This window comes from Ranitomeya variabilis, chromosome 2 (genome assembly GCF_051348905.1).
Source record: "Ranitomeya variabilis isolate aRanVar5 chromosome 2, aRanVar5.hap1, whole genome shotgun sequence".
Lineage (NCBI taxonomy): Eukaryota > Metazoa > Chordata > Amphibia > Anura > Dendrobatidae > Ranitomeya > Ranitomeya variabilis.
In genome coordinates, this window is record NC_135233.1 from 231,986,657 (window position 1) to 232,040,031 (window position 53,375).

At 46.6% G+C, this 53,375-nt stretch overlaps 4 protein-coding genes across 7 annotated transcripts; 2 read left to right on the forward strand and 2 right to left on the reverse strand.

Annotated features, from left to right (window-relative positions):
• Positions 1 to 547: 547 nt before the first annotated feature.
• Positions 548 to 4,020, reverse strand: TMEM203 (transmembrane protein 203). Of its 2 annotated transcripts, none has more exons than XM_077283997.1 (2): positions 3,884 to 4,020; positions 548 to 1,094 (listed from the first exon to the last, which is right to left on the reverse strand). In XM_077283997.1, exon 2 carries the CDS (start codon positions 1,023 to 1,025, stop codon positions 618 to 620), a length of 408 nt encoding a protein of 135 aa, XP_077140112.1. In that variant the 5' UTR covers positions 1,026 to 1,094; positions 3,884 to 4,020; the 3' UTR covers positions 548 to 617. The 2 variants fall into 2 exon arrangements, with proteins under 2 accessions (XP_077140112.1, XP_077140113.1); XM_077283998.1 differs by having other exon boundaries at positions 3,860 to 3,927.
• NDOR1 (NADPH dependent diflavin oxidoreductase 1) lies at positions 3,898 to 19,371 on the forward strand. Its single transcript, XM_077283992.1, has 15 exons — positions 3,898 to 4,032; positions 7,724 to 7,867; positions 8,100 to 8,177; positions 8,566 to 8,663; positions 10,170 to 10,268; positions 10,395 to 10,496; positions 12,835 to 13,035; positions 13,980 to 14,101; positions 14,335 to 14,555; positions 14,739 to 14,846; positions 14,929 to 15,043; positions 15,119 to 15,262; positions 15,349 to 15,467; positions 18,508 to 18,602; positions 18,718 to 19,371. Exons 1-15 carry the CDS (start codon positions 4,015 to 4,017, stop codon positions 18,860 to 18,862), a joined length of 1,809 nt encoding a protein of 602 aa, XP_077140107.1. The 5' UTR covers positions 3,898 to 4,014; the 3' UTR covers positions 18,863 to 19,371.
• Positions 19,372 to 21,326: 1,955 nt separating this feature from the next.
• Positions 21,327 to 23,588, forward strand: LOC143805118 (ring finger protein-like). Of its 3 annotated transcripts, XM_077283996.1 has the most exons (3): positions 21,331 to 21,450; positions 22,178 to 22,527; positions 22,609 to 23,332. In XM_077283996.1, the coding sequence occupies exons 2-3, from the start codon at positions 22,234 to 22,236 to the stop codon at positions 23,200 to 23,202; spliced, it is 888 nt and encodes a 295-aa protein (XP_077140111.1). In that variant the 5' UTR covers positions 21,331 to 21,450; positions 22,178 to 22,233; the 3' UTR covers positions 23,203 to 23,332. The 3 variants fall into 3 exon arrangements, with proteins under 3 accessions (XP_077140108.1, XP_077140111.1, XP_077140110.1); XM_077283993.1 differs by having other exon boundaries at positions 21,327 to 21,450; positions 22,178 to 23,588; XM_077283995.1 differs by lacking the exon at positions 21,331 to 21,450 and adding an exon at positions 21,535 to 21,564 and having other exon boundaries at positions 22,178 to 23,332.
• Positions 23,589 to 25,975: 2,387 nt separating this feature from the next.
• On the reverse strand, positions 25,976 to 27,289 carry LOC143803705 (uncharacterized). The gene is made up of 2 exons (XM_077281480.1): positions 26,712 to 27,289; positions 25,976 to 26,167 (listed from the first exon to the last, which is right to left on the reverse strand). The coding sequence occupies exons 1-2, from the start codon at positions 27,287 to 27,289 to the stop codon at positions 26,146 to 26,148; spliced, it is 600 nt and encodes a 199-aa protein (XP_077137595.1). The 3' UTR covers positions 25,976 to 26,145.
• Between the last annotated feature and the right edge of the window lie 26,086 nt (positions 27,290 to 53,375).

Genomic DNA, 53,375 nt, shown 5'->3' on the forward strand with positions numbered 1-53,375 from the left:
CGCAGCATGTCCGTACACCTTGCGGGGACGCAGCGTCCCCGCAAGGCATATCACAGGGCCCTATGGCGAGGGGTGCGATGATCCCGGATGTGTACTGTACACATCCGGCACCATCGCGTCCCAGAAAGGGGGCGGGGCTTCGCCGCTGCGGCGATACCTCCGCCCCTCCGGACCGTGGAGCCATACCCTTATACTCCAGAGCTGCACTCACTATTCTGCTGGTGCAATCACAGTGTACATACATTACTGATCCTGAGTTACATCCTGTATTATACTCCAGAGCTGCACTCACTATTCTTCTGGTGCAGTCATTGTGTACATACATTACTGATCCTGAGTTATATCCTGTATTATACTCCAGAGCTGCACTCACTATTCTGCTGGTGCAGTCACTGTGTACATACATTACTGATCCTGAGTTACATCCTGTATTATTCCCCAGAGCTTAGCTCACTATTCTGCTGATGCAGTCACTGTGTACATACACCTTTAAGAGCAGTAATCGCAGCCATATTGGCCATCACACATGTATTCGGATAGATATGACTGATCTTCTACATAAAGCTTTAATAAATAAACATGCAGGTCAGGTGATCAGTGGTCTTCGTGGCTGCCGCCTAGTTCACTCTGCAGGCTCTGATCATCAGGAGCTGCAGCAGGATGAAGACTGGAGACATAATAAGTCCGAACCACAGCCCCTTGGTCTGTTCCACCAGCTTCTGGCACAGCAGCATCTCAAACACAAACTTTAGGCTGAGGATGGTGAGGATCCAGAAGAGACGCAGCACGGCCTGACGCTTCTCCCCGTCCTGGAACAGACGCACCGTGACGATGGCCGTGAAGTAGGTGCTCAGTCCATCCGCTGCAAAGAATGGGATGAAGACGTTCCACCAGCCCAGGTCCAATAGTTTGTCAACCTTCATGGCCAAGAGGATGGTGAAGATCAGCAGCGAAGAAATGTGGATGAAGATTTCAAACTGGGCGAATCCCAACCACTGGACCAGCTCCCGCAGCGAGAACAGCATGGTGCTAGGTGGGCTTCAGGGCACTGGGGTCACCATGGGCTGTGGGCAGCAATTACACTGGAGAACATACTGAGGATACAGGAATGTAGATTATTAGTAACTGCAGGTACAATGTAAACTATGATTATGGGGGTCCCCGAGCACCAATGCGATGAGGTTGGGGGGTTCATGTGAGTCAATGACCACCACTCACATATCGCCAGCTCCAGTACTGCTATATAACTAGTAAAGCAGGACTCAGGAAAGCTGGGTGATGACAACGAATGGCGGCCATAGAATCACTGAGCAGGGTGGGGTCAGCAGACTTTCTTACAAATGACTGTTACCCTGCAGAACCACAGGAATTGGTGCCACGAGGGGTATACAAGAGGGCAGATATTATGGCAGGCGGTATTATATGGTGCTGGTATTTGGGCTCTTTATGACAGCATGTGTCAGGCAGTGCATGGATGTATTATAGAGGCACTACAAAAAGGGGGAAAAGTGTGACTATGGGATTATTATATAAGAGCTGAACAGTAGTACTTAGTAAGCTAGTTTGTACAGTATGAAAGTATTAAATGGACATTGTATAGCAGTATTATGTGAGTACAGAATATAAGTATTAAATTCACACTATAGTATTATGCAAGTACACTATATGGGGATTATGTGGACACTGTATAGAAGTATTACATGAGTACAGTATAGGGGTGTTATATGGACAGTGTATAGCAGTATTGTGAGTATAGTATGGGGGTGTCATATGGACAGTGTATAGCAGTATTGTGAGTATAGTATGGGGGTGTCATATGGACAGTGTATAGCAGTATTGTGAGTATAGTATGGAGGTGTTATATGGACAGTGTATAGCAGTATTGTGAGTACAGTATGGGGGTGTCATATGGACAGTGTATAGCAGTATTGTGAGTACAGTATGGAGGTGTCATATGGACAGTGTATAGAAGTATTGTGAGTACAGTATGGGGGTGTTATATGGACAGTGTATAGCAGTATTGTGACTAAAATATGGGGGTGTTATATGGACAGTGTATAGCAGTAATGTGAGGACAGTATGGAGGTGTCATATGGACAGTGTATAGCAGTATTGTGAGTACAGTATGGAGGTGTCATATGGACAGTGTATAGAAGTATTGTGAATACAGTATGGGGGTGTTATATGGACAGTGTATAGCAGTATTGTGAGTACAGTATGGGGAATTATATGGACAGTGTATAGCAGTACTGTGAATACAGAATGGTGGTATTATATGGACAGTGTATAGCAGTACTGTGAGTACAGTATGGGGATGTTATATGGACAGTGTATAGCAGTACTGTGAATACAGTATGGGGGTGTTATATGGACAGTGTATAGCAGTACTGTGAGTACAGTATGGGGTATTATATGGACAGTGTATAGCAGTACTGTGAGTACAGTACGGGGGTATTATATGGACAGTGTATAGCAGTAATGTGAGTACAGTACAGGGGTGTTATATGCACAGTGTATAGCAGTAATGTGAGTACAGTATGGGGGTGTTATATGGACAGTGTATAGCAGTACTGTGAGTACAGTATGGGGTATTATATGGACAGTGTATAGCAGTACTGTGAGTACAGTACGGGGGTATTATATGGACAGTGTATAGCAGTAATGTGAGTACAGTACAGGGGTGTTATATGCACAGTGTATAGCAGTATTGTGAGTACAGTATGGGGTGTTATATGGACAGTGTATAGCAGTAATGTGAGTACAGTATGGGGTGTTATATGGACAGTGTATAGCAGTATTGTGAGTACAGTATGGGGTGTTATATGGACAGTGTATAGCAGTAATGTGAGTACAGTATGGGGTGTTATATAGACAGTGTATAGAAGTAATGTGAGTACAGTATGGGGGTGTTATATGGACAGTGTATAGCAGTAATGTGAGTACAGTATGGGGGTGTTATATGGACAGTGTATAGCAGTATTGTGAGTACAGTATGGGGGTGTTATATGGACAGTGTATAGCAGTACTGTGAGGACAGTATGGGGGTGTTATATGGACAGTGTATAGCAGTACTGTGAGTACAGTATGGGGGTGTTATATGGACAGTGTATAGCAGTACTGTGAGGACAGTATGGGGGTGTTATATGGACAGTGTATAGCAGTATTGTGAGTACAGTATGGGGGTGTTATATGGACAGTGTATAGCAGTAATGTGAGTACAGTACAGGGGTGTTATATGCACAGTGTATAGCAGTATTGTGAGTACAGTATGGGGTGTTATATGGACAGTGTATAGCAGTAATGTGAGTACAGTATGGGGTGTTATATGGACAGTGTATAGCAGTATTGTGAGTACAGTATGGGGTGTTATATGGACAGTGTATAGCAGTAATGTGAGTACAGTATGGGGGTGTTATATGGACAGTGTATAGCAGTAATGTGAGTACAGTATGGGGGTGTTATATGGACAGTGTATAGCAGTAATGTGAGTACAGTATGGGGGTGTTATATGGACAGTGTATAGCAGTATTATGAGGACAGTATGGGGGTGTTATATGGACAGTGTATAGCAGTACTGTGAGGACAGTATGGGGGTGTTATATGGACAGTGTATAGCAGTATTGTGAGTACAGTATGGGGGTGTTATATGGACAGTGTATAGCAGTACTGTGAGTACAGTATGGGGGTGTTATACGGACGCTGTGTCACAGTCTGGGGTCTTGTACTTAGGTTTATATTTCGCAGTGAGTACTATCTTACACTACCAGACTGCGGGCTTTCTATAAATCGGTCACATGATACAATGTGCCTGCTGTATTATTATTAACAGGTAGCAGACCGTTACAGAAGATGTGGTTACATTATGGGATGTCTCCGTTCTCACCAAGCTCCGGTGCAGCCGCCTCTCCCTCCTCTCGCACTTCCGCCATCACTGTCCGATGACGTAATTAGTCGGCGCGCTGAGGTGACGTCAGCGGAGGGGCGGGGCGAAGCCACTGGCGTTTAGTTCTAAGAATGGAGGGGATCGCGCAGGTGAAGGCTGTGAGGGGCTTCTTGGGGAGCGTGAGGGGGCTGTAGAGAGGGGCCCCGGGGGGCTCAGCATTATACTTATACCCTCTGTCCTATTACCATGACACCCTCTGACTCCTGGTCATGCTGCACGTACACAACACCCCTGTAATCCGTACACCCGTTGCCCCCTCTGTACCTGATAACGTCCCTAGACTTGTATTCAACATATTATTTATGACTTTCATACATCCACATAGTTGTTTCTCCTGACCCCCAGTGTATTGGGGGGCTGTAATGTGACCCCCAGTGTATTGGGGGGCTGTAATGTGACCCCCAGTGTATTGGGGGGCTGTAATGTGACCCCCAGTGTATTGGGGGGCTGTAATGTGACCCCCAGTGTATTGGGGGGCTGTAATGTGACCCCCAGTGTATTGGGGGGCTGTAATGTGACCCCCAGTGTATTAGGGGGCTGTAATGTGACCCCCAGTGTATTGGGTGGCTGTAACGTGACCCCCAGTGTATTGGGGGTCTGTAATGTGACCCCCAGTGTATTAGGGGGGCTGTAATGTGACCCCCAGTGTATTTGGCGGCTGTAATGTGACCCACAGTGTATTGGTGGACTGTAATGTGACCCCCAGTGTATTAGGGGGGCTGTAATGTGACCCCCGGTGTATTAGGTGGCTGTAACGTGACCCCCAGTGTATTGGGGGGCTGTAATGTGACCCCCAGTGTATTAGGGGGGCTGTAATGTGACCCCCAGTGTATTGGGGAGCTGTAATGTGACCCCCAGTGTATTGGGGAGCTGTAATGTGACCCCCAGTGTATTGGGGAGCTGTAATGTGCCCCCCAGTGTATTAGGAGGGCTGTAATGTGCCCCCCAGTGTATTAGGGGGCTGTAATGTGACCCCTAATTTATTAGGGGGGCTGTAATGTGACCCCCAGTGTATTGGGGGGCTGTAATGTGACCCCCAGTGTATTAGGGGGGCTGTAATGTGACCCCCAGTGTATTAGGGGGCTGTAATGTGACCCCCCAGTGTATTGTGCGGCTGTAATGTGACCCACAGTGTATTGGTGGACTGTAATGTGACCCCCAGTGTATTGGGGGGCTGTAATGTGACCCCCAGTGTATTAGGGGGGCTGTAATGTGACCATCAGTGTATTGGGCTGTAATGTGTCCCCAGTGTATTGGGGGGGAGGCTGTAATGTGACCCCCAGTGTATTGGGGGGCTGTAATGTGACCCCCAGTGTATTAGGGAGGCTGTAATGTCGCCCCCAGTGTATTGAGAGGGCTGTAATGTGACCCCCTGTGTATTGGGGGGGGCTGTAATGTGACCCCCAGTGTATTAAGGGGGCTGTAATGTGACCATCAGTGTATTAGGGGCCAGAGCTGCAATGTGACCCCCAGTGTATTGGGGGGGGGGCTGTATTGTGACCCCCAGTGTATTGGGGGCTGTAATGTGACCCCCAGTGTATTAGGGGGGGCTGTAATGTGACCATCAGTGTATTAGGGGGGCTGTAATGTCACCCCCAGTGTATTGGGGGGCTGTAATGTGACCCCCAGTGTATTAGGGGGGCTGTAATGTGACCCCCAGTGTATTGGGGGCTGTAATGTGATCCCCAGTGTATTAGGGGGGCTGTAATGTGACCCCCAGTGTATTGGGGGGGCTGTAATGTGACCCCCAGTGTATTAGGGGGGCTGTAATGTGTCCATCAGTGTATTAGGGGCCAGAGCTGTAATGTGACCCCCAGTGTATTGGGGGGGGGGGGCGTATTGTGACCCCCAGTGTATTGGGGGCTGTAATGTGACCCCCAGTGTATTAGGGGGGCTGTAATGTGACCCCCGGTGTATTAGGGGGGCTGTAATGTGACCTCCAGTGTATTAGGGGGCTGTAATGTGACCATCAGTGTATTAGGAGCCAGAGCTGTAATGTGACCCCCAGTGTATTGGGGGCTGTAATGTGACCCCCAGTGTATTAAGGGGGCTGTAATGTGACCCCCAGTGTATTGGGGGACTGTAATGTGACCCCCAGTGTATTAGGGGGGCTGTAATGTGGCCATCAGTGTATTAGGGGCCAGAGCTGTGAGGCCATCTGTGGGGGCAGTACCCGGGTCAGTGGGTATAAGTACAGACATATACAAAAAAAAGGCTGCACTCTATTGTGCTAAAGCATGTCAATGTGAAATATGAATAGCAATACGGCTTTTGAATATTAGGAGAAAATTAATGAGATTCTTTGCACAAAATTTGGCCAAATCGTGCCTGCCCATCATATAAATAGGGACCCCTCAGTCTTTTGAGACTACCTTGACGTTGGTTGATCTTCAGACATGATTTGGCCAAATTGCAAAGTGTCTCATTTATTTTTTTCTAGTATTCAAAAGCCGTATTGCTATTCATATTGACATACTTTAACGGAGCCTGTCACCACTTTTCTGTTTTACCAGCTAAACATATTTTATTCAGTGTCAGCTATGCATTCCCTAAATACTTACGGTATGTAACCCCTGACTCCCCATGTATTACCCATGTATGCCAATAGGGTCCATCCGGTTCCCTCACTCCACCCCTCTCCTTGGCTGCTGCACGCAGATGACGCAGATCACTGGGAGATATTGCGCCCGCGTAGTCAAATGGTTTCTTACGCTTGCGCAGTATGCTTTACCCAACTGCGGGCAAAGCCGAAAAGCAGAAGTGCGCACGAGCGAGAAACCATTTGACTGCACGGGCGCAATATCTCCCAGTGATCTGCGTCATCCACGCCAAGGTCTGCGTGCAGCAGCTGAGGAGAGGGGTGGAGTGAGGGAACCGAAGCCACGCCCATCGGACCAGACGGACCCTATTAGCATACATCGCGGGAGAAACAAAAAAGGTTTTATGGGTGATATGTAGGGAGTCAGGGGTTACATAAGTATTTAGGGAATGCATAGCTGACACTGAATAAAATGATATTTTTAGCTGGTAGGACAGAAAAGTGGTGACAGGTTCCCCTTCAGCACCATAGAGCGCAACCTTTATTGTATATGGAGGTAGCTGCTCCTGGTATGCACCTATTCACACTAGTCTGGATGTGCCCGTCAGTTTTTTGTTGTTTATAAGTAGAGGGTGTTAAAGGATCAGTGGGTAAAATAAGAAGGGTGTTATAGGATCAGTGGGTAAAAGGAGATGGGTGTTATAGGATCAGTGGGTATAAATAGAGGGGTGTTATAGGATCATTGGGTATAAGGAGAGGGGTGTTATAGGATCAGAGGGTATACGGAGAAGTGGTGTGATAGGATCAGTGGGTATAAGGAGAAGGGGTGTGATAGGATCCGTGGATGTAAGGAGAAGGGGTGTTATAGGATCAGTGGGTATAAATAGAGGGGTGTTATAGGATCAGTGGGTATAAATAGAGGGGTGTTATAGGATCAGTGGGTATAAATAGAGGGGTGTTATAGGATCAGAGGGTATAAGGAGAAGGGGTGTGATAGGATCAGTGGGTATAAGAGGGGTGTGATAGGATCAGTGGGTATAAGTAGAGGGGTGTTATAGGATCAGTGGGTATAAGTAGAAGGGTGTTATAGGATCAGTGGGTATAAGTAGAGGGGTGTTATAGGATCAGTGGGTATAAGTAGAGGGGTGTTATAGGATCAGAGGGTATAGAAGTTTGGGGCTGTCTAAAGACATAAAATTCAGTGTTGATTGCATTTTTATTCCGTTTTTGTATTTTTCTAGATTTCCCAGACAGCTGACAGGAATTTGCTGATTCTCTATGGGAGTCAGATGGGGACAGCGGAGGACATGGCGGAGAGAGTCGGGAGAGAGGCTCGGCGCAGACACTTCACCTGCCGGGTGGACTCCATAGACAGCTACAATATTGTAAGTCTCATCCTGTTTTTGGAGGTCATTTAATGTGATCAGAGCTGCAGTGTAAAGCATGGGGGATAAAGAAGCATCTTGGGCCTGTGCCGAGACAGGTGGTGATTTACTGCCCCAGACTCCTGTAAGATATTAGTTTTCATTGTTTCCTAATGGAACAGAGATGGGAAACGGCCGAGGACAGTAAATGTGATTATTCGGTGGAGCCCTTTAGTCCTTTTTCTTTCTGTAGGTGAATCTCGTCCATGAGCAGCTGGTGATATTTGTCTGTGCTACTACGGGACAAGGTGACCCCCCAGATAACATGAAGGTAAATCTGATGGTGAAACATCGCCTCCTAGTGATGAGAGTGGGAAATGCCAGTATGAGAATGTAGCGCTTTTTTTTTTCTTTTTAGATACTTCAGTCCCTCTCCGTTTTAAGACCTCTGCTTGCCGTCAGTGAAAGGGAACAGTTTTCCTGGAGTTTATTTATCTTCACAGCTGAAGGTTTGTTACCATTGTGTTTAGTCTGGACGATCCTCCTAGACACCTCGTCAGAGCAAATCTTTCTTTTCCGGATAGGGATTTCAGTTTATATGACCATTTCCATTCACTGATCACAAGCAGAGATCTTAAAAATGGTGCGGAAGTGAAAGACAAGCGTATTAGAAAGTTGCAGAACTAATGAGGCCGAACTATTCCTTAATTTCTTCTCAGAACTTTTGGAGATTCATCTTCCGCAGGAACCTGCCCCATAATTCCTTGTGTCAGATGGATTACGCCGTTCTAGGTTTGGGAGATTCCTCTTATTCAAAGTAAGATGATCAGTGGCAGCGACACGGTGCAGCCACTTTATGAGTGGCGTGGATTGGGTTAACCCTTCGGTGACCCAGCCCACTAGCTGAACCCAATCTGTACAATCTGGGTGCTGGCTGTGTAATACAGCTGGCACCTGCAAATCAGGGTGGATAAAAATCAATGTTTTTTAAAAAAAATCAAAAAAATCGGATTTTTTTGATTTAAATCGGATTTTTTTGATTTAAATCGTATTTTTTTCAATAAACTGCTTTTTGAGGAAAATATTTTACCATCCAAAGGTTCTTCCATCATGAGATAAAGCTGAGTTGTTTAACTCAGTAGAATAAAGGCTGTATATGTGTAACATTCACAATGCCATGCTCTTCCAGAGGTTTCTGTAGGATGCTGACTATCCAACAAGTTTGGGCATGTCAACTGAATGGAAAAAGAAACTAAACCAAAAGTGAAACCAAGCTAGAAGTGTGGAATTAAAGGGGCAGTATGAACAAAATGTGGAGGCTATTAATAGTTTATACAATTAAGACATGCTGCTTTTAAACACCTACCTATTGCCATATAGTAAAACAAAAAAGATTTTTACTTACTTTGGGGTCCCCCCCCACACCCTGGCGTTAGATCGTTGCCCCTAGTTTCGTCCGTGTAACTATGGGCGCACATGCGCACTGCTCTCACTCCTCATTTTAATCGTGATTTATATTAAAAAAAACCTTTTGATTTAAATCAGTGATTTAAATCATGATTAAAATCATGATTTAAATCGATCCGATTTAAATAGAAAAAAATCTTTTGATTTAAATTGTGATTTAAATCATGATTTAAATCGGCGTGATTTAAATCAATCCACCCTGCTGCAAATAACGGCTGTGATCATTGCTAACGCCGATCGCAACATTTTTTACCTCGTAGATTCTCCTGTCAATCATGACAGGGACATTTAAGGGAGGAAAAAAATGAGCACAGGGTACAGCCCAGGGAGGGAAAAAATTAAAGCACAAAAAGCCCCCTAAAATGGTCAAGTCTCCAAGGGTTTTAAAGGGGTTTATAAAAAATATAACAAAGAATAGGAAATGTGTGGAAATAAGAGAAGCTTTACATCACTCTTCTGTCCTCCGCCGCTCCTGCCATGATGACATCACATAGTGCACATATGTGCTGCGAACAGTGACTGGCTGCAGCAGTCCCATGATTGATGGACATGACGTCATTGGTGCGGGGCACAGGAGGTTGTAATAATTTACATTTTTAGATACTATGTGAAACCTTTGCTTTATTTCTGCTCTGCTGATGTTGTATCATCCTCCAGTCACATCCAGAGCTGCATTCCGAATTCTGTTTTACTGAGGGAAGGTTCACTGTGAGGTGGCCGTGGGTGGTGGAGGGCTGTAACGGATCAGTCTGTGCTGAGGGTCATTAGTGGGGGTCCCTGTTAATTACGTGATTTGTATGCTGTGACTTCTCATTGGATATTGTTACCCAGAATTCTGTTTTGTCTCTTACATCAGGTTTAACTTCATTGCCAAAAAGCTACACAAGCGCCTGCTGCAGCTCGGAGCGAATCCTCTCCAGTCGCCGGCCCTGGGGGACGACCAGCATGATCTGGGGTAATGACTGGTCTGTATGGTATAGGTTGGGTCCCCCACTGATCACCAGGGACACTGGGGCCACAGGCCGGTTATTGCACCACCCTCTACTCATTGTGATGCTGGATAGAATTGTTTTTCTTGCAGCCCTGATGCCGCGGTGGACCCCTGGCTGAACGACCTGTGGGATAAGGTCCTGTCCTTGTATCCTCTCCCTCCCGGTGTCAGTGTCATCAGTGATCTCATCATGTAAGCACCGTCTACATACTACTAGTTCTTTATTGCCATTTCTTCCTGTATTAACCCCTTCCCGCTCCGTAATGGATATGTATGTCTTGTAGTGATGTGAGGATCTACAGGGCAGGCTTGGAAGCTGTGGACCCCTTAAACATCACTATCAGCAGGATTTAAAGGGCCACTGTCACCCCCCTCCAGCCGTTATAAACTAAAAGAGCCACCTTGTGCAGCAGTAATGCTGCATTCTAACAAGGTGGCTCTTTTAGTTTTAGGTTCAAGTATACCCCAAATAAAGCGTTTTTATACTTAGCCACAATTCCTGTCTCTAGCCAGGGAGGCGGGTCCTCACTCCCCAGCTTGGCCAGATCCTCTGCCGTCACTCCAATCTTCCTGCGCTTTCGGCGCCGCCCCCTCAGCGCTGTTATCGTTTCAAAACCGGCGCCTGCGCTGTGTACTGGTGTCCTGCGCAGACGCAGTAAGCTCTGGCCGTCTGATGTCCCAGCCAGGCCTGCACACTGCGCCTGCGCGGGCATTGCGGCCGCCGGCCAGCCACCTTTGGAATCCCCGGAAAACGTCTTCTTATCAGTATTAGGGCAATCACATGGCAGTGACGTCATCGCAGGCCCTACAGCTATTTGCTGTGCAGCGATCCATCCTGGTGTTCTGTGGATGTCTTTTGTTCTCTGGTATCAGCCATTACACGGAATATTCTGTATAGGTGGAACCTTTGGAATCCCCGCCCCGCACTGTGCATAATGCATAACACAGTGCGGGGCGGGGATTCCAAAGGTGGCTGGCCGGCGGCCGCAATGCCCGCGCAGGCGCAGTGTGTAAGCCTGGCTGGGACATCAGACGGCCAGAGCTTCTGCGTCTGCGCAGGACACCAGTACACAGCGCAGGCGCCGGTTTTGAAACGATAACAGCGCTGAGGGGGCGGTGCCGAAAGCGCAGGAAGATGTGAGTGACGGCAGAGGAGCTGGCCAAGCTGGGGAGTGAGGACCCACCTACCTGGCTAGAGACAGGAATTGTGGCTAAGTATAAAAACGCTTTATTTGGGGTATACTTGAACCTAAAACTAAAAGAGCCACCTTGTTAGAATGCAGCATTACTGCTGCACAAGGTGGCTCTTTTAGTTTATAACGGCTGGAGGGGGTGACAGTGGCCCTTTAAGCCATGTGATTGTGCCTGGGTGCTCCTTGGCCTCCATACAAAGTGATCACAAGGTGCCAAAGGCTGGCAATGGCCTCAAGCGGTTTGCTGAAGGCCTCTGTCGCTGGCATGTTGGTCCTGTGAAACCTGGCCACAGGCAGGTCTTTATAGGAGACGGGTCATTTCACTATATACTGTGATGCTGAAATATTCTGGAGAGAAAATAATCACATGATTCAGGTCCCCTATGGGCACTTGTAAAGGTAAGGTGCAAAGAAAAGAAGAAAGTTATACAATGTTTTATAAGTAGAAAAAAGCCCTGAAGCATAAAAATATAGAGAAACTCAATAAGAAAACTAAACATGTTCGGTATTGCCACGTCTGTAAAATTCAGCTCTATGAAAATACAATGAACGGTTTGAGAAAATCTAAACACCCAAATCGCCATTTTCCGATTGCTTCACCTCTTACAAAAGACGCAATAAGAAAGACATGAAATCATCATAGTGGCAAAATTGTACAATATAAAACCCGAGTTCGCCACACAACAAGAAGGAAGAGTAAAAAGTTACAGATCTCAGAAAATGGAGACACAAAACTAAGGTTTTTCCCACAAGTTCTACATTGTTTTTAAGCTACTAAAATAGTGAAACAAAGTCTGTACATGTTTGGTATCCCCATAATCGTACTGACGCAGGAAATCATGTTTCCAGGTCATTTTTCTTATTTTTCGGTACAGTGAATGGTGTTATTGAAAACTTCAACTCTTCTTTCAAAAATACAATCACTCGTATGGCTATGTATATTGTAAATGGAAAAATAAAAACAAGTTATAGCTCTTGGTTAAAGCAGAGGTAAAAATGAAACACAAAAACTAAAATTGACTGTGTCCTGCTGTCGAGAGCAGTGACTAAGCATTTATTTAACACGCAGCAATACTGCTCCATTGCTTCCATTTATTTAGTGCAGAGTGCTGTTCCTCATGCCAACACTAGGTGGCAATCTTTACATAGCTCTGAATGGCTCCTATTATTCTGTATAGTATTTGTTTACAGACTGCCCTCTAGTGGCAGCAACAGGAAGCTCAGATCTTCACTAATCTCATTCATGCTGCTGACTGGCAAGTTTCCTTTAAATGGAAAACATATTTCATACTTTTTCTCCTCATCTGAAAATTAGGAAATCATGATTATATTTCCAGGTTGCCCACAAAGTTTTCCCTCTGCTTCCTGGATAAAGAGGCAACTACATTGGATGCTGCACAGAGAGAAGGCAGCACGGACCCCCCGACAGAGCTGCAGCCGTACCACGCTCTTCTTGTGACCAACCAACGTGTGACCGCGCTGGAGCATTTCCAAGATGTGCGGCTTATTGAGTTTGACATCGCTGAATCCGGCATTCAGTGAGTTCAGTGTAGTAGTGAAAAGACAGGAAACATGGAAGATAGTGTGTCCTAACAGTTGGGGGCATCAATCTGTCTTGTATCTATTTATCTCATATCTATCAGGCTAGATACAGTATATGGAAAAAAGTATTGGGCCACACGTCTTTATCGTTGAATTCAGGTTTCTCTTTCAGTCCCATTGCCCCGATGTATAACATGCTTCCCCTCGTCCCCCCTTCCTGGTGTATAACATCCAGTCCTGTTGCCCCTCGGTGTATAACCTCCAGCGCCTTGCCCCCAGTATATAACCGTCGGCCTCCACCATGCTGTCTGCCTTACTAACATGTGACATAACGGCCAGTGGTAAATATCAGGTGCAGTGACGGAGCGCACTTCTCTGTCGGCGTCTGATGGACGAGTCTGGGTTTGGTGAAAGTCAGGAGAACCTTACCCCCTGACTGCATTGCGCCCACTGTACAGTTTCTGTGGGCTTGTTATAGGGGTCGGCCTCGGCCCCTTAGTTGCAATAAATGGACATCTTAATCTTCAGCACCAGACATTGTAGACAGTTGTAGCTTCAGCTTTGTGGGAACAGTTTGGGGAAGACACTGTTCACCATGACTGACACAAGCTCCATACAGACATGGGGGGGACATGAGCGGCCACGCAGAGACTGGACCTAAGGCCATCCAAGAACGGAGATTGTGAGCCCGGCCTCCCCCAACATCAGGGTCTGACCTCACAAATGCTCTCCTGGATATAGGGCAGACATTCCCACAGACACCTCCAAGGTGTGGTAGACATCCTTCCCAGGAGAGCGGGAGCCGTTATATCTGCAGAGGAGACTACTCCATATTAATGTCTATTGATGGAGGACAGAGAAGCCCCTGGAGGGGGAATGTGGAGGGGGCACATACTTTTCCTTCTAGTTTATCATTATACCTCGTTTCCTTTCCTCACAGCTTTGCTCCTGGTGATGTTGTGATGATTCAGCCTCAGAATTCCCCTGACGACGTTCAGGAGTTCTGTTCACTTCTCCGTCTGGACCCGGACAGCACGTTCCTCCTGCGGCCCCATGATCCAGGTGAATAGATATTTTTATGCTTCTTTAAGGAGGAATTCCTTTCTTTGGGCATCCTGTAATCTAGAAAATCTATGGACCAACATGGCTGCGATCACCGCTCCTGTCAACCCCAGGAGTCATCGCCATTTATGCAGCGGCGTAGGATATCTCGTTGGTTTGGGAAGTGGGCTGACATCCTGCTTGGTATCTGCCATCACTTGTAATCGCCGGCTGTTCTTACTCTCCCACCACAGACACCCCGGCCCCTCCACACCTTCCTCAGCCTTGCTCCGTGCGGCACCTGGTGGAGAGGTACCTGGATATCCGCTCTGTTCCACGCCGCTCCTTCTTCCAGCTTCTCTCCTACTTCTCTCCAGACGAGCAGGAAAGAGAGAAGCTTCAGGAGTTTAGCTCAGCCGCCGGTCAGGAAGAACTGTATACATACTGCAACCGGCCTCGGCGGACCACCCTGGAGGTGAGGTGTCCTACTTAACCCTTTCCTGCACCACAATGTAAAGAATGTCGGCCACTACTAGGGGTGATGACTTCATGTGCAGGTTACTCCCCCTAGTGGTGGCTGCAGGATGTTTCTGCAGGGTCATCGGGTGCCTTGTGCCTCTGTGAGGTTTAATATCAGGATAGTATTTGTTCCTTGCAGGTCCTCATTGATTTCCCTCACACGACCTCCAGCATTCCCGCAGATTATCTTCTGGATCTGATTCCTCGTATCCGACCCCGAGCATTCTCCATTGCCTCCGCCATGCAGGTACCAGCCCCAGTGCATGCTGGGAGATGAGCCTGGCTTGTGATATGGCTGCCGATTCTCACTGCACCCTTCTGTCAATAAGGCGAACCCCAACAAGCTGCAGATCCTGATGGCCGTGGTGCAGTACAAAACAAGGCTGCGCGACGTCCGGCGAGGTCTGTGCTCCTCGTGGCTGGCGTCCATCAGTCCGGAGGACGGTAAGTATTTGTTGGCCTCCTAAATGCAAAACTTAATCTCTGATATCTTCACCTCTGCGTTTTTCTCTCCTACAGGAAAGCAGGTTCCATTATGGGTGAAAAAGGGGACTCTAAAGTTCCCCAGTGACCCAGACACCCCGCTGGTTATGGTGGGACCAGGGACCGGAGTGGCTCCTTTCCATTCAGTCGTACAGGAGAGAGCAGCACTTGGTATATCTGGTACGTAACACTGCCTGTAGCTGCTGACTCCCACAAATGCGCCTCCTGCTGGAGAAAACTAATATTACACCCTGTCTTATCATTAGGGAATATTCTGTTTTTTGGCTGCAGAGGAAAAAACAAAGATTTCTATTATGAGGAAGAGTGGATGGATCTGGAGATGAGGCAGCTCCTCAAGTTATTCACAGCGTTCAGCAGGGATCAGGTTTGTGTGATTATTGGATATTGAGTGTGATTTTCGTCTTAGGTAAACATGCAGTTGTCAGATAGCCAAATGAGTTGCAACTAGTGTGTGCCCCATGATTAGGGGCAGCCACAGTGTGCCGCACGATCGGGGACAGCCACTGTGTGCCCCACGATAAGGGGCCGGCACAGTGTGCTCCATCGTAAGGGACAGCCACAGTGTGCCCCACGATAAGGGACAGCCACAGTGTGCCCCACGATAAGGGACAGCCACAGTGTGCCCCACGATTAGGGACAGCCAGAGTGTGCCCCACGATAAGGGACAGTCAGTGTGCCCCACGATAAGGGACAGCCACAGTGTGCCCCACGATTAGGGACAGCCAGAGTGTGCCCCACGATAAAGGGCAGCCACAGTTTGCCCCACGATAAGGGGCAGCCACAGTGTGCCCCACGATAAGGGACAGCCACAGTGTGCCCCACGATAAGGGGCCGGCACAGTGTGCTCCATCGTAAGGGACAGCCACAGTGTACCCCACGATCAGGGACAGCCACAGTGTGCCCCACGATAAGGGACAGCCACAGTGTGCCCCACGATAAGGGACAGCCACAGTGTGCCCCACGATAAGGGACAGCCACAGTGTGCCCCACAATAAGGGACAGTCACAGTGTGCCCCACGATAAGGGACAGCCACAGTGTGCCCCACGATTAGGGACAGCCAGAGTGTGCCCCACGATAAAGAGCAGCCACAGTTTGCCCCACGATAAGGGGCAGCCACAGTGTGCCCCACGATAAGGGACAGCCACAGTGTGCCCCACGATAAGGGGCAGGCACAGTGTGCTCCATCGTAAGGGACAGCCACAGTGTGCCCCACGATAAGGGACAGCCACAGTGTGCCCCACAATAAGGGACAGCCACAGTGTGCCCCACGATAAGGGACAGCCACAGTGTGTCCCACGATTTGGGACAGCCACAGTGTGCCCCACGATAAGGGGCAGCCACAGTTTGCCCCACGATAAGGGGCAGCCACAGTGTGCCCCACGATAAGGGACAGCCACAGTGTGCCCCACGATAAGGGGCAGGCACAGTGTGCTCCATCGTAAGGGATAGCTACAGTGTGCCCCACGATAAGGGGCAGCCACAGTGTGCCCCAGGATAAGGGACAGCCACAATGTGCCCCACGATAAGGGACAGCCACAGTGTGCCCCACGATAAGGGACAGCCACAGTGTGCCCCACGATTTGGGACAGCCACAGTGTGCCCCACGATAAGGGACAGCCACAGTGTGCCCTACGATTAGGGACAGCCACAGTGTGCGCCACGATAAGGGACAGCCACAGTGTGCCCCACGATAAAGGGCAGCCACAGTTTGCCCCTCACGATAAGGGACATCCACAGTGTGCCCCACGATAAGGGACAGCCACAGTGTGCCCCACGATAAGGGGCAGGCACAGTGTGCTCCATCGTAAGGGACAGCCACAGTGTGCCCCACGATAAGGGACAGCCACAGTGTGCCCCACGATAAGGGACAGCCACAGTGTGCCCCACGATTTGGGACAGCCACAGTGTGCCCCACGATAAGGGGCAGCCACAGTTTGCCCCACGATAAGGGGCAGCCACAGTGTGCCCCACGATAAGGGACAGCCACAGTGTGCCCCACGATAAGGGGCAGGCACAGTGTGCTCCATCGTAAGGGATAGCCACAGTGTGCCCCACGATAAGGGGCAGCCACAGTGTGCCCCAGGATAAGGGACAGCCACAATGTGCCCCACGATAAGGGACAGTCACAGTGTGCCCCACAATAAGGGACAGCCAGAGTGTGCCCCACGATTAGGGACAGCCAGAGTGTGCCCCACGATAAAGGACAGCCACAGTGTGCCCCACGATAAGGGGCAGGCACAGTGTGCTCCATCGTAAGGGACAGCCATAGTGTGCCCCACGATAAGGGACAGCCACAGTGTTCCCAACGATAAGGGACAGCCACAGTGTGCCCCACGATTTGGGACAGCCACAGTGTGCCCCACGATAAGGGACAGTCACAGTGTGCCCCACGATAAGGGACAGTCACAGTGTGCCCCACAATAAGGGACAGCCACAGTGTGCCCCACGATTAGGGACAGCCAGAGTGTGCCCCACGATAAAGGGCAGCCACAGTTTGCCCCACGATAAGGGGCAGCCACAGTGTGCCCCACGATAAGGGACAGCCACAGTGTGCCCCACGATAAGGGGCAGGCACAGTGTGCTCCATCGTAAGGGATAGCCGCAGTGTGCCCCACGATAAGGGACAGCCACAGTGTGCCCCACGATTTGGGACAGCCACAGTGTGCCCCACGGTAAGGGGCAGCCACAGTTTGCCTCACGATAAGGGGCAGCCACAGTGTGCCCCACGATAAGGGACAGCAACAGTGTGCCCCACGATAAGGGGCAGGCACAGTGTGCTCCATCGTAAAGGATAGCCACAGTGTGCCCCACGATAAGGGGCAGCCACGGTGTGCCCCAGGATAAGGGACAGCCACAATGTGCCCCACGATAAGGGACAGCCACAGTGTGCCCCATGATAAGGGACAGCCACAGTGTGCCCCACGATTTGGGACAGCCACAGTGTGCCCCACGATAAGGGACAGCCACAGTGTGCCCCACGATTAGGGACAGCCACAGTGTGCCCCACGATAAGGGACAGCCACAGTGTGCCCCACGATAAAGGGCAGCCACAGTTTGCCCCTCACGATAAGGGACATCCACAGTGTGCCCCACGATAAGGGACAACCACAGTGTGCCCCACCGTAAGGAGCAGCCACAGTGTGCCACACCGTAAGGGACAGCCACAGTGTGCTCCACCGTAAGGGACAGCCACCGTGTGTTGTTACGTTAGAGGAAGCGGCTGTCACCCACTTCACTCTCTACATGACAAGGATGATGTTACCTGATGACAGCTGCATCTTCCCGTTCGATTGGTTATCGCTGATGCCTGCACGTACGGTGATGGGCCTCACTATTGATGACTGCACCTGGTGACTCAGCTTCTCCTTTGTGTCTCAGTAATGGACGCTTTCTTATTTCACAGGAGGATAAAATCTACGTCCAGCATCGGATACAGGAGAATGGGGCGTATCTGTGGGGGCTAATCAGTAATAGACAAGCCTTCATCTACATAGCCGGGTAATGCCATCCGCTCCACAGAGCATCACTGGGGGTCCTGCATGTTGGGGTCCCTCACACCTTCAAGCTCCAATTCTATTAGCTGTGACATCTCTGCCATTTTTTGTGTCTATAGAAATGCAAAATCAATGCCAACCCAAGTGACCGATGCCTTGAAATCCGTCTTCCAATCTGAGGGTCAGATGTCCGCCCCGGAGGCTGAGCAGTACCTGGTCATGCTGGAGAAATGTGGACGCTTCCAGAGCGAGACCTGGTCATAGACTATAGACACCCGGAGATCTGAGCTGTGGACCATTAAAGAGACCAGAACTCCCCCGCTGCATACATCCTGCTGGAGGAAAGGTCCACTCCGCGCTATTCTCGGGGGTGCAGTCCTTTCCCACAGGATGAGTAGCATGGAGGTGTTTATGATTATTACTGCAGGGCATTGTTATTTTTGCACTGTACAAGTGCATAACATCAGACACTCGAGCTTGTGCCTTGTCTTCACAGTTGCTGTCAGGCCACAATACTTGAATTCTAAAATTTCAGCTGCTTGTAGTCACCACTAGGGGGCAGCTCAGGGATGTAAATGTGTGAAGGGAGCTCCCCCTAGTGGCGGCAGCCGGCAGGGAGGATTTTCTAATGTCTGTAGAGGAGAATTGGACAGGTATGATGCTGTTTTTCTCAGAAAGCAGACATTTATAGCTAGTCCTGTATGGACCACTGAACGGAGTGCATCTATGTATGTATATATGTGATATTAAATTACTTTATTATTTCACAGTCACTTTGCATGCAGGCTAAAATTGTTTTCAGAGCTAAAGGGGTTTTGCAAGGTATCTCACTTCCACAACAGGACGTAAAAGCTGCTACCGACGCGGCTGGTTCTCGGGATCGGTGCGGGCCACGGCAGTCGGACCCCCAGTGATCTGATAGTTATTCCCTATCCCATAGATAAGGCAAAACTTAATCTTGAGAACAGCCCTCCTAATGCTCCTACGATTCCTGGAAGCTGAGCTATTGGGTGCTGTTTGCGGGGTCGTCACACTATGGTGTGCTCTGTGGCTCTACAATCTTTCTCCTTTTCATCCTCGTGGTTTGTGTTTGTGTAATTTCCAAACATAACCCCTCACCCTCCAAGCAGAGCGGGGTGGATATTTCTGCCGCTTGTTACAGGTGAGAACCGGCTGCGGCCTCGCGCTTCTGGTTCAGTCTCGCCCAATGTAAGACATGTTTCCACCAGATAACCTAAGGAGATACTAAACCTGTCTGTGCAGCTGGTCATGCTATTGTTCTCTGTTGTCAGCCATTCCAGGCTGACTATAGTAGGATGAGCCCAAGTGTGATATCGGAATTTGCAGCTGTTGGGGGGAGTACTTAAAGAGACAGTGCACACACAGAACTGGACTCAGCAGGTGGGTGGTAGACTCAGGAGTGAAGGGTGCAGCAGTTTCCTTTTACTTTACAAGTAAAGGTACCTTCACACGAAACGACATTATAACGATATCGCTAGCAATCCGTGACGTTGCAGCGTCCTCGCTAGCGATATCGTTTCGTTTGACACGCAGCAGCGATCAGGATCCTGCTGTGATGTCGCTGGTCGCTGAATAAAGTCCAGAACTTTATTTGGTCGTCCGATCGCTGTGTATCGTTGTGTTTGAAAGCAAAAGCAACGATACCAGCGATGTTTTACACTGGTAACCAGGGTAAACATCGGGTTACTAAGCGCAGGGCCGCGCTTAGTTACCCGATGTTTACCCTGGTTACTAGCGTAAAATGTAAAAAAAACAAACCGCACATACTCACATTGCGTCCCCTGCAGTCTGCTTCCTCCTCTGACTCAGCGCCGCAAAGTGAAAGTGAAAGCAGCACAGCGGTGACGTCACCGCTCTGCTCTCACTGTACGGCGCTCAGTCAGTCAGGAAGTGGACGCAGGGGGACGTGAATGTAAGTATGTGCTGTTTGTTTTTTTTAGATTTTACGCTGGTAACCAGGGTAAACATCGGGTTACTAAGCGCGGCCCTGCGCTTAGTTACCCGATGTTTACCCTGGTTACCCGGGGACCTCGGCATAGTTGATCGCTGGAGAGCGGTCTGTGTGACAGCTCTCCAGCGACCAAACAGCGACGCTGCAGCGATCGACATCGTTGTCGCTATCGCTGCAGCGTCGCTTCGTGTGAAGGTACCTTAAGAAGCTAATGAATACAGGAGATGCAATGTAAGATGCAGGAGGAGATAGGGGCATGGAAACTCTGCCCCTCCTATTGTCTGGTGCATGCCTGGTTCCTGGGGTGAATATTGGGGGCTGCAATGGCCAATTATCATCTAATATCTATATAATAGGTGATAATTGGGACAACTCCCCCATGCATCCTGTTCCTCAGTTCTGGAAGATGCTAGGGCAGGTACATTTGCTTGTCAAGGCATGCTGGGTGTTATAGTTTTACAGCTGGGGTGCCACAGGGTGCTGAAGCATAGAAAGCTTTAGCAAAGGGACTGCTCCTGGAAGGATTTTGTAGCAAAGTGCTATATTTCTACATATAAATTGGAAAGGTATAAAGTACCCCCAAAATACACCAATAACCTTCCCCTGCAGTAGACCCCCAGTGTCTGACTTTGTCTCACACCTCCTGGGCATGTCCCCACTTCCTGCCCCTTCTGTAGGCTCTTACCTCAGGTTTGGTTCCCGGCTTCTATTGGCTTGTGATAAATGTGGACAGACCAGTTCCTCCAGTTTGCTGCCAGTACTGGGAGTGAGGAGGACAGAGCCGGGTCTGGCTCAGCCATAACACCTTGGAGGTTCTGGATGTGAAGCTGCTAATTGGGAGAAGACGAGAGGGTGAGGGTTCAGGAAAATCTCTGCAGAGGTAAGACCTAAGGATTGGGAATGTGGGGGGAGAGGGTTCAGGAAAATCTCTGAAGAGGTAAGACCTAAGGATTGGGAATGTGGGGGGAGAGGGTTCAGGAAAATCTCTGAAGAGGTAAGACCTAAGGATTGGGAATGTGGGGGGTGTAAAAGACTGTGCATCGGCTGGATATGTGTAAGAATGTCAGGACCCCCGCCCTTTTGGGTGCATTTTAGGGATAGCATGAGCTGGGTTGAAATTAAGCTTCAGTTTGTCCATATCTGTTTGTGGGAAAGCTGGGTTTTTGACAGTACAGTGTTAATCCATTTGCTCCCTCCAAATTCTGGAGGTATCCAATATGGCTTCCAGTATAGAGGATTTTCACCCAGCTTTCCCTCTGTCCTTTAAGGCAAATCCGATTTGAGAATTTCGGGAGTGAGAATTGCATTTTGCCATTCAGGAGTCTGGGAAAGCTGGATGAAGGCTACTAGTAAGGTCGGCCATTTTGGATAGATATCACCCAGCTTTCCTAGCTGCAGATATAACTAAAAGTTCCCAGATTGCTGTTGGATGAGCCCGGTGACCAGCTAATGTTTATGGGGGTCTTCCGACTTCTCCCCAACTGACGAGACTGATGGAGGGGGGAGGAGGATCGGGAATGTTAAATGCAGAGATAAGCGGCAGTCTGAGGTGAACGGCCACTGCACACTTGTCTGTACAACCCTTCTAATTGACATTCTGCGTGCAGGTCCCATCATGAAGAACCAGGCCCGGTTCCTACAACGAGCTCCATTGTTCTGAGGGATGGGTGAGCCAAGAGCTGAATATGGAGACCTGACCATAGCAGAGGAAGCGAGATCTTCACCTCAGGACTCTGCGAGAATGACCAAACTGGTAGTGACCTGTGGTGATGTCTGTGGTACCAAGCTGGCCAAAAAGACAGCAGATGAAAGCTCTGAGGTCATGGAAAACCTTCCTAGGACTTGTGAGGGACCACCAGTTGTCAACGAGCGAGAACTCACTAATGATTCTTGTAAGATCGACATAGAAGCTCTAAGCATTGACCCTTGTGCCTCACGTGTATCCATCACTGGAGATGTAAGTCCCCAATGTGGACCAGTGGACAGTCATGGGGTTGACATGCTTTATGATTTGCCAAAAATTTCTTCTGGATCTCAGGTCAAAGATGATGAAGACCTGCAAGGAAACGAGGCTAAGGAGCCAGAAGAGTCTTCCCAACTTCTAGAGGAGGACCATCAGGAGTGTCCCATATGCACTGAGCTATATGATACTACCAAGCACAAGCAGTCTTTACTCAACTGCAACCATGTGTTCTGTGACAATTGTATCAAAACCATGGTCCACACGGCCAACCATGCCAACCTCTGCCGGGTAACCTGCCCAATCTGTCGGCAGACGACACCCATGTTGGAATGGGAGGTCCGTAAGATGCAGGAGCAGATGATGGAAAGCGGAGGTGTCTGCGTTCAGCAGGACTATGTCCCACCACAGCCACTTGTCAGGAGACCTGGACTTTGCGGGTCACTGGAATACAGATTCCACGAGCGTCTCCGGACCGGGCGTCTTTTCCCCTTCCCTCCTTGTATCCGGAATCCGCACAGGTTAATGAGCAGGCTGACCCAGCTCGAGCGTCGCTGCCGCTGCTTGTATCTTTTTGTTTTGGTGATTTTTCTTTTTGCCGAGTTTTTCTGCTTTACGTTCCTGTTTTTGCCGATTCTCATCTTTATTTTATTGATTATGTTGGGGAAGTAAGACACTAAAGCCAAGAATGTCAGTGGATAAGATGCAACTAATCAGCGCTATTTCCATGAGTGCCAGGCTTCCTGGGATAATCTATGTGTCTGATAACAGAAAACACTAGTCTGCAAGCGGCTGTCCACCCTCAGGACTGCTTTATTCTATGCACCATCCTGCAACATTTTTAACAATTTCAGGATTTATATACCAAGAAGCATACCAAGGGATTGTAGGTAATGGTGGTAGCGTAAAGGGGTATTCTGGGCATGGGATTTGCGCTGTGGCCTTTTGTTTTCAGTCTCTGGTGTCCCAAACATCATAAATTGGTGGCATTTGGTAACAAAAACCATCACTTTATCAGATCAGAATACCCTTTTAAAAATAAAAAAACTTAAGTGGATTAACATCAGTTTGAAGCTTCATGTTACTGATACAGAGCTCCAAATCCCCTGCTTCCATTCACTCATCATAAGAGTTGTAAGGTGAAGGACTGGATACCTGTTGTCACCACTAGGGGGAGCGCCAATGTTTGGTTTTAGCAGAAAGAAATGTCTGCACGTACATGTGATCATTAGTGGTCGCCCAGACAGGAAATCATATGATACAGGCAACATGAACTACCACCGTCTTCGCAGTACAACCAGGGCAGCTGCAAAAAAAGAGAAAAGAACATATATTGTGTAGATGTGTGTAATAATCAGTATACTGTGAGTGCACAGTCGCTCAGGCAAAGTAATCCTCTAAACCAGACCTAATCTGATTTCTTCTCTGACTATAAGCTTATCGGCCATGCACTGTGTCACCACATTACCCAAGGTCACCGCCTCCATGAAGCTGGTCTATAGCTCTATTGTATTAGTACATGGTATTGTGTAACATCTACGTAGTTTCTTATGGGCTATTTCTCTGGTCATCAGCCACCTCAGCCCAGGGGAGATACTTCATGCTCTTCTGAGTTTTCTAGGTGCTTGCTGTATGTGTATTGGAATTAGTGTACTATGTAATTGTACAAATGATGTGTAGAGCACAGAAGAAGCGACACGGGCACAGGAGAGGAGACGCGGGTGCAGGAGAGGAGGCACAGGAGAGGAGATACAGACATAGGAGAGGAGACGCGGGCGCAGGAGAGGAGGCACAGGAGAGGAGATGCGGACATAGGAGAGGAGGCACGGGCACAGGAGAGGAGATACAGACATAGGAGAGGAGACGCGGGCACAAGAGAGGAGATACGGACATAGGAGAGGAGGCACGGGCACAGGAGAGGAGATACAGACATAGGAGAGGAGACGCGGGCACAGGAGGAGATACGGGCACAGGAGAGGAGATACGGACACAGGAGAGGAGACGCGGGCACAGGAGAGGAGACACAGGCACAGGAGAGGAGACGCGGGCACAGGAGAGGAGATACGGGCACAGAAGAGATATGGGCACAGGAGAGGAGACGCGGACACAGGAGAGGAGACGCGGGCACAGGAGAGGAGATACGGGCACAGGAGAGGAGATACGGGCACAGGAGAGGAGACGCGGGCACAGGAGAGGAGATACGGACATAGGAGAGGAGGCACAGGAGAGGAGATACGGACATAGGAGAGGAGGCACGGGCACAGGAGAGGATACGGACATAGGAGAGGAGACACGGGCATAGGAGAGGAGGCACGGGCACAGGAGAGGAGATACGAGCACAGGAGAGGATACGGACATAGGAGAGGAGACACGGGCACAGGAGAGGAGACACGGACATAGGAGAGGAGACACGGGCACAGGAGAGGAGACACGGACATAGGAGAGGAGGCACGGGCACAGGAGAGGAGACACAGACATAGGAGAGGAGGCACGGGCACAGGAGAGGATACGGACATAGGAGAGGAGACACGGACATAGAGGAGGCACGGGCACAGGAGAGGAGACACGGACATAGGAAAGGAGGCACGGGCACAGGAGAGGAGGCACAGGAGAGGAGGCACGGGCACAGGAGAGGAGACACGGACATAGGAGAGGAGGCACGGGCACAGGAGAGGAGACACGGACACAGGAGAGACACAGACATAGGAGAGGAGGCACAAGAGAGGAGACATTGGCACAGGAGAGGAGACACGGGTTGTGTAGCAGCATGCATGTCACAGGCGCTGTGCAAACTTCGGCTGACTGCAGGAAAGGAAAGAGACTTTGTGGGGGCGAATAGCCGTACATCATCTACAGGAAGCATACTGGAGGAGATCCCTTGACAATAGCGTTATACACAAGACAAAGAAGATTTGCAGTTGTCAGCCGAGAAAGACAAAATTATTTTAGTGTCTGTATCATGTATTTATTCACATCATTCAGATCATGTGCATTTTCCAATCCAGTACTGGTAAAAGGGACAGGGGCTGGGATGACCTCTCCCAACATTTAGCTAAAAGTAAGAGTGATCTAGTTAAAGGGGGGCTAGTGCAGGCCATCACTTGATCACTAATGAGGGTCCGACCTCTGGAGTCCTGAGAATGAAGAGGCCATGGCTCTGCTTTTTCCACTACATCTGGTGGCCCTGTGCAGACTAAAGACTGTGAATGGGCATCGTGGCCCCTTTATGCTCACAATCGCTGGGGTCCCAGAGGTCCATACTTCAGCAATCATTAAGTAATGACACATCCTAGGCCTTTAAGGTTGGAGTTACGTTGTAAGGAGCAAATTTTGATATCTTTTGGGAGAATTTCCGCCACGTGTCTTTTTGGAGGACTGCTCAGTAAGTCTAGCTAAGAATGGAAAGCTTTGGTTGCTTTCTTAAAATAAAATATGTATAAAATGGTAATGGCTGGTTGAATGGACGGTGCTTAGGATAACAACGACAGTGTCCAATATTTATCAGGAATTCTTTTCGTGGTGACCAGATGAAATCACAAAGGAGCAAGAAGTGTTCGTTCAGTTTCTGTCTTCCCCTGAATTTCCGTCTTCATCCCCCGGGAAGACAGGTGCACATTAGCGGGACGAAAACCGTTTCCTGAAAAATAAAGTGTCAGTTTACAAAAGTATATCCACAATTATTTATGTCTGCCATTATTTAAAATGTACCAAAATGTTCTAGCCTGAAACGTGAGGCCAAACTTGACCAATATTTTCTAGCTTAAAAGATGTAGTAGTAATTACCAAAATGTTCTAACTTGAAAGACAATGTAAAGTTTTACCCAAATTTTCTAGATTAAAACCCCAGATTGGTTACATTTTACCCAAATCCAAATGTTACTGCTTAATTAAAAAATATTATACAAAAGTTACCCTGCTATGGTGCTGTGGAGTAAGGGAGGGAAGGGGCCTGTCTCATACTACCATACTTCGGGGAGTCTGAGCGTGATGTAGTAGGATGAGTGGTGTTGGGCTGCAGCCTCCATAAGAAGACTATAGTCCATCTACTTAGGCCGGGGGGCAGCAATACTGGTGAATGTGTGGGTACACTCCATGCCGCACTAGGGCTCCAGTCATCGTATACTCGATCTCGAGTCATAAATAAGTGAAGCCTAATGAACCTGCCACCTGATATAACTCACCTCAAGTAGCCCAGAAGTCTTCCCATCAGAGTCTTCCTTTTTCGATCCTCGGAGCCACAGTTCTGGGATGGAGGCTCAGACTTAGCCCTTGGTCCATTTCTGTCAATCTGGATGTCCATGGTGTCTGGAGCAGGTGGGACAGTCTTCTCAAACTCCATGACCTCCACACTCACCCACTGACAAGTATGGCATTGGGTTATATCGGCCTCCAAACCAAAAGGGGCAAAGAGGGTGATACTGCCGCACACAGGACAAGACGGAATAGACGGGTCAATGAAGGAGAGGATATCTGATTCTTCCATTTCCTCTTCTATGGTCTCAAAGTAGGGCACCCTGGTGTTGATGGGCAGTGCCTGGATGCCATCCTTTCCAAAGATATCATTGAACACTCGGCAGATTGGGCAGGAGATACTGTAGGCATTGTCCACCCCTAATCTTTCCAGGCAGCCCTCACAGAATGTGTGGAGACACACGGGCAAGATCCGAGGCTTCAGGGGTCCATAGGGTCGGTAGTCCTCTAAGCATACTGTACAACGTAGGACATCTGGAGAAGTATCACACTCAGCCTCCGCTGACATGGTGCTGACGATGAGGACTGTTGGTTATATCTGAAGGACCGTCCTCATATCTGGAGGAGACAACTATGGACTAAGGTCCATGTGGTCAGGGCCTTTCACAAAGTTCTCCAGAACTTCTCCCCGTCTCCTCGCCCCTCAGTCGCACATTTGAGGTTGCACTGTGGTTCTGCGGATCTTCTACCTGTGGCTTTCGGTTACTGATCATTAACAATGTAACAGGAGATCATATGTCATTGTATTCGTTTCTATACAGAATAACCCGCGCTGGGAGGCTGTCGTGTAATCCCTCCATGATGTCTGACTAGATGAATATTATATACTGTGTCCGGGCGGGAGGAGCAGAGAACGCACCTGGCACCGGACTACAACAACCATCATGTATTCAGCTTTATAATAAAATAGTTTTTCTGGAGAGTTTTCTGCTGAACTATGTATCTAATCCTGTGAAGTGTGATACTGTCTGCTGAGCCGTGTACCTAATCCTATCCTGTGTGATACTGTCTGCTGAGCGTGTATCTAATCCTATCCTGTGTGATACTGTCTGCTGAGCTGTGTATCTAATCCTATCCTGCGTGATACTGTCTGCTGAGCCGTGTACCTAATCCTATCCTGTGATACTGTCTTCTGAGAATGCTGTGTTCTGAGCCGTGTATCTAATCCTATCCTGTGTGATACTATCTGCTGAGCTGTGTATCTACACTGTGTTCCAAATTATTATGCAAATTGATTTTAAGTGTCATAAAGATTTAATTGTTTTGTTTTTCAAATAAACTCGTGGATGGTATTGTGTGTCAGGGCTCAATGGATCACTTAAATCAATCTTAAACACATGTGATAATTAGTTTTCCAGGTGATTCTAATTAAAGGAAAACTACTTAAAAATGATGTTCCACATTATTAAGCAGGCCACAGGTTTTAAATAACACGGGAAAGAAAAAGGATCTCTCTGCTGCTGAAAAGCATCAAATAGTGCAATGCCTTGGTCAAGGGATGAAAACATGAGATATTTCCCGAAAGCTTAAGCGTGATCATCGTACTGTTAAGAGATTTGTAGCTGAACCTGTGCACAGACGTGTTCATGCTGATAAAAGCATAATGAGGAAGATTTCTGCCAGGCAAGTTCATCGGATTAAGAGAGCAGCTGCTAAAAAGCCATTACAAACCAGCAAACAGATATTTGAAGCTGCTGGTGCCTCTGAAGTCCCTCGAATCTCAAGGTGTAGGCTCCTTCAAAGGCTTGCTGTGGTGCATAAACCTACTATTCGGCCACCCTGAACAGTGTTCACAAGCAGAAATGGTTGCATTGGGCCCAGACATACATGAAAACTAATTTTCAAACAGTCTTGTTTACTGATGAGTGTCGAGCAACCCTGGATGGTCCAGATGGATGGAGTAGTGGATGGTTGGTGGATGGCCCTCATGTCCCAACAAGGCTGCGACGTCAGCAAGGAGGTGGAGGAGTCATGTTTTGGGCCGGAATCATGGGGAAACAGCTGGTAGGGCCCTTTAAGGTTCCTGAAGGTGTGAAAATGACTTCTGCAAAGTATGTAGAGTTTCTGACTGACAACTTCCATGGTATAAAAAGCAGAAACGTGCCATCAGGAGCAAAATCATCTTCATGCATGAGGCCATGTGCACACGTTCAGTATTTTTCGCGTTTTTTTCGCTATAAAAACGTGATAAAAACGCTGACATATGCCTCCTATTATTTACAGTGTATTCCGCATTTTTTTGTGCAAATGTTGCATTTTTTTTCGCAAAAAAATCGCATTGCGGAAAAAAAAGCAACATGTTCAATAAAAATGCGGAACTGCGGGGATTCCGCACACCTAGGAGTGCAATGATCTGCTTACTTCCCGCACGGGGCTGTGCCCACCATGCGGGAAGTAAGCAGATTATGTGCGGTTGGTACCCAGGGTGGAGGAGAGGAGACTCTCCTCCACGGACTGGGCACCATATAATTGGTCAAAAAAAAAGAATTAAAATAAAAAATAGTGATATACTCACCTTCGATGTCTTCCCGCCTCTCAGGTGCATGCTGCCGCTTCGGTTCCTATAGCTGGTGTGCGGTGAAGGACCTGCGATGACGTCGCGGTCTTGTGATTGGTCGCGAGACCGGTCATGTGACCGCTCACGTGACCGCGACGTCATGGAAGGTCCTTCACCGCACACCATCTATAGGAACGGACGCCGCTGAGGAGATCAGCTGTCTGCAGGTGAGTATAAGCATTTTTTTTAAACATTCTATCTTTTATTATTGATGCTGCATAAGCAGCATCTATAGTAAAAAGTTGGTCACACTTAAAAAAATGCGGATTTCTTGCAGAAAATTTCCGGTTTTCTTCAGGAAATTTCTGCAAGAAATCCTGACGTGTGCACATACCCTGACAATGCCCCATCTTATGCTGCAAAGAAAACCTCTGAGTCATTGACTGCTATGGGCATAAAAGGAGATAAACTCATGGTGTGGCCACCATCTTCCCCTGACCTCAACCCTGTAGAGAACCTTTTGGAGTATCATCAAGCAAAAGATCTATGAGGGTGGGAGGCAATTCACATCAAAACAGCAGCTCTGGGAGGCTATTCTGACTTCATGCAAAGAAATACAAGCAGAAACTCTCCAAAAACTCACAAGTTCAATGGATGCAAGAATTGTGAAGGTGACATCAAAGAAGGGTTCCTATGTTAACATGTAACTTGGCTATTAGGATTTTTGGAGTTAAATAGCTTTTTTGTTCAGTGAATGTGACCTCCTAATGCTAATTCCACAAATGAGCATTTTCAGTTCTTTAAAACATATCAAATGTTTAGAAATTCTACTGTGCCTAATAATTTGGAACAGTGCATTTTGAGTTTTTATTCGTTTTGGAGAATATACTGTTATCATTGGGAGGTTTCTTCAATAAAATTCGATGTATACTCTAACGGATGATGACTTTTATTAGACTGACTGTCATTTGCACCGAAAAATGTCATTTGCATAATAATTTGGAACATAGTGTAATCCTATCCTGTGTGATGCTGTCTACCTATGATACATAACCATTAGTGATGAGCGAATATACTCGTTACTCGAGATTTCCCGAGCACGCTCGGGGGTCCTCCGACTATTTTTTAGTGCTCAGAGATTTAGTTTTTCTTGCCGCAGCTGAATGATTTACATCTCTTAGCCAGCATAAGTACATGTGGGGGTTGCCTGGTTGCTAGGGAATCCTCACATGTAATCAAGCAGGCTAGTAGCTGTAAATCATTCAGCTGCGGCAAGAAAACTAAATCTCCGAGCACTAAAAAATACTCGGAGGACACCCGAGCATGCTCGGGAAATCTCGAGTAACGAGTATATTCGCTCATCACTAATAACCATCAGGCCGGCGTCACACTCAGCGTAGGGAAATACGGTCCGTATTTTACATGCGTAATACGCAGAAATGTTCCCAAAATAGTGATCCGTATGTCATCCGTAGGCAGGGTGTGGCAGCGTATTTTGCGCATGGCATCCTCCGTATGTAATCCGTATGGCATCCGTACGGCGAGATTTTCTCGCCGGCTTGCAAAACGGACATACAATGGATCCATGGGCTGAAATATTCATGAAAACATATATATATATATATCAGTGAGACACATATATATATATATATTTAATACAGTGCTAGATAGCAGAAAAGCCGGTAATTCACTTGCCGACCTTTGCTATCTCCTTCCCAAACCCGACAGGATATGAGACATGGATTATATACAGTAAACCATCTCATATCCCTTATTTTATTACATATTCCTCACTACTAATGTTAGTAGAGTATGAGTGCAAAATTTTGGGGCTCTACCTGTTAAAATAAAGGGTTAAATCGCGGAAAAAACTGGCGTGGGCTCCCACACAATTTTTTCCGCCAGAGTGGTAAAGCCAGTGACTGAGGGCAGATATTAATAGCCTAGAGAGGGACCATGGTTATTGGCCCCCCTGGCTAAAAACATCTGCCCCCAGCCACCCCAGAAAAGGCACATCTGGAAGATGCACCTATTCTGGCACTTGGCCACTCTCTTCCCACTCCCCTATAGCGGTGGGATATGGGGTAATGAAGGGTTAATGTCACCTTGCTATTGTAAGGTGACATTAAGCCAGGTTAATAATGGAGAGGTGTCAATAAGACACCTATCCATTATTAATCCAATAGTAGTAAAGGGTTAATAAAACACACACATTATGGAAAAAGTTGGGGTTTTTTTAAATTCTTTATTTAAGTTTTTCAAATAACAAGAAACTATACTCACAAACAGATCTCAAATGTGCACTGAGTACAGTAGAGACTAAAATGTGCTTGAGAACAAATATTGACAATTCAGGTGTGGCTGAAAGAGAATAAGTGAGCATAATAACATTATTAACTTGTTCAGGTCTAGAGAAAATAGCCTTAAATTTAAGCAGCTGTTAGGGAAAGAAAAAAGAGGCTAGGAGATGTGATGGCAGGACTACAAGTAGGCAGTTTTTTGTTGCTGAGGATTGAGGAAGGCTATGAGGCTCATGTAGAAGGCTAATCGGGCTAAATGGCTAGACAGTAAGGCAGCAGGCCCCGCCATGGCAACGCACCCAGAGGGTCTGGGGGGGGGAAGCAAAAGTCAAGCAAAATATACCAACAGAAGCAAAGATGTGTTCCAAAGGGAAGATCATCCAGGCCCAGTGGAAGGGGATGTAAATTCAATCCAGGGAAGCCAGGAGTTGTGAAATTTCTCATGGGTGCCTGTTTCCCAACTAGAGAGTTCTTCTAAAGGATACAGGTCGTGGACCTAAAGAGTTCATTCTTTCAGTGTTGGAGGAGTTGATTGCCTCCAATGTGTAGAAATCAGGTGTTTAGCAGCTGCTAATAAAATGGGAAGCAGCTCGTGTTTCCCTGGATTAAAAGTAGATGAGGGGAGGGAAAGTAAAACCTCTTGGGGAGTAAGATCTTGCGTCATTAGACCCATACCATGTAGAGATTTATTTACGTCAGTCCAGAATTGTAATATCTCTGGGCAAAGCCAGAAAATATGTAGTAAAGTACCTGTGGATCGTGAGCATCTCCAACACAATGGAGAATCCGCTAGCCCCAAGTGGAACAATCGCTCCGGGGTTCTGTACCACCTAGAGAGAATTTTGAATGCGTTCTCTTGTAGTAAAATACATCTGGAAAACCCATGGGAGTTAGCAAGTACCTGTTGAGTTTCTTGAGGAGATAGTGTAATCTTTATCTCCGACTCCCAAGAAGAGAGATACAGAGGTTTAAATTGGTTTGGGGTTTTGAGGAGGTTTGCGTATAATTTAGAAACCAGTTTAGTAATTGGTGATTTCAATCCAACCAAAAATTCAAGCCAGAGCCAATCAGTGGATTGTCTCTCAATTGATTTGAGTTTTGACATGATGCATACCTCCCAACTTTTGAAGATGGGAAAGAGGGACAAAGTTTGCGGCACACAAAGTGCGCCGCGGCAATTTTTAGGCCACGCCTCTGACCACACCCATTCATAATTAGTCACACCCATATCCACGTCCCAACCACACCCATTTAGCACTGCTGATCACACTGTTTCATATACAATAATTATAAACAAAAAAATATGGCCACACAGTGCCCAATACTGTATAATGGCCACACATGATGCTCCATACTGTATGATGACCACACATGATGCTCCATACTGTATAATGACCGCACATGATGCTCCATACTGTATAATGACCGCACATGATGCTGCATACTGTATAATGACCCCACATGATGCTCAATACTGTATAATGGCCGCACGTGATGCTCCATACTGTATAATGGCCACACGTGATGCTCCATGCTGTATAATGGCCCCACATGATTCTCCATACTGTATAATGGCCCCACATGATTCTCCATACTGTATAATGACCACACATGATGCTTCATACTGTATAATGACCGCACATGATGCTCCATACTGTATAATGACCGCACATGATGCTCCATACTGTATAATGACCGCACATGATGCTCCATACTGTATAATGACCGCACATGATGCTCCATACTGTATAATGACCGCACATGATGCTGCATACTGTATAATGGCTGCACATGATGCTCCATACTGTATACTGGCCGCACATGATGCTCCCTACTGTATAATGACCGCACATGATGCTCCATACTGTATAATGACCGCACATGATGCTCCATACTGTATAATGACCGCACATGATGCTCCATACTGTATAATGACCGCACATGATGCTCCATACTGTATAATGACCGCACATGATGCTGCATACTGTATAATGACCGCACATGATGCTCCATACTGTATAATGACCACACATGATGCTGCATACTGTATAATGACTGCACATGATGCTCCATACTGTATAATGACTGCACATGATGCTCCATACTGTATACTGGCTGCACATGATGCTCCATACTGTATAATGACCGCACATGATGCTGCATACTGTATAATGACAGCACATGATGCTCCATTCTGTATAATGACCGCAATGATGCTGCATACTGTATAATGACCGCACATGATGCTCCATACTGTATAATGGCCACACAGTTGTTCTCCATACTGTATAATGATCCCACATGATGCTTAATACTGTATAATGCCCCTCCCCATATGCATGGCTCATATCCCCCCCCCCTCCTGTATGCATGGCTCATATTTCCGGGGAGGCGGCCGGGTCGGTCGGGAGGTGATCCAGCTTTTATAAAAAAAAAAACAGCCTCAAACCTTGCTCAGGTGCCGCCCTCTGCATTGTCCCCGCCCTAGGCACGTAGTGCGGGACAACTAATGTCCCTCCCGGGATCGCGGGGCTGACTGTCAAAATCAGGACAGTCCCGCGGGATCCGGGACGGTTGGGAGGTATGATGATGTGGTGTATATGGCTCTTCTGAAGGAAGTTGGCGGGTTGTTTTGCAGCATTGGTCGGCCAATTGTCGGTGCAAGGAATCTGTTTGGACAGAAATTGGGAGATTGTGGCATTAGGCAGGGAATCCCAAAGTCCAAAAGCATCTACATAGTTAGGGTCCGTTAGCCAAGGAATGACTCTGAGCGGGATATTATCAAGAAAAAAGCAGCATGGAAGACTGTTTGGGATAAGGGCACGTCTGATGGATAAGGTGTTATGAGTTATGTTGTCTAGATTTTGTTTTGGGGGGTAGCAGATGTCCAAAGGTAGAGGTCGGCCTCTTTCCCCATCAGAGATAGTTCAAGTTGTGTGTTTAGGTTATCTGGGTTGGGTTTTAATAAGTTTATCCATCTTGCAAGGTGTATTGCTTTGTGATAAGTGCGAAAGTCAGGCAGGCCGAGACCACCCCTGTCTCTGGGCAGAGAGAGAATTTTTAAAGGGAGTCTAGCTTTTTTGTGTTTCCACACATATTGAGAAACCAGTTGGTTATTCGAGAGGAAAAAAGAGTTAGGGAGAGTTACAGGTACCATATTCATGATGTAAAAAATCTTTGGAAAAATATAAGATTTTATGACATTGATCCTTCCTATCCAGGATAAGTATGGAAGGTCAGATTTCTTTAAGTCCGTTTGTAGGTTAGCTAGGAGGGGGATGTAATTATATTCGTAAATGGAGGAAGGGTCCCCTGTTAAATAGATTCCGAGGTATTTCAATTTTTCCAAGGGCCAATTGAAGGGAGTGTCTTTTTCAATACCGAAATAACTGAGGTGTTTGCCGAGACATTGAAAGCTTCTGATTTGTTCATATTTATTTTGAAATTAGAAATTTCTCCAAATTCGGCGAACAGTGCCATAATTCTGGGAAAAGATGATTTTGGGTTAGTGGTTAAAAGTAGATCATCAGCGAAAGCAGCCACTTTTATCTCTATCTTACCAACTACAAGGCCTCTAATGTCAGTGTCTTGTCTTATCTTTTCAATCAGGGTCTCCATTACCATGATGAAGAGGGCGGAGGAAAGCCCTGCCTAGTGCCATTTCGTATTTCAAAGGGCTCTGAGAAGATCCCATTCACCCCGACTCTGGCAGTTGGGTCCACATAAAGGGACATGATAGCTTCTATGAAGGGGGGCGGGAAAGCAAATTTTTGCAATGTGCAGACCATATATTGCCAACTGATCCTGTCAAACGCTTTTTCGGTGTCTGTTGACAGGATGGTTAGTGGCGTTTTGGTTCTCCTTGCGTAAGAAATGGCGTGGAGGACCTTGACAGAGTTATCTTTGCCCTCGCGACCCCTCACAAAGCCCACTTGATCGGGGCGAATGATCTCCCCCAGTATTCCATTAATTCTTGATGGCAGTATCTTAGCCCACAATTTTAGATCTGTGTTAAGTAACGAAATGGGACGATAGTTGCTACATAGGCTGTCATCTTTCCCCTCCTTTGGTATAATGGCAATGTAAGCTTCCAGGGCCTGACGAGGTGGGGTCTTCCCTTCAAAGAAGGAATTAAAGAGGTCTACTAGGTGAGGAAGAAGAATTTCAGAAATTTTTTTATAATAGCCTACTGGGAAGCCGTCCGGGCCAGGTGCTTTACCACTGGGGGTAATTTTTAAAGTGTCTTCCACTTCCTTCAGCGTAACTTAAGCAATAAGTGCATTACAGTCTTTAGGGGAGATTGTTGGGAGAGAGAGAGGGGCCAAGAAATTTTGTATTTTGGTAGTGGCCTTAAAGCAGTCCTTCATGTCGTCAGAGGGGGACAAATTGTAGAGGGATTCATAGTATTGGTGAAAGGCCTCAGCAATCTCTTTAGAGTCCACAACTCTCGTTTGACTTAGTAAGAATATTTTTTATAAATTTCCTCTCTTTTTGCTGTATAAGCATCTGCGTAGTGAGCTTGCCACTTCTGTTACCATGCTTGTAGAAACGATGTCTGCAGTACATGAACAGTTTGATTTTACGTTCAACAAGTCCTTGAGTTTATTGCGGAGAGAGATTATTTCCTGGTGAGACTCACTCGATCTAGTGGTTTTATGGGTACGTTCTGAAATATTAATTTGGTGAAGAAGAGACTGAATTTCTCTGTCTCTCTGTTTTTTTATATATGAGCTTAGTGAAATAAGTTCCCCTCTGAGGATGGCCTTATGTGTTTCCCAAATAATGGGTGTAATTTGGCCAGTGTTAATATTCTCGTCGAAAAAACGTGAAATGGTGGTTTTTAGATTGTTCACATGTTTTGGATTATCTAGCAATGATTTGTTTAGTCGCCAGGTCATGGTGGCTCTAGGTAAGGTGGAGATAAATATCTCAAGGAAAACAGGCGCATGGTCCAGGGGGTAAAGAGTAGCTCCGATGAACCACAAATCACAGCAAGCCTTGTATGAAGCTGTTATTAGTCCCCACAGCTGGCTTCCCACAGCCTCAGGGGGTATAGAGTGAATCTGGTGAGCCTTATATGAAGATATAGTAACTGATGTAGCTGATGTAGGGGCCTGGTAGGCACCCCAGCCATGCTGCAATCTTCTCTTGATGCAGCCGCGGTGTAAACTAACCTCAGGGGGTTCCCCAGGTGCCGTTCCGTTGATCAGCAGAGCCGAAGGAGCAACGCCCGGAGACTTCTCTCCTCTGTCGACGGTGATGAAGCGGGTGGGCGGCAACGGATGAGCAGCCCTCTCCCCACGACCAGTCCCTCCAGCGGCCTCGGTGGCAACGGCGTCAAATCAAATGTCAGGTGGCCCGGCAGGAGGCAGCTCCGGAGCGCCCAGGTGAGCAGGCGCGATCGTTAGATCAGGTGTGCCGGGACCTCTGCAGTAATGGCGGCCGGGAGAGGCGGCGGGTGGGAAACACCGCCGACGGAGTTGTGGCCCCTCGCCCGTCACAGGATCCCCCACCACCTCAAAGCCCCGGGGGCGCACCTCCGGCTTCCAGCTACACAGGAGGGAGGGTTGATGAAATACCTCGTCCAGCAGCGCAGCGCGCCGCGATGAAAAGGCAGGCTGGAGGCAATTCTGACCAGGCCCCAGGCCTGTCTTTAGGCCTCAAGTTCTTGCAGCGTCCGTGACAATAAACAGTGTCCAATATAGCAAAATAGTGCCTCCAGGGACTGAGGGCAAGCTAATGGTGCCTTCAAGTATAGTGGATTGGTCTTTTATAGCGATGAAATATGTAGATTATAGTGTCCAGCAGAGGAGCACAGGAAGAGCACGTCCTGCTCCTTCAGCAGCTGGCCACGCCCCATGGAAAAAGTATTTTAATGAAATAAAGACACATGGTGTTGTAATATTTTATTATACTCTCAATCCAAATGAAGACCCTTGTCACCTGAAACAAAGTTAAAATAAAAAATCAACAATATCCCATACCTTCCGTCGTTCAGTCTTGTCCCACGCTGTAAATCCATCTGAAGGGGTTAAATGAATTTACAAGCAGGAGCTCTGCTAATGCAGCTGTGCTCTTGACTGTAAAATCTGGGGAATGAATGGAAGCAGGGGTGATGCGCCCCCTGCTGGTATAAACTCATATGAACTCGAGCGTGAGAAAATATTCAGAAAAATTCCCACGCTCAAGTTCATATGAGGTTATGTCAGCAGGGGGCGCAGCACTGCAAGTCTAGGTAGCTACGTTCCCCTGCTTCCATTCATTCCCCAGATTTTACAGTCAGGAGCACAGCTGCATTAGCAGAGCTCCTGCTTGTAAATTAATTTAACCCCTTCAGATGGATTTACATCGTGGGACATGACTGAACGACGGAAGGTATGGGATATTGTTGTTTTTTTTATTTTAACTTTTTTTCAGGTGACAAGGGTCTTCAGGTGGATTAAGAGTATAATAAAATATTACAACACCATGTGTCTTTATTTCATTAAAATACTTTTTAATAATGTGTGTGTGTGTGTTTTATTAACCATTTCATACTATTGGATTAATAATGGATAGGTGTCATAATTGACGCCTCTCCATTATTAACCTGGCCTAATGTCACCTTACAATAGCAAGGTGACATTAACCCTTTATTACCCCATATCCCACCGCTACAGGGGAGTGGGAAGAGAGAGGCTAAGTGCCAGAATATGCGCATCTTCCAGATGTGCCTTTTCTGGGGTGGCTGGGGGCAGATGTTTTTAGCCGTGGGGGGAATAACCATGGTCCCTCTCTAGGCTATTAATAGCTGCCCTCAGTCACTGGCTTTCCCACTCTGGCGGAGAAAATTGCGCGGGAGCCCACGCCATTTTTTTCCGCGATTTAACCCTTTATTTTAACAGCTAGAGCCCCAAAATTTTGCACACACACTACTAACATTAGTAGTGAGGAATATGCAAAAAAATAAGGGATATGAAATGGTTTACTGTATGTAAACCATGTCTCATATCCTGTCGGGTTTGGGAAGGAGAGAGGAAAAGCCGGCAATTGAATTACCGGCTTTTCTGCTATCTAGCGCTGAATTAAATATATATATATATATATATATATATATCTATATACAGTTAGGTCCATATATATTTGGACAGAGACAACATTTTTCTAATTTTGGTTATAGACATTACCACAATGAATTTTAAACAAAACAATTCAAATGCAGCTGAAGTTCAGACTTTCAGCTTTCATTTGAGGGTATCCACATTAAAATTGGATGACGGGTTTAGGAGTTTCAGCTCCTTAACATGTGCCACCCTGTTTTTAAAGGGACCAAAAGTAATTGGACAATTGACTCCAAGGCTATTTCATGGACAGGTGTGGGCAATCCCTTCGTTATGTCATTCTCAATTAAGCAGATAAAAGGCCTGGAGTTGATTTGACGTGCGGTGCTTGCATTTGGAAGGTTTTGCTGTGAAGTAAACATGCGGTCAAAGGAGCTCTCCATGCAGGTGAAACAAGCCATCCTTACGCTGCAAAAACAGAAAAAACCCATCCGAGATATTCCTACAATATTAGGAGTGGCAAAATTTACAGTTTGGTACATTCTGAGAAAGAAAGAAAGCACTGGTGAACTCATCAATGCAAAAAGACCTGGGCGCCCACGGAAGACAACAGTGGTGGATGATCGCAGAATAATCTCCATGGTGAAGAGAAACCCCTTCACAACAGCCAACCAAGTGACCAACACTCTCCAGGAGGTAGGCGTATCAATATCCAAATCTACCATAAAGAGAAGACTGCATGAAAGTAAATACAGAGGGTTCACTGCACGGTGCAAGCCACTCATAAGCATCAAGAATAAAAAGGCTAGACTGGAATTTGCTAAAAAACATCTAAAAAAGCCAGCACAGTTCTGGAAGAACATTTTTTGGACAGATGAAACCAAGATCAACCTCTACCAGAATGATGGAAAGAGAAAAGTATGGCGAAGGCGTGGTACAGCTCATGATCCAAAGCATACCACATCATCTGTAAAACACGGCGGAGGCAGTGTGATGGCTTGGGCATGCATGGCTGCCAGTGGCACTGGGTCACTAGTGTTTATTGATGATGTGACACAGGACAGAAGCAGCCGAATGAATTCTGAGGTATTCAGAGCCATACTGTGTGCTCAGATCCAGCCAAATGCAGCCAAACTGATTGGTCGTCGTTTCATACTACAGATGGACAATGACCCAAAACAAAGCCAAAGCAACCCAGGAGTTTATTAAAGCAAAGAAGTGGAATATTCCTGAATGGCCAAGTCAGTCACCTGATCTGAACCCAATTGAGCATGCATTTCACTTGTTAAAGACTAAACTTCAGACAGAAAGGTCCACAAACAAACAGCAACTGAAAACCACAGCAGTAAAGGCCTGGCAGAGCATCAAAAAGGAGGAAACACAGCGTCTGGTGATGTCCATGAGTTCAACACTTCAGGCAGTCATTGCCAACAAAGGGTTTTCAACCAAGTACTAAAAATGAACATTTCATTAAAAATTATTGAATCTGTCCAATTACTTTTGGTCCCTTTAAAAACAGGGTGGCACACGTTAAGGAGCTGAAACTCCTAAACCCTTCATCCAATTTTAATGTGGATACCCTCAAATGAAAGCTGAAAGTCTGAGCTTCAACTGCATCTGAATTGTTTTGTTTAAAATTCATTGTGGTAATGTCTAGAACCAAAATTAGAAAAATTTTGTCTCTGTCCAAATATATATGGACCTAACTGTATATAATTGTCTAAGGGTTTTTCTGTCTGTCTGTCGTCTCTGACTGGTCGAGGCCGCCAGGCCTCGACCAATCAGCGACGGGCACAGCATGGCGACGATGATGTCATAAAGGTTGCCTCGACCAATCAGCGACGGGCACAGTCTGCCGCGAATTCGCCTAGACCAATCAGCGACGGGCACAGTATCGACGTAGATGTCATAATGGTTGCCATGGCGACGATGATGTCATAAAGGTTGCCTCGACCAATCAGCGACGGGCACAGTCTGCCGCGAATTCTGGAATGATCATTGTCCATATACTACTGGGACATGCTTATTCTAGAATACCTGATGCATTAGAATCGGGCCACGGTCTAGTATATATATATATATATATATATATATATATATACCTATTCTATGTGTAGACATTTATTCTACCTATTCTATTCCGTCAGTGTGATTTTACTGTACACCGCACTGAATTACCGGCTTTTCTATAGAACACCGCTGCGTATTTCTCACAAGTCACACTGCTGGTCCGTGTGTAATCCGTATTTTTCTCGCCCCCATAGACTTCCATTGGCGTAGTTTTTGCGCAATACGGTGACAAACGCAGCATGCTGTGATTTTCTACACCCGTACAATACCGTATAATACGGATGCGTAAAATACGGCAGATAGGAGCTGGGCCATAGAGAATCATTGTACCGTATGCAATGCGTATTTTCTGCACCTCTCATACGTCCGTAAAACACGCCAGTGTGACGCCGGCCTTATACTGGCACAGTAGTGCAGGAGACACCAATCTTCACAAGGAGCCATGGATACATGACTGACAGGGGACTTAACCAATTAAAAGAGCAGCCTGTCCTGGAGGCGGTGTCAAGAGATCAGAGTCCAAGAAGACGTTCCCTGAATGGACGTTCTGGTATGACTTCATTAGCCAATCAGAGTTCGGCTTTTTTATTTTGTCCTGCACTGAGTGTATGAGTCTTGAATTCTGATTGGTCGCTATTAGTAAGCGGCTGATTTGACTCCCAACAGCTGAGAGGAGACTGAGGAGAGCGAAATTAAGCGGCGCCTGAGGAGAAATGTGCTGGGAGTGGACAGTGAGTATCCGTGGTGCGTGTAGTGACGGTGTCCTGGGTGGGTACTTCTGTGTCTGGGAAAGCTGAGTGTTCGTGTCACTGGGTAGAGTGTGGTCTCACGCTGTGTGGTGGGGGGCAGCACATGCGGCCGCAATAAGGAAACTATGAGGTGTTTTGTATCTGCGAACATTACAGGTGACGTCCACTAGGGGCCCCTATAGCCTTTCCTGCCTGCAGAGGGCCCCACAGATGGAGGGCCCGTGTGGGCGCTCCTGGGTACCGCCTTATAGCTAATGCTGTTAGTGCCCCATAACCAGTGTCCGCAGAGCCGCCAGCATCAGTGTAGGGCAGCGGCACCAGCAACTTCTGTAGGCCACAGTGTGTGACTGACCCACACCGCCTGCTCCCATGTGTCGTCACATCGTCATTCTGGGGCCCCAGTTGGTGTCTTGCCCATGTTCTTAGGGCCCCAGTTGGTGTCTTGCCCATGTTCTTAGGGCCCCAGTTGGTGTCGTGCCCATGTTCTTAGGGCCCCAGTTGGTGTCGTGCCCATGTTCTTAGGGCCCCAGTTGGTGTCGTGCCCATGTTCTTAGGGCCCCAGTTGGTGTCGTGCCCATGTTCTTAGGGCCCCAGTTGGTGTCGTGCCCATGTTCTTAGGGCCCCAGTTGGTGTCGTGCCCGTGTTCTTAGGGCCCCAGTTGGTGTCGTGCCCATGTTCTGGGGCCCCAGTTGGTGTCGTCACATCGTTCTTGGGCCCCAGTTGGTGTCGTGCCTATGTTCTTAGGGCCCCAGTTGGTGTTGTCACATCATTCTGGAGCCCCAGTTGGTATCGTGCCCATGTTCTGGGCCCCTACGCTTCCTTCTGGATGTCATTGAGGGGTTTATCCTCAGGAGTTGGAGCTGGTCCCCTGTAAAAATAAACCCCTGAACCCCCCTCCTCTCATAAAGCAAGAAAAACAAATTGGAAAATAAATCTCTGTAAAAATGCTTGAAAAACAACCCAAAAAGGGAGAACTTTCTTGAAGAGGTGTTTCGCTGCCCAGAGCCTAATAGAAGTGAGATTCTCTACAGGAAGTGATGCAGTGTTATGTGACGGTACCTTAAAGCATGGCGGAGTACCCAGCAGGTGAGATAGGAGGTACTGTACTAGCCGGCTTCTCAGTGTATTTACACCACCGATTATGATCCATAATTTGCAGGTAATAATAACGGCTGCGATTCAGAATCGTGTAGATACGTAAGTGACCACAAGATGGCACTCTCTCCCCACTGGAAACTCCTGTATACTTGATGTAATCTGTAGCAGAACGCTGATATCTAATCTCTACGGGTTATTAGCATTTAGCCTTGTGGTCAGTATGGTTGTTGGATGGTCCTGGGTGGTTTAATAGTGAATTTTGGGAATTATATATATCTGAACTGTTTTTGTTAAATGAGTTTTCACTTATCGTTAGAATTGGTCATCACTGTTAGATCAGTGGGGGCTTAAGGCCCCGTCACACATAGCGACGCTGCAGCGATACAGACAACGATGCTGATCGCTGCAGCGTCGCTGTTTAGTCGCTGTGTGGTCGCTGGGGAGCTGTCACACAGACAGCTCTCCAGCGACCAACGATGCCGAGGTCCCCGGGTAACCAGGGTAAACATCGGGTTGCTAAGCGCAGGGCCGTGCTTAGTAACCCGATGTTTACCCTGGTTACCAGTGTAAAATAACAAACACTACATACTCACCTTCGCGTCCCCCGCCGTCCGCTTCCTGCACTGACTGAGCGCCGGCCCTTAACAGCAGAGCGGTGACGTCACCGCTGTGATCTGCTTTCACTTTACGGCCGGCAGTCAGTCAGTGCGGGAAGCGGACGGCAAGGGACCTGACGGACACCGTTATGTGAGTATGTACTGTTTTTTTTTTTTTTACATTTACGATGGTAACCAGGGTAAACATCGGGTTACTAAGCGCGGCCCTGCGCTTAGTAACCCGATGTTTACCCTGGTTACCAGTGAAGACATCGCTGAATCCGTGTCACACACACCGATTCAGCGATGTCAGCGGGACCTCAACGACCAAAAAAAGGTCCAGGCCATTCCGACACGACCAGCGATCTCACAGCAGGGGCCTGATCGCTGGTACGTGTCACACATAGCGAGATCGCTACTGAGGTCGCTGTTGCGTCACAAAACTTGTGACTCAGCAGCGATCTCGCTAGCGATCTCGCTATGTGAGACGGGGCCTTTACACTGGGCTTTACTACAAATCAGCTGTTATCTTACACAGCAAATGTGTCAGGCTAGTCACTACTTACAGACCAGCTGTGAGGCTGGGTAGTCAAGACATGCGGGGTCAGATACCAAGAGGCTTCATCATTAGAGATGAGCGAATTTGCTCTGGTTCCCTCTAAGGCTACTTTCACACTAGCGTTAACTGCAATCCGCCACAATGCGTCGTTTTGCCGAAAAAACGCATCCTGCAAAAGTGCTTGCAGGATGCGTTTTTTTCCCCATAGACTAACATTAAGCGACGTATTGCGACGGATTGACACACGTCGCAACCGTCGTGCGACGGTTGCGCCGTGTTGTGGCGGACCGTCGGGACCAAAAAACGCTACATGTAACGTTTTTTGCTCACGACAGTCCGCTTTTTCCGACCGCGCATGTGCGGCCGGCACTCCGCCCCCACCTCCCCGCACCTCACAATGGGGCAGCGGATGCGCTGGGAAAATGCATCCGCTGCCCCCGTTGTGCGGCGGAGACAACGCTAGCGTCGGGAACCTCGGCCCGACGCTAGTGTGAAAGTAGCCTTATTCGGCAAGCTATAATCCCTGGAATAGCAGACACAAGAACGAACCCCCCTGCTCTGATTGGATGGCTGAACTGTCACTTAACATACTGACAGTTCAGGACTCAGCAACCTCTGATTGGATGGCTGAGCTGTCCATCATTAAACTGACAGATCAACATGCCCCTGTCCTAGATTGGACAGCTGAACTGTCACTCACTGCTTCCAGACACATTGAAAGGAGGAATTGTGACAAAATGAGGCTGGACCAGCTAGTCTCCATACATTGTGGAACTGCATCTCAGATCACATTCACTTCATTAGGGAGTACGGAGAAGTTCTGTTCCAATTTATATACTGTTTATATCTGACCAAGCCGAACAGGGGATGTCAGAACTGCACAGGTTTATGCATGGAAAACCCCTTTAAATAACATTATATGTGTAGATACATGATGCTATTGAGGAGAAAATAATTTGATATCATTGCCATACAATGTGAAGATCTATAATGTTAAAGGGAACACGTCAGCATATTACTACATGAGAGTAATGGTACGGGTGTAAATGTGCTTTTCTCTAAATAAATCTGAAACCTTTTCTGCAGCGATCCAATATGCCAGTCATGAGAAATCTAGCATTGAAGCGATATGCAAATCAGGCTGGAAGCACAAGGGGGGAGGGTCTATGCATGAGGACGGCTTTTCCATGCGCATGAACACGCCTCTAGTGTGCTTCCAGCTTGATTCACATATACACTGCATATTCTATGGTAGATTTTTAATGGAAGGCACATTGTATCGCTACAGAAAATGTGTCATTTTTATTTGGGAAACACTACAACTTCCTTATGTAAAAATATACTGATTGGTTCACTTTACTTGTATGACACTCAAATTGATTATCAATTTGTGTCCCAATGTGATACATAGCTCTTCTAAAATTACATGAAAGCCTATAAAATCTATGATATCTAGTGTCCCAGACAAAAAAGAGATCTATGACTAAAACAAAATCAATGTACTATGAATTAATTCCTATGATTTACTTATTTTTGGTTCTACAAACATATTCAACTGTGCAGTAGTGTTATGTCCCTTTTGAGGTATCCTTGTTTTAAGTGATATCATTTTGTATATTTTATGAATTGTTTAAATAAACTTTGGAGTTTTTATTGTAGTAATAGATCTGTGCTTTGATATCTAGATATCACAGCTTTAATAGGTTTTATATAAGCCTTTACTAATAAGAAAGGTAAACTAAAAGGGAACCTGACAGCTGAAACATGCTGCCTGATGTGCGGGCAACATTTAGGGTACCGTCTCACAAAACGATTTACCAACGATCACGACCAGCGATACGACCTGGCCGTGATCGTTGGAAAGTCGTTGTGTGGTCGCTGGGGAGCTGTCACACAGACAGCTCTCCAGCGACCAACGATGCCGAGGTCCCCGGGTAACCAGGGTAAACATCGGGTTACTAAGCGCAGGGCCGCGCTTAGTAACCCAATGTTTACCCTGGTTACCTTCGTAAATGTAAAAAAAACCAAACAGTACATACTCACATTCCGGTGTCCGTCAGGTCCCTTGCCGTCTGCTTCCCGCACTGACTGACTGCCGGCCGTAAAGTGAAAGCAGATCACAGCGGTGACGTCACTGCTGTGCTGTGCTTTCACTTTACGGCCGGCAGTCAGTCAGTGCGGGAAGCAGACGGCAAGGGACCTGACGGACACCGGAATGTGAGTATGTACTGTTTTTTTTTTTTTACATTTCGACGGTAACCAGGGTAAACATCGGGTTACTAAGCGCAGCCCTGCGCTTAGTAACCCGATGTTTACCCTGGTTACAAGCGAACGCATCGTTGGATCAGTGTCACACACACCGATCCAACGATGACAGCGGGAGATCCAGCGACGAAAGAAAGTTCCAAACGATCTGCTACGACGTACGATTCTCAGCGGGGTCGCTGATCGCTGCTGCGTGTCAGACACAGCGATATTGTATGGATATCGCTGGAACGTCACGGATCGTACCGTCGTAGCGACAAAAGTGCCACTGTGAGTCGGTACCCTTATCGGGCACAGGCTGTATGATATCAATTCAGTATATTTGGCTCTAAGATGCCGTAACCCTTCAGAGAAAAACAGTACACACGGTCAGTAAACGATGCTGGTTGGATGCTGCGTACTTGTGCAACGTCTAGATGTTACAGCATAGAGGAAATCCCATGCCCACTATGCGTGCACAGACGCCCGCGGCTCACCTGTGGAGATGGACATGCGGCGTGTCTCTCCAGACCACAGCATGTCTATTTATCTTGCGGCGATGTGACCCTCCGCAAGATAAATTTCACCTGTACAATGTTCACAGTTCAATGAACACATGCAGAATCACCTGTGTTCAATAGCCGGCAGCGGACATGTGCTGCATCCAAAGCCCTGCCAATTACTGAACATGTGCACCTACCCTAAAGAGGCCGGGAAACTAGCGTGGAACGACTTCAATATTGACAATCGCACTCGTTTAGTGGCCTGAACTTAGCACTTGTAAATACAACAGAATTGTTTCTGTGTGATGGTGCTATATGTGAGCATTTGGGGCCCCAGGGGCCCCACTTTAAACTTTTGCCCAGGGCCCCACTTTGTCTAAAACTGGCCCTGATCATATGACTAAGGCTATGTGCACACGTTGCAGATTTTGCTGCGGATCTGCAGCTGCAGGTCCGCAGCAGCTTTCCATGCGTTTACAGTACAATGTAAACCTATGGAAAACACAATCCACAGTGCCCATGCTGCGGAAAAAAATGCGCTGAAACACTGCGGGTTACATTCTGCAGCATGTCCATTCTTTGTGAGGATTCCGCAGCGGACAACACCTGCTCCATAATAGGAATCCGCAGGTGGAATCCGCATTAAATCCACCGTAAATCCGCAGGTAAAACGCAGTGTCTATTACCTGCGGATTTGTGAAATTCGCTGCGGAAAAATCCGCAGCCCTCAAAAATACGTGTGCACATACCCTTATAAGACCATAATGCAAGGATAACACATTTAACAGTAAGTCATTTCTTGAAGCAAATTTCAAGAAAAAGGTAATGAAAATGAAAGCGACCAATATTTGAGTAAATGAATCATCTATTTCTCCATTACTCAAGCACAGCAGAGCTCAGTTTGTAGGAGACAAAATATACTTTTTGCAATATTTATTTACTGAAATATATAATTTATTTAAAGATCATATATTCAATCATCGGCCCTTTAACTTCTTCACGACCTTGCTATTTTTTGTTTTTGCATTTTCATTTTTTGCGCCCCTTCTTACCAGAGCCATAACTTTTTTAATTTTTCTGTCAAAATGGCCGAGTAAGGGCTTGTTTTTTGTGGGACCAGTGGTACTTTTGAATGACACCATTGATTTTACCATATAATGTTCTATAATAAGGGAAAAATTCCAACTGCAGTGAAATTGCAAAAAAAGTGTAATTACAGTTTTTTTTTATTTACCGTGTTCACTATATGCTAAAATTGACCTGCCATTATGATTCTCCAGGTCAGTATGAGCTATATGGTATATGGTAGGTTCTTTTTTATTTAACCCCTTAACCCCCAAGGGTGGTTTGCACGTTAATGACCAGGCCAATTTTTACAATTCTGACCACTGTCCCTTTATGAGGTTATAACTCTGGAACGCTTCAATGGATCCCAGTGATTCTGACATTGTTTTCTCGTGACATATTGTACTTCATGATAGTGGTAAAATTTCTTTGATATTACCTGCGTTTATTTGTGAAAAAAAGGAAATTTGGTGAAAATTTAGAAAATTTCACAATTTTCCAACTTTGAATTTTTATGCCCTTAAATCACAGAAACATGTCACACAAAATATTTAATAAGTAACATTTCCCACATGTCTACTTTACATCAGCAGAATTTTGGAACCAAAAATGTTTTTTTCTGTTAGGGAGTTATAAGGGTTAAAAGTTGACCAGCAATTTCTCATTTTTACATCACCTTTTTTTTTTAGGGACTACATCACATTTGAAGTCACTTTGATGGGTCTATATGATAGAAAATACCCAAGTGTGACACCATTCTAAAAACTGCACCTCTCAAGGTATTCAAAACCACATTTAAGAAGTTTATTAACCCTTCAGGTGTTTCACAGGAATTTTTGGAATGTTTAAAACAAAAAAAAAACAAAAAAATGAACATTTAACTTTTTTTCACAAAAAATTTACTTCAGCTCCAATTTGTTTTATTTTATCAAGGGTAACAGGAGAATTTGGACCCCAAAAGTTGTTGTAAAATTTGTCCTGAGTACGCTGATAACCCATATGTGGGAGTAAACCACTGTTTGGGCGCATGGCAGATCTCGGAAGGGAAGGAGCGCCGTTTGACTTTTCAATGCAAAATTGACTGGAATTGAGATAGGACACCATGTCACGTTTGGAGAGCCCCTGATGTGCCTAAACAGAGAAACCCCCCACAAGTGACACCATTTTGGAAAGAAGACCCCCTAAGGAACTTATCTAGATGTGTTGTGAAAACTTTGAACCTCCAAGTGTTTCACTACAGTTTATAACGCAAGAGCTGTGAAAATAAAAAATTATTTTTTTTTCCACAAAAATTATTTTTTAGCCCCCAGTTTTGTATTTTCCCAAGGGTAACAGGAGAAATTGGACCCCAAAAGTTGTTGTCCAATTTGTCCCGAGTACGCTGATACCCCATATATGGGGGGGAACCACCGTTTGGGCGCATGACAGAGCTCGGAAGGGAAGGAGCGCCGTTTGGAATGCAGACTTAGATGGATTGGTCTGCAGGCGTCACGTTGCATTTGCAGAGCCCCTGATGTACCTAAACAGTAGAACCCCCCTCACAAGTGACCCCATGTTGGAAACTAGACCCCCAAGGAACTTATCTAGATGTGTTGTGAGAACTTTCAACCCCCAAGTGTTTCACTTCAGCTTATAACGCAGAGCCGTGAAAATAAAAAATCTATTTTTTTCCATTAAAATTATTTTTTTAGCCCCCAGTTTTGTATTTTCCCAAGGGTAACAGGAGAAATTGGACCCCAAAAGTTGTTGTCCAATTTGTCCTGAGTACGCTGATACCCCATATGTTTGGGTAAACCCCTGTTTGGGCGCACGGGAGAGCTCAGAAGGGAAGGAGCACTGTTCTACTTTTTCAACGCAGAATTGGCTGGAATTGAGATCGGATACCATGTCGCGTTTGGAGAGCCCCTGATGTGCCTGAACAGTGGAAACCCCCGAATTCTAACTGAAACCCTAATCCCATCCCTAACCCTAACTTTACCCCCATCCCTAACCCTAATGGGAAAATGGAAATAAATACATTTTTTATAACTTTATTATTTTTCCCTAACTAAGGGGGTGATGAAGGGGGGTTTGAATTACTTTTATAGCGGGTTTTTTAGCGGATTTTTATGATTGGCAGCCGTCACACACTAAAAGACGCTTTTTATTGCAAAAAATAGTTTTTGCGTCTCCACATTTTGAGACCTATAATTTTTCCATATTTTGGTCCACAGTCATGTGAGGTCTTGTTTTTTGCGGGATGAGTTGACGTTTTCATTGGTACCATTTTCGGGCACGTGACTTTTTTTGATCGCTTTTTATTCCGATTTTTGTGAGGTAGAATGAACAAAAACCAGCTAATCATGAATTTCTTTTGGGGGGGGGGGGGGGGGCGTTTATACCTTTCCACGTTTGGTAAAATTGATAAAGCAGTTTTATTCTTCTGGTCAGAACGATTACAGCGATATCTCATTTATCTCATTTTTTTATGTTTTGGCGCTTTTATACGATAAAAACTTTTATATAAAAAATAATTATTTTTGCATCGCTTTATTCTGAGGACTATAACTTTTTTATTTTTTCGTTGATGATGCTGTATGGCGGCTCGTTTTTTGTGGGACAAGATGACGTTTTCAGCGGTACCATGTTTATTTATATCCGTCTTTTTGATCGCGTGTTATTCCACTTTTTGTTTGGAGGTATAAATAAAGCGTCTTTTTTTTTTTTTTTTACGGTGTTCACTGAAGGGGTTAACTAGTGGGACAGTTTTATAGGTCGGGTCATTACAGACACAGCCATACTAAACATGTGTACTTTTATTTATTTATTTTTTTATTTAGATAAAGAAAAGTATTTATTGGAAGTATATATATATTTTTTTTTACATTGCCCCAGTTGAGGGGACATCACTGTATATTATCAGATCGCTGATCTGACACTTTGCAGTGCACTGTGTCAGATGAGCGATCTGATAGGCACTGTAGGGAGGCTTCCCGGCGCCTGCTCTGAAAGCCACCTCCCTGCAGGACCCAGAAGGCCCTCCGGGAGGAGGAGGTAGGAGACCCTCGGAGCAACGCCTCCCTGCGCGATGCTTCCCTGTGCCTCCGGAACACTGCGATCATGTTTGATCGCAGTATTCCGGGGGTTAATGCAATAATCAGCTGACACCCGTCGGTGATTGTCCGCGCTCCCCCCCGTGAGCGCGGCCGACCGCCTATGACGTACTATCCCGTTACTGGGAATTAAGTCCCAGGTCACCTCGACGGGATAGTACGTCATATGGGATAAAGGGGATAAGTGGTGAGAAAAAAAATCTAAATTTTGTAAGAAACAATAATGGCGCCATTTTCTAACACCCATAGTGTCTCCATTTTTGGGGATTTGTTGAGGGTTTATTTTTTGTGCTCCGAGCTGACATTTTTATTGATACCATTTTGGGGTATATAAGGTTTTGATTGCCTGTTATTGGAATGTTGCGGTGACCCAAAAAATGTACTTTTGGCGTTTTGATTTTCTTTTCTTGTTACGCCGTTTACCGATCTGATTATTTGTTTTTATATATTGATCGATCAGACATTTCTGAACACAGAAATACCAAAAATGTATTTTTAAAAAAAAAAATGTATTGTTATTTTGAATGGGGCAAAAGGGGGGATTTGAAATTTTATATATTTTTTTTAAAACATTTCTTTTCTACTTTTTACTTGCTTGAATTAGTCCTCTTAGAAGACTTGAAGTTGCGATCATCTGACTGTGCTACACATGGCGGGGCATAAGCCCATGGCCTTCGTACATGTCATGCACAGATTGGTGGGTGTTATGACATGCTTCCAGCGCGGCCAAGTTAAATACCACTGTCAGTGATTGGCAGCGGCATTTAACATGTGAACAGCTGCAGGTGGATCGCGTTTCCTCCCGTTGCTGTTAGGCCGCCGTCACACATGCGAGTTTTACGGACGTAAGAGCGCAGAAACTACTTGCGTAAAACTCGCATAACATACGGCACAATGCTTCTCAATGGGTCTCGTCCTATCAGCCGTATATTACGGATCCGTAATATACGGCGTTCTACGGCCGTACAAAATCGCAGCATGCTGCGTTTGTCAGCGTATTGCGCAAAAAAATCGCCAATGAAAGTCTATGGGGGCGAGAAAAATACGGATTCCACACGGACCAGCAGTGTGACTTGCGAGAAATACGCAGCGGTGTTAGTGAAAAGTCGGTAATTCAATTGCCGGCTTTTCATTTCTCCTGCCTAAACCCGACAGGATATGAGACATGGTTTACATACAGTAAACCATCTCATATCCCCTTTTTTTTGCATATTCCACACTACTAATGTTAGTAGTGTGTATGTGCAAAATTTCAGCGCTGTAGCTGCTAAAATAAAGGGTTAAATGGCGGAAAAAATTGGCGTGGGCTCCCGCGCAATTTTCTCCGCCAGAGTGGTAAAGCCAGTGACTGAGGGCAGATATTAATAGCCAGGAGAGGGTCCATGGTTATTGCCCCCCCCCTGGCTACAAACATCTGCCCCCAGCCACCCCAGAAAAGGCACATCTGGAAGATGCGCCTATTCTGGCACTTGGCCACTCTCTTGCCACTCCCGTGTAGCGGTGGGATATGGGGTAATGAAGGGTTAATGCCACCTTGCTATTGTAAGGTGACATTAAGCCAGATTAATAATGGAGAGGCGTCAATTATGACACCTATCCATTATTAATCCAATTGTTTGAAAGGGTTAAAACACACACACACACACACACACACACACACACACACACGCATGATTTAAAAGTATTTTAATGAAATAAACACAGCGGTTGTTTTAATATTTTATTGCTCTCTCAATCCATTTGCAAACCCTCGCTTGGCAAAACAATAAACCCACAATATACATACCTTCTGCTGACCCGTCACGTCCCACGAGGTAATCCATCTGAAGGGGTTAAAATAATTTACAAGCAGGAGCCCTGCAAATGCAGCTGTGCTGGTGCTTGTAATTCCCCGGCGAATGAAGGAAATGTAGGTCATTGACCTACATTTCCTTCAGTGGCGGTGATGCGCCCCCTGGTGGATGTCCTCATATGACCTGGAGCGTGGGAAAAAGTTCCCAGGCTGCAGTTCATGAGAACATCCAGCAGGGCGCATCACCGCGACTGAAGGAAATGTAGGTCAATGACCTACATTTCCTTCATTCGCCGGGGAATTACAAGCACGAGCACAGCTGCATTTGCAGGGCTCCTGCTTGTAAATTATTTTAACCCCTTCAGATGGATTACCTCATGGGACGTGACGGGTCAGCAGAAGGTATGTATATTGTGGGTTTATTGTTTTGCCAAGCGAGGGTTTGCAAATGGATTGAGAGAGCAATAAAATATTAAAACAACCGCTGTGTTTATTTCATTAAAATACTTTTAAATCATGTGTGTGTGTGTTTTTTAACCCTTTCAAACAATTGGATTAATAATGGATAGGTGTCATAATTGACGCCTCTCCATTATTAATCTGGCTTAATGTCACCTTACAATAGCAAGGTGGCATTAACCCTTCATTACCCCATATCCCACCGCTACACGGGAATGGGAAGAGAGTGGCCAAGTGCCAGAACAGGCGCATCTTCCAGATGTGCCTTTTCTGGGGTGGCTGGGGGCAGATGTTTTTAGCCACGGGGGGGCCAATAACCATGGACCCTCTCCTGGCTATTAATATCTGTCCTCAGTCACTGGCTTTACCATTCTGGTGGAGAAAATTGCGCGGGAGCCCACGCCAATTTTTTCCGCCATTTAATCCTTTATTTTAGCAGCTACAGCGCCCAAATTTTGCATACACACACTACTAACATTAGTAGTGTGGAATATGCAAAAAAAATGGGGATATGAGATGGTTTACTGTAT

Excerpts from the sequence above, each read along its gene's own strand:
- LOC143805118 (XM_077283993.1), top strand. The coding sequence starts at position 22,234 with ATGGGTGAGCCAAGAGCTGAATATGGAGACCTGACCATAGCAGAGGAA.
- LOC143803705 (XM_077281480.1), bottom strand. The coding sequence starts at position 27,289 with ATGTCAGCGGAGGCTGAGTGTGATACTTCTCCAGATGTCCTACGTTGT. Across the intron at positions 26,168-26,711 it reads AGACTTCTGGGCTACTTGAG|GAAACGGTTTTCGTCCCGCT; the intron begins GTGAGTTATATC and ends TTTATTTTTCAG.
- TMEM203 (XM_077283997.1), bottom strand. The coding sequence starts at position 1,025 with ATGCTGTTCTCGCTGCGGGAGCTGGTCCAGTGGTTGGGATTCGCCCAG.
- NDOR1 (XM_077283992.1), top strand. Across the intron at positions 8,664-10,169 it reads GGAGATTCCTCTTATTCAAA|GTTTAACTTCATTGCCAAAA; the intron begins GTAAGATGATCA and ends CTCTTACATCAG. Across the intron at positions 15,263-15,348 it reads AGCAGCACTTGGTATATCTG|GGAATATTCTGTTTTTTGGC; the intron begins GTACGTAACACT and ends TCTTATCATTAG.